We start from the raw sequence: 72,089 nt of genomic DNA on the forward strand, positions 1-72,089 counted from the left end.
ATCTGTCACCACGAGGATTCCTCCTAAACAGCAACCTTATTGTAAAAATAAGTCCATGACTCCAAAGAAAGTGCAAAGCTGGACGAAGGGATGTGACTGTGAAAATATTGAAGTCATTCATAGGAATAGCTTTTGCCAGAAATTTAGAAAGATTTGAACAATGATTTCATGAATGGTTCTGACAGATGACTCAGGCGGAGAACATCAGTGCTGCAAACAGGATTTCCTAAGTATCATTGTACTGTATAATTGCCTCAGATTTTCTTATTGGGAGTTTGTGGTTTAAATCTGAGAGCAAAACCTGAAATTCGTTCCATATTTTTTTTTCTTGCCATTGAATATTCCGTGGTTCTGAAAGTGTGGATTCATTTTCTATCCCACTCACATGAAATCTGCCGCCGATCACAATCACTGTGGGACAGTGAATTTTAAAGTTTAACGTCCTCCACACTGACACTGTATATTTTTTCAAATTATTGTTAAAGCCAGCATGGCAGCATACTGTTTGTGAGAGGATTTGGTTCATCTTCACACTTTTTCCAAAAATGGCCTCTTTAGAGAGGATTCTTGCTTGGCAGAGATGGCAGTGCTGCCTGCCCTCATTTCTGGCGGGCGTCCTTTTTGTATCATGAGGTGACTTGAGAACACGTTAAGTAGAGACATAACTATGATCCGCCAACTGTTAGGATCTTGTTTTTCTGTCTCAAATGCTCAGTCTTCTTCCTCTGTGGGTCTGGCCTCGTCTGTCTTATTTATGCTGTCAACAGGACAGCCTGGTACACTGCAGTGTGCACTGTTTTGTAGGACTCCACAGAATATAAAAATGAAGCTCAGGAGACATTAAGTCATGCCACATATGGAACAGCATAAACGCACAGCGCGTGTTTAATGAGGTCACGCTGCCATTATTCCACTCTCAGAAACGAGCCACCTTCTCCCTAAGAAAATAATCTCAATAGACTTGTCTTCATTTCCTTCACTTTCTTTTGTGCTGAATGTAAATCTGTTTGGTTTCTATCAAAGATATACAAAAGAAATGGGATGAGAAAGTGGTCATGTGTGTGTCCGTGTGTGCGGTAACGTGCCTGCAAATGTGCTTGTGAGAGAAACGGGAATAGTGAGGAAAGAAAAGGGAGGGAGAGTGAGAGAGGGAGCAAGAGGAGGAGCATGAGGGAGGGAGAACTGATAGCTAGTCACGACAAAATGAGGCATGACTCACGTCGAGATGTGACGTAGATAGATGGGTCAGGTGCAGAACCCTTGTCATATAACTGCAGACCCCGGGGCTGCAGGGAGAGAATGCACAACATTATCTGAACAATAAAAAGAGGCAAGAGTCCTAAATCGATAGCCACAGTAACTCTCAGTGTTATGGCATTTTTACGGAGCGTTTCACTGGGTGTTTGATGAAGCGTTAGCTCCCCTGAGAAAAATTCATTTAATGCCTCTTAAAATATTCATTAATTTATGCAGGAGAAGCTGTTTAGAGGACTGTGACTTTTAATTGCATTTCAAAAATTATGGTTTATACACAAAAATGACATAATAGGTTTAAATGTTTTCTCAAGAGCTGGTTGCATCTGGAGCATATGACAAACTATGTGGACATGTCTCACAAAGCCATTTAGTTCAAATTGTGGAGTATCAAATCTTAAAGCTGATTTTATCAATATTTGACGTAAGCAATTGGCCAAGACACGACTTGTGTTGTAAAGAATTTCCATTTTTAGTGACAGAGAATCACTCTGCTATTTTCCCAGCTCTATGGAACCTTTTAGCATCTTTGAATTCATTATTTTGGCTTCATGGCTCATAGCTTTACTGTTTTAGTTAATTCTTATTGCTTTCATCAACCTTATTTCCAACAGCTGTAGCAGTAGCTTGATTTCTCCGAAAGTGCTTTGATAAAGCCACTATATGCTGCATACACACTATTAGCACCAGATGGCATACACACAGTGTAATTTTAGCAATGTGTCCACAGATTTATTGTTTTACTCTATAAAAAGCTAATCCTAGTCCCTGAAATATTTTTTATAACCTTTATAATACCATTATTCTATAAACCATGGAGTCTCAGCTGCACTATGTTACATTATTACTATAACTTCCAGTCCATTTGCTTTTTAATTCATGCTTCAGATCAACAGGGATTAAACAGGAAACGTGTAAAAGGCAAAGGAAGTGAAAATGAACAGAAGAAATGAGATTTCGAACACAGCTGACTCATGCACTGGCGTCAGTGTAAGAGATCATAGGCTAAGAACTAAGCAGCTTATAACTCTGTGTTCCTCAGAGGAGCAATAATTGCTGTGTTTAAATTCTTAGCAGGACCCTCTCCAATGGATCAACACTGATGAATCAGTCTTTAAACCGACACTCATACAGCCATATTTACACTTTTGTTTCGATGCCACCTTTACATTTACAGACATGTGAATGTAAAGAGACCAAGTGGGTAATTTCTTGACTAGGCATTAATGCTCAGGGTCCTCGGTTGTTAGCACTTTACAGTTCTTGTTGATATGTTAAAGGTGATAAATGACAGATCTGGAAACATGCTGCTGAACTTGTGTGTTACACTTGATGAAAATATAACCGGTTTGTGGAAAATGCATCACCTTTCCTAGTGTTTTTAGAGCAACAAAAGAACTTCATTTGATTCATCTATTGATGCACAGGAAATAAAAAGTCGTCTACCCTCAGAAGGAAGGATGTAAAATAAAATTAAAACATTATAGATAATAAATAAATAATAAAGAGGCCTTTTGTCAATTTAATTTGGTGAAGCTGTCAAACCAAATTTTATAATAGCTCCACTGATTTATTTACTGTTTGTGCAACAGATATGAATTATCCCTGGTCCATGTCTGTGTTAGCATGTGTGTGGTGATGGGCAGCCATTATAGTCATTATAATAAAATCAAAGAAAAGATAAAAGGTCCCATTGCCCACATTGAATAACAATTGGGGGTAAAAGCCTGAGAGCAACATTATCAGAGCTGACAAAATCCAATCACAGGGCCAATTAACATGAGCTACCTATTTTATAGATCATAACCTCTGTGTGGAGATATCAAAAAAAGACAAAACAGATTAGTTGCATTACAAATGTAACACAACTGCTCTTTTTAAAATTGAATTAGTTCTCTGTTCTGGTTTTGAACAGATCAAATTAATTTATTAATGATAGTCAATTGTTTTGATGGAGTCTCAGAAATGTCTTCTTGCATCTCATAAGGGAAGTGACTGTGTATCTCTTTGTGTATGTAGTAAGTCAATTACTGGAAAGCTTATTTTCAAGGGAGTAGTTCACAACAATAATAATAATAAAAAAAAAAAAAAACATAAAACAAATGAAGGCCTTGATATCACCCTAAGCAAAAAAACAGTTAGTAGTCATCCTCTTAGCGCAGTGCAAAGACTGGAAATGAATGAAACTGCCTCTGCACAAAAAGAAAACAATCCATCTACTGGCACCTCTGAAATTCACTGAGCAGTCTTTTAACTTGTGTTTTTAATTAACTGTTTAATGTATAATTTGCTGATTAACGTGTTAATGAATTAGCCATCTTGAGGTACATATTGTTCAGATCTTACCCAAATGCAACACACAACTCAGCAACTGGCTCTCAGCCTTTTTGATCAATCAATTGTTTCTACCTAGAGTATTGGTTGTTCTTGGAGGTCATTAGAAGGTCAGTAGAGAGGAGGAGGAGAGGTTAGGTACTCATACTGCAATAGCAAGTGTGACAAAAAATGTAATGCTATGTATTTTTTAATCAAGCAGTACATAGATTTTGGTCTTTCAAATGAAGGTTTACTGTAGGTTTTACTCTTTTTTGGGGGTCTTTGGGGGCTTTTTTTTCTCTGCTGCTATTTCCTTCCATTCTGGACAGAGGAAAGCAGATTTGTGTTAATCTTCTCTTTTGTTTGAATGCGCTGCTCCGTCTGAATTTAAAAATAAAATATGTTGTCTGGCAGAAGTTAACATTGTGTTAACCATTAAAGAAGGATATATTAACCAAAATGTAAATATGAGGGCAGATTTTCTTTTTGCATCTCAAACTGGAATTGCACACAGCTTGAAATGTCATGGTGGGCTGTGGAAATGAAAGGAGAGGAAGAGAATAATCAGCAGCTGCCAGCTGGCTAACTTTAGGGCACACTGCTGTAGTCACGCTTCCACGATCAGCCACATTATGGTCTTACTGGTGAAAAAGGTTTGATTATAGGCCGAGGCACACTACAATCACTATCACTTTAGGTTCAGTCCTGCTCTTCTGTCAGCATTGGTATTTAAGATTACTGTGCACTCTGAAGCTATAGCTTCATATAGCAGGCCCTTCGAAAAAAATCAATAATAAATCAATCCAAATCTTGCAGGAATAGAAAGTGGAGAAGGTGCAGAAAAATTAGACTGAAAATTAGAAAAAAAGAGGCAATTCAGTGATTCCGTGTTAGACCCTGTAATTATCTCCTTCATTGTAATTTCCAGTTGCCATAGGGACAGAGAAAATATAATCAATTAAACCACACAGGTTGGTTTGCTGCAGACCAAAGTGTTATTGTAATTGTATTAATTTTTATAACATAAAACAACTATTAGTGTATTTGCACTGGATTTTTCTCATATTGCACTAAAAACACAGTTTTAGCTTGTCCTCAAAGTATGAGAAGCAGAGAGACTAATTAGAGTGACAGATAATAATCAGTTAATGGAAACACATTAATTAACCTCTAAATCCTTATTAGAACTACAAGCCTTCAATATGTGATGGAGCCTTGTCCACGGGGGTGAAGTACATGCAGGGAACATGATGTACTGAGGAGAAATTAACATCTAAATCAGTGGAGTGCTCCTCTCTCTGCTTTGTGTCTTCATCTGCATGGTTGTGTGACACATTGTGTCTGCAGGCAGAGCTGGAGGACTGAATAGACCACAGTCACATTGTTGAGGACACTGGATGTACACAGTGGAAACTTGCCATCAGCATTTTGAAAGCCTCCCACATACATGCAGATGTGCACACACACAGAAACACAAACCCACTTAGGCGTGCACACACACACACATTTCCAGATGCATGCATCAATGTAATGCTTCCTCCTGCGTCTGCTGGACCAGCGACTGTAGAAGCCACTGATGACTCACTACCAGATAAGTGATCAGCCAGCCTGAGTCACCTGAAGGTTTTGAGCTCCATTTATCACAGTAATTGCAGTAAAAGGTGGAGGCAGCAGACCGGACCCACCTGTCTTTTTGTTTGCCTTTCACTGGGTAAATAAAGTCTGTTGGCTTTGCTCTATAATGCAGACATCATGTCTGTTTGTCTACACTGAAAAAGCAAGAATTAAACATCCACCAATGCAAAGTCTTTCCATTCATACAGATCATCATAATGATGATATTATGATTAATGCCAACAACTGATAAGTGTACAAGTAAATTCCAATAGCAATTTAATGACATGTCTAACAAATGGCCCCAGATTTCCTGCCACATTTGAAGACGCATTAGTAATGGGATGAAGCCTGAAATGGAAAGTGCTTGACAAAAGCCAGACCATTTAAAAGCAGGAGGAAAAGAAACATCAGGCTATCACAAAGAGAAAAGCACCCCCCCCCCCGGTCTACAAAGTGATTACCAAAAAAAAAAAAAGGGGGAGTCTCAAGGGGAGGCTGAGTGTTTGCACATCTCAGCTGTCGCCGGAGAATGTGGCTCTGAACTAACCTGATAACAGCATGTTTTCAACTTAGCACATAGTCTGTACATATTCCACCCACACACAAACATGCATCATTTTCCATCGGGCAACTCTTATTTTGGCGCCTCTCGCCTGTGTCTTCTGTTCATTTTCAGCATTCTCCTCCCACCTGTCTGTTTTACTATCATTATATAGTCCACGTCTGAGGCATTCGGGATTTGCCCGAATAACGTGTACACAGACCAACAACGCTGGGGCATATGCTGCTTCAAGTCAGCCCTGATTGTCAAATGAGGGCTTCAATATATTCTGCTGTTTGATTCTGCGACTGACTGAAAAACACAATCATTGGGTTTGATTAATCACATTCAGTATATTTGCAGTCACGATACCTCTGATTTTTCTGAACATATGTGCCAGACAGAGTAGGACTATTTATCGGTATAAAACCGAAATATAACACTGAATCTGTGTGAAGTGAACTGTTTCTTTTGGATGCATAAACATGAAAATGTCCCTCAAGATGAGGCAGCAAAGAAGCATTTTTCACATCCTCTCTTAATCCCCCTGCCGTTACACACCTCTGTCTGCTCGACTAGATAATTTTCTACATTTTAAAACTGCCTGCACCACTATTCCTTTTAATCCCCCTCTCTCTCTCTCTCTCCCTCTCTCTGCACCGTGACATGGTGCCTCCATTTTGCTCTGAAAAGCTGACACAGTTCATTCCTCTCCATCATAACCGCATTGACATCCTGCTGGAACACAGATCTTCAGCCTATCAGGTGGATTACTGTCTTTCTGGCTTGACATGGTCAGGAGTGGAGTGACGCACATATTGTGTTGCCAAATTGGGCTGTCGTCTTCTCATAAACACACACACACACACACACACACACACACACAGAGCAGAGCAGTGGCAAAGTGGATTCAAGGACCTACAATTGGAAATAAGTGCAAAACCTGTATGCAGAAGTGGATGATAAATCATGTAACAAAGGATTTTACTCATCAACAGGAGAAAATAGTGCACTTGTTTTCCAGTTTGGTTTTGGGCCAGCACACATTGAAAATATACTGTGGGACAAACACACACACACACAAATATATATACATATAGTGAAGATTTGTTAGGAGGGGGTGGGGTATATGTGCTGTGTGACACTCATTAAAGCTAGGATTTATGCAAATAAGTCAGCATTATGAAATATGTCTATAGCGTCACAGCTGCAACATCTGGTAACTACAGACTATCCACATGATCGCTATGTCCTTCTGCTGTTTCACAGCCTCATCTCGTGACTCTGACATTTTCTACATGACGAAAAAATTACCCCACCATTTCTGAAACTCATGTCAGTCCTGGAAAATTCTGTGTTTTGTGCTTCATTGCCCTTCGTAGAATAGCATGCTATACTGTGTGCATGTTTATCATGTTGACTAAGGAAGCCCAAAGCTAGGCATGCATTGCTCTGTCGGGCCATAGTTAACTGGTAAATGAGGTTAACTCTGTGAGACAGCTCCCGGTTGGGTCAAAACCAAGCCTGGGAAGTGGTGGGGATGTCACAACAAATGTGTCACAGACACAGAAAAACTGCAGGGAATGTGGTTAGCTGTATTTCTGCAACTGCTCATATCCACAGAAAGAGCCTGTGCTGATCTGTCCCTCTGTCTCTTCTGCTGCACCTCACCAGAACCCCCCCCCAAAAAGATCTATTCGCTTTTTCATATCAAATCATAACATATCGTATGTAAAAGTGCTTTAAAGGTTAAAGTTAATTCCTGGTAATATTAAAGAGAAGAACCCAACAGTTCTCACAAAGAGTTCCGGTTTGTACCTGACGACTGCAGGGAAGAAAAACGTCTTTAAGAGCAAGAAGCCTCGAACAGAACTAAATTCAAAAATCTAATTCATTCTCTTATATTAGAAAACAAATACCACATGGAGAGGAAGATATTGGAAGATTTTTTAAGCTTTTTAAGATTTTTTTTTTTTTAAGGTCCAATTTCGGGAAACTTGCACATCTTGGGTGTACGAAAGGGAAGTAATCTTTATCAGGTCAAAAGCGCAACAGTAGCAGATGGGCGCAGTCATGACCTCAGCAGGGTCATCTTGATGGAGGAACAATGTGTGCTGTTCAGTGTGATCAGCCCTGCTGCCCAGCTGAATAGCAATTAGTGTTGGAAATAAAGGAGGGCACCCATATTTAACCTCCTTATCGGCTGCTGCATCCTGTTTGATTCATCGACTGCTCTGTTGTCACAAGGAATCCAACAAAAACTACTTTTTATTTTATTTTATTTTTATCTCAGATTATAAAGTGTTGGGACTAATTTCGACATTTCTGATAGGAGTTCTGGCCACATTGTCAACATACGTTGGAAAATCATAACATAGACTAGTAATTCCTCCTCTTTCCAAACTTGCAACTACTTGATGGATTGCAGTTAAAGGGAGGATGAAGCCTAGTGACTCTGGTGATCTCCTGACCATCAGTGAGCCTGATAGTTCTTCTTGCACACTTTACCACAATCAAAAAGAAGGAAGGAGTCACAGTGCCACGCAAACTCTTCAGGAAGGAGTCATGGTTGATGGTTGGCCACTTTAATTATTTTGCCACTTTTGACCACAGTTTATTTCCCTTTTCATGCTACTAGTAAACGGTGGTTTCCTTTAATCACAGGGATATTCCCCTAACAATGTAGTCATGACTTTAACCAGACTTCAACCATCGAGTCATCCAATTCATATAAATTATTTTTGCAGAGGATTTTGTAAGACAATGCCCAACACTTTGTCATTTCATCGAGGCATTAGGACCGTTTTTCTATCTACCCACCAAGAGGGGTTTTCTAACTTGGTTGGCTCTCTGAATGGTACAGGAAATGCACTGTATAGGCTGCTACTGGTAGATACTGCAGGAGATCAACTTTCAGGAGTGACTGTCCTCTTATATAAACCACGGAAGAATATGCATGTTGGTGGTCTTACAAAGATGGGAACTAACAGAGTATTTTCAGCCTGTGGTGCACACACTGTGAAGAACACTGCATGATGCGTCGATGCAGCTCTTCCAAATTTAGGCCAACTGGTGGCAAGATATCTGTGACTAGGGTTGGAAGGTGGCAAGAACCGAAAATAGAACGATAGGAGTGTTGGGGATTTGCGCCGACATATATGAACAGAAAAAGGGCTTGTTTGCAAAACTCTTTTGTGCAATAAGCACAAAATGCAATGCTATATATAATATTTTCTTGTTTGATCATCCGCACGTAGCTACTTGTTTTCTAGTCAATAAAAAATAATATTCAGTTTTATGTGCAGATGTGTAGACCACTGTGGTTGAAGCTCACATTTAACTGCTCTCCTCAGGAACCATGTTTTTATGCTTTTTTTCATCCATTATCCGTCAGGCCACCAACCACACCCGTCCAAACCCTCTGATTCTCTGCAGTTATTCTATTTCACAATTAGTCATACTGCAACGACAGGCTGAGGCAACGGGCACCATGCTAGTTCCTGTGAGCCGAGTCTCTCAGGGCTTGAGATAAAGCTAAGCTGACAAGTGGATTCAGCTGTGTCACAGTGTCCTTTGAAACATTGAAATAGGAGAAAAAGAAGGCAGGACATGTTCCTCCAGAGGTGGCTCCCCTTACACCTCACCCTTTGGCTCCTCCTCATGCACAGCTGCTGGCTTACGCCTCAGGCTGCGTCCTCAAATCATACTACCTTTATGTCTTAAACCTTACAAGGAGGCAGCAAAACAACACACTCACCCTGAGGTCATCACTAGATACACCATATGTCCAACGCTATAAAGTAGGAGTAGATTGTACAATCATTACATATTATTTTTTTTATTAAATCTGCACTAATAAACTCCAGGGTGGAGGCAGATCCAAAGCTCTGCCTCCAAACACAAGCACACAACGAAACAGTCAAACATGCAAGTGTACAAGATCAAAGCTTTCTTAAGAACACCACTCACTCTCTGGTGGATACAGACAAATCCATCTCCCTCTTGCGTTTCTTCCCCCACACAGTCTTTTCTTTCCCTCAGTGCCCATCCCCCCACCCCCCTTCAACTGAAGAGTGCCATGTTTAATAATTGAAGCATTTCCCCCTCTGCTACTGTAGCACTCATGTCTTTTTTGTTTGTTTTTTTGTATTTTTTGCATCTCACGAATATTTGGTTAATCTGATGTAGAGTTGTGTGCGAGAGATTAAAAATATATTGCGCACAGTCTTTGTTTGGTAAATGGTTGATTTAGCATACAGCCTATTTATAAAAAAAATCAGCTTGTCAGATGTTGGATCAAAAAAACAACAGCAAACACAAATATACTTAGAGCTTTTTTTATTTATTTATTTAATCTTTGGCAGATCTGGGTTTGATTCTGAAGGGGACTTTTCCAGTCATGTGGGTTGGCCACTAAAGCTATTTATGATATATATGGCACTCTCTGAACCAATGGTTCTTTTCCAGATAATAAACATGTAGCACGGAATTATATAAATGACACAAATTAGGAACAGGTTGCCAAGTTTCCTCTAATGAGGCAATCTGCATACCTAATTACACAGAAGGGTGCATAAAGGAGATGAGAATTCTGCATAGGAATTGAGTATGTCTTCACTAATTACTGAAATTATGATTCAAGAGACTTAATCTGATGCAATTCTTGAAGCTGCAGTGGCAGCAAAAAAACATTTCCTTTTATAATGAAGTGTTTGCTGACACCTGCTGTCTCAGACCACAAATAACTAGTACTGACATCAACAGGAAAAAGTGATTACCTGCAACACAGAGGTAATGTTTTTCTGTTTGACTGGAACTCATTGGAAGGATTGTGTGTTTGCCAGGGAGGAAAAGTCTGGTGATTATTTGTTGACATGTTTTGCTTCACAACTGCTTTAAGCTGTGTGTCAGTATATATTCAATACAGAGGATTGTGACACTGCATTACTTTTCTGCAGACCTTATCAAAAAAGACAGGTAAACTGTTGCAGGTTTGTCTTGAACATCTTTTTTTATATATATATATAAATATTTGATTGTTTACATCCATCCATAAAAAAATCCTAAACATAATATAATTCAAATTTATAGAAAGAGAGGAAGAAGTAAGTAAGAGAAGCTGCATCACATGTGACTCACTCATTTACACCAAAGAAAAATCAAACCTACACTTAAAAAGTTTGACAGCTAAAATGAGACGTAAGGCAAAAGGGCTTAAAATGGTTAAAGCCTGAGAATTAAAAAATATATTTTTTATGTGTAAAATAAATGCTAAATTTATACCTGGAAAAAAATGAAAATCACTTGATGGATGTGTGTAAACTCCAGAAAAATGTGTCTGTTATTTGTTTTATACTATTTTGCAAGTAGTAACAGTATGAGCAAGAAAAACAAAACAACAACAAACAAACAAAGAAAAGAAGAGAGAGAATATTATTCTCCTTTGGTTTTTCAGTGCAAACTATGATTATTTTTCACAGCAACTCAGGTGTTAATCTGTCTGAAGTTGAAAGATACAGTGTACTGAAATGATAGAATACATTCATATAGTTATAATTATCAGCCCAGCTTTGATTTCTACATATCATCCCTCTTAAATGTGCAATTCAGCATGCAGTAGTGGCACTTTTATATAAATAAAAGTCTTTTAAATTAAAAATAGCTCCAGCTAAGCAACTTACAAACACATGGGAGAGCTTTTCTGTTTCATGGTGTGCTCTCAATTTTTTTTTGTAACCCATCTAAAGAGTTTAACATGTTGCTGATTCTCTGGTACAGCAGTCATCTTAACTGTCTGTTGCAGGAGGCTCAGAGATTTCCTCCTTCATAATATCGGCTGAGATAGAGGGCTCAGAAGTATTACCTTGTATCTCTGGGTTATTTGTGTCACACATGTTTTCTGCAGTGGCTTCAAGGTCAATAGGGTCATCTAGAGTCTCTCTGCCTGGAGGGGTTGAAGTGATCAGGTCAACAGCACACTCCAACTCAGTTTTCAACAGGTCTAATACGTCTTCCTTTTCTGGAGATGAAGGTCTCTGTGAAACAGAGGAACTATCTGTAAAATGAAGAAGGGAAAAAAGGCTTTAATTAAAATATAATAAGGAAAAATCTTCACGAGAATACAAAATAATAACCATCCAATCAAAATTATGTTGAGGTAATAGCAATGGTTAGAGGCTGCTTTGTAATGAAACTGATTTATTTTTTTGGTACATCACATTAGGTTGTGTAATAATTCTCTGCTGTTACTACTTTAGCTGTTGTAAACATCTGATAAAAGACATTGTTTTCTTCCTTTTCATCCTGAAGCAATGGAAACAAATGCACCAACTAAAATATTAAATTAACACAGAGATGTGAGACGTGCAAGCAAAAGTGGATTTCAACTCTAATGCATTTTATGTAATGTAAAGGTACTTACCCAAGCTACATTGATCACCAGAGTCATCTCCATAATTAGCAATCATGGGCATGGACATCTGGCCCATGTCGTTGCCGGAGCCCAAATCTGATGAGTCTGGAGTATTTCCTTCAGGTTTATGTTGAGATATGCTGGACATATCTGTGATTTGCATAAAACAAATGTTCATTATTTTGTGTTAAAACAACTATACCAGACACTCAAAACCATTTCATGGTTCTTAAAAATTAGAACTGCTTACCTAAGTATACAGCTGGCTGTGTTGGTGAGGTAATGAGCAGGTCCTGAACAGCAGCTTGGACTTGACTAAAGTCTGTTTCACTGACACTAGAAGGGCTACATTCAGCCACGCTAAGAACCTGAGGAAAGAGAGTGTTGCGTTTCAGACCAGATTCAACAAAAAACCAAGAACATTCCATGAAAGAACAAAAACAGATCCCCTGTACCTCCGTAAGGTCACCTGCAACCACCTCTTCACTACTGCCAGCAACTGTGGACTGCAGAACACTTTTATTCTCATTGTTAGGCTGAGCCTGACGAGTTGGGATCCTGTGCAAATAGCCATAGCCAATACCACAGCCTAAACTAAAGTGAAACACAAAGGCAAAGGTGATGCTCCAAGAAATGGCAATATGTTTCTATTGTGTGCTTTAATTTGAAGACAAAATAAATGCCTACCACCCCTCTCCTCCCCATGCTCCATTGGGAGTAACCACTACCTCTCTGCATTGATCAGACTGTGTGTTGTACACTAGCAGCTTCAAATGTTTCCCTTCATTGGCTTCAATCAGTGAAAAGAAATCTTCTGACTGCAGGTATTAGGGAAAAAAGTAATAATTTATTGTACACTTTGTTCAATACACCTGTCTTTAAATTTCCATTTATGACAAATGAGAGAAAAAAAGCTAAACCAAGGAAGCTCACATCTTGCAACACCTGGTCAGCTCCCACAATAAAGTCATCATGTGCAATAAGGCCTGCCAATGCTGCAGGAGAATTAGCCTCTATGTCCTGAAAAGGGAAAGAAAGTTGTGAAGAATTTTTTATTCAAAATATAGACTATATTACTAATAATTGGTTTTGAAATCCACAATTCCTTTTTCTTGCATTTTCTTCTAAATTAGAATAAAAGCACTAAGAAAATGGCCTGACTATTGGCTCACTGTGAATGGTAACTATTTTACATTAAGGCCAGCGAGAGAATACAAGACGCAGCTAAATTCAAGACAGATAGAGTTTGCTTACCAAAACGTGCCACACGTTCTCATTGGCTCCTTCAAAGCTGCAGAAGCGGACACTGGCACCAAGAAGACCCTGACCACCCCACATGTTACTGGGTGTCACCTCCAGTTCCCTCACCCGCTGAGTTTTAGAGTTGTACACTTCAAGTTTGACTGCTTTTTCTACATTGGCTTTCAGGAGATCTTTCAGCAAGTCATTCTCTTTATTCTGGCAAGACAGAACATTTTTTGTACAACCAATTTGTGATAGTACAGAGATTAGGAACCATATCTCAGGTAAAAGAAAATGAAATGCTATTATGGCAGCAGACCACATGGCCATGTTTTCTCCTGATGCCATAACACAGGTGTGATGTTTGAGTTTTATTGCAAGGGGGGAAAAACTGGCATTCCTGGTGGACTTGCAGTGAAACGCATTCAAAATCATATTAATGCAAAGAAAAAAAAAAATCCCCATTATCGACAAGTTTCTTCTACCTTCAGCTCTACTGAGTTAAAGGTAAGAGTTCCACAGTCTTCTCCAGTGATAGCATTTAGTTAATACATAGCTATGTAAATGGTCCATTAATGCCTGTTCAAACTTCCTCAGTTACAAATGTTTAATATTATGTTGTAATAGTGTTATTTTTTAATCATCCAACAGCATGCAAACATCATTGAACACCACCTAGTATTTATCATTTGTTACTCTTTTGGCATTTGGTCAGGTGATCTATGACCACAGTGTCAACTTCAGCATCAGAGGTGTGAACTCACCAGCCTGGTGTTTCCTATAGAGAGGATGAAGTCAAAGAAGGGCTCCAGACCGGCTCTGAAGGCAGGCGAGTCCTCTTGGACCTGAAACATTTGCGCATTGTTTTCATTTCACACCTTTAACAGAGTCGCCCCCTTGTGTCATGCGTGGTCACACAGCTCGTATTCATTGTGTATTCAATGGACTGATAAGTGGATATTAGCAGCACCATGACTTCCAGCCGTGAGTCGGTAGCAGACTCGGGTGTGTGCTTAGTGCCACCTCATCATGGGCGGTCTCCATTAAAGCTGACCGCGGTCCTACGAGTTTCTACAGTCAGTAACAAAACACCTCATGTGTCTAAAAAGGGAAGCATGCAGCATTATTTATCGGCGACTGGCGTTGTCCTTTTAATTTAACCCACGGCTCAAAAAGTGACCGGAACGATGCTGTGTGTTCACCTTGCGCCGCGCCACAACTCACCCCGTGGACGTGATATCCGCTGTTGGTTCCGCCGTCCGACAGAAACGAGCTCTGCGTCAGCCCCATTTTATTTTTACTCTCTAAATTTCACCAGCTTCGTGAGAGCAGCGCCGACTGAAAGTCACTGAGGTAGAGAAATGTTGAGAGGCATTACTGAGAGCTACACGCCGACTCCTGCTAGCGAGCTAGCTCCAACAGCTGAGACCGGCTGACAGCGGCGAGGGACGGCCAGGCCAAGCTGATAAATAGAGATGGCAGAAAAATCGATGTGAGGCTGCGCTAGATCTCCGAGAGGCGATCACGGTCACCTAGGTTCTATTAGTTGTCCTGCCTCAAGGCGGTTGCCCAGCAACGAACAACGCCGGTGTAAATACGGAGACGTGATGTCATTCATGAAAAATCAACGTGATGTGAACTTACTTAACCCTTATTTGTGATAAAAGAACAACACACCACCTCCTGTTGTGAAATATAAACATCTGAATTATTTATGTTCATTTCAGATATGTACGAATTGGTTTGCCTTAGATTTTATCTCCCATCAAGGGAGCGTATGTGAATATATCTTATATATGGATGTAAATAATACATTGATTCTTACTACACCTTGATAGATAACTAAAAACGTTCTACATTCTTTTTTCCATTATTCCTTCTGATTTGATTTTAGAAACCGCTTCTTGCAGATATTTCTACATACAATTAGATATGGATATTATTATTTATCCTTGTGCTACATAATCACACATCTTTATCTATAATGAATAATGATATTTCTTTGTTCACAAATAGAGCAGAATAAAGTCAAAAACTGGCATCAGGCTGTGGAACATTTTCCCCGGTTCTTTGGCCATTAAATAAATTGAGACTGTTATCTGAAGGTAACATTGCAGCCTTGCTTTCTACAGATGGCTGAGCTGACTTTGCATTCACATGGATGCACCTGCACATTTCTCACCATGATAAGACATATGAACTCTTGTTTTTAAATATAATTCCCACTAAAATAATAATAATTAAAAAAACAAACAAACATAATATATTGATATCAAGCTATATGGCTTTTGAGAGATAAATAGTTGCTACCTAGCTGAGAAAAACATCTCAGATCGTTCCAATTTGTTTAGTATGTTTTGTTTGTTTTATGACATGACATAAGGTGCATTTGAGCCAGAAGAATCCGCATCGATTGCTGATATTGGCTGGAAACTTAATGGTTACTTAATATTTGCTGAGGTCCTTCCGGCCTCAAAATGATATAAATACTTAGGAGCAGGCTGCATGTAGTCTGAACTGTTCCAAGATGATTTGGCTTGTGGCTTTTCTCTCCTGCATTGGTAAGTTTTAAACATATATGAAACTTTTTAAGGGCTTTTTAAGGGCTGTTGGTGATTAAAAATAACTCATAATAATGCAACCATTGTACTTTATGTTCATATGCCTGTGTATGCAAAAGGGCTGATTTGTGCTGAGGCACCCTTCAACCATAATGTTCACAATCAGAGGGTCATAGGAGGCTACGATGCTCCACCAAACAAGTGGAAATGGCAGGTAAAGCCTCCATGGGCTTTTCTTTTCTTTCCTTTTCTTTCTTCTCTTTTCAATGACTCTCAACAAATACTTAAAGAAACAAGTGCAGATTTCTTAAGCATGAACATAAATAAAATTTGCTTAATTTTCTTCATTTTCTCTTAGGTGTCTCTCCAATTGGACTCATACAATGACGGATCATACTACCACATCTGCGGAGGCTCTATTATTGATCCTTTTAATATCGTAACAGCAGCTCACTGCATCCTCAGGTAGGGCTTGTGAGCAGTCCTTTTCGGCATCATCACTTGTACATATGAAAAACATTTACAAAACTGCTCTTGATGTATTGTGAATAGGTTGTTGTATTTAATTGTGTGCTTTTGTTTCATATGTTGCTGTCAGCATGAATCCAAGTGAATATCGTGTTGTGGTGGGTGAGTATAACCTGTATGAGTATGACGGCAGCGAGCAGTTCAAACGTGTGGAGAAGATTATCGTCCATCCAGGGTGGACTGGAGATCTTGCCAACGGGTAAAAAACATTGATTGCATTTTCCCCAGGGAAAAGTATCAGCTCTGGGGACATTTGTCTGCAAATTCTTTTTTAACACTCTAATTTTCCAGTAAATGGGAACAGAACTAGTGTACCATTTCATCTCATCATTTTAAAAGTGCTTCTTTAGTCACAGGGCTACCACACATTGATTATAGAGAACAAGTTGCACACCAGCTTTTCTACATCTAGTACTTTGCTGTTCATGATACAATTGTATGTTTCATTAATTCTCTTAGGAATGACATTGCTATGATGAGACTGGCTGAGCCTGTGTATGACAATGGCTATGTGGCTATTGCTGAGCTTCCCTACCCTGACCAGATGCTGCCACATGATTTCACCTGTTACATCACCGGCTGGGGGCTTATTAATGGTGAGCACCCCCCCCCCCCCACACACACACTTAATAAGTAATAAAAAATTGACCATGTTCTCTCTTCACAGGTTTCGGCAGTGTCCCTGACATCTTACAGGAGGCTCCCATCAATGTGGTGGAGCACTCAGTCTGCTCCCAGCATAACTGGTGGGGCAGCATTGCTCTGAAAACCATGGTATGTGCTGGCGGGGATGGAGTCATTTCAGGCTGCCAGGTAATGCAGACAAACAAACAAACAAACAAACATATCATGCCATAAAATTTGTTTGATTTAAACCCAGCCTAGAAACTATGCATGACTACATATATCACATCCTCCTATGAAACTCCTCTAACCTCTGTGCGCTGAGTACTGTGTCAAAGCATTTTGTAAACTTTGTTTTTAAAGACGATACACAATAAATAAAGTAGTTCTCAGAGATTATCATTCTGGGAAAAAAAATTCACATGAACAAAGAAATCACCCTTGGTATGGAAAAGCTGCATAGTAGATGCTGTGTAAGAGATAATGCATACTCTTCAAACTCTCTTGTATCTCTTCTGATTTGCTACCTGTCTCAGGGCGACTCTGGGGGACCCCTGAACTGTTTCATTGATGGTGCCTGGAGAGTCCACGGTGTTGTCAGTTATGGTCCAGCTGGAATGTGCAACCAAGTGAATAAACCCACTGTCTTCACCAGGGTCTCCTCTTTCCTGGACTGGATCTATTCAGTAAGCCTCCTCCATAGTCTATGGTGTAATTCTGGATATTTCATCCTGTCTCACTTGCCTGACTCTTATTCCTTTTTATGCTTTCCTCAGGTTTCAAGGAGCAATTAGATAGCACAGCATTTTTCCCAAACAAGCCAAATGGAACGTGTGAAATAAAATTCATTTGCATCCAAATAATTTGTGTTCAATTGGGTGTGTGTTTGGTTGTAGTTCTTGATTTCGCCAAAGGATGGCGAAAAAGGATCATGTTTACACCCTGACGATCTGGCTTTCATGGATTCCTTGAAGCTCTTACACTTTCTCAGTCTCTTAGTCTCAAGCCTTTATTTCTAATTGGATGCATTCTCTATTGCACTTTGCGTACAGCAAATCTAGAAACAGGACCACAAATTGTAGGGTCAATGGGTGAATAACAGCAAAAGTAAAAAGGGTTACAATCCCAGTGTGACACTCTGCAAGCCCTTCAAGGTGCAACCCCAGATGATGGAAAATTCATAAGCATGTTGATTTAGTTCATTAGCTAAAAAGGCTGAGGTAAGTCTCTATTACATGTTTAAAGAAGGCAGCATAAAAAATTCTTCTTCTCAATTACTTCACTTTTCTGTGACAAGATTTGTGTGTTTTTTCTGTTTTTTCTTAAACGTGAGCCCCGACTAGTCCTCCTTGTGAAATCTCTGTCCATATGTTGGTGGCGGTATTCAGGAGGCTACAGCATGACATCACACCATGAAGTGGGTGTTTGCCTCTTAACCGTGGCGACCAGAAACCACAAATGAATTCCAGCGGTTTACACAAAAAACAGAAAAAGAATGGCATGCCGGTACATACAGTACACTGAGAAATGTGTAGGTGTAAAATATATTTTACCATTAGGAAGCTAGATGACAGAATGATATAGATAATATAATAAAGGGAAGGAACTCATGGGCACATTTGCTCATCCTCTGCCTTTCAATCTACTCTATGTAATACAGGATTAAATGTTTTTTGTGAAATAAACGCAGTGGTGGGATACCACTTTGGAGATTTAATGGTGCATAGTGGGACCCTTTAAAAAAATCAGTGGCTCCAGAGACCTAAAGAGGTCAGTTTATTCAATATTTCATGAAAAAAGGCAATATAGATTTGTGTGATAAAACCTTTTTCATCTCCCAATAATCATTTTATGACATCCAAGATTAATCTGGTAGTATGGAGCCATTAAGATAAACTTAAACTGTGCTAAGCAGATAAAATACGCTCAACCTTAATAAGGTTCCTATTAAGCAATCACTAATACCCTATACTAATGTCATATTTAACATCAAACTCGAGGTTTTGATCGAAAATAAATGTAGCCTTTAAAATTTAATTATCTTACTATAATGTATCAGTACTTTCATTGAAATGATCTGAATTCTTCTTCCAACTAATGCATATAACGATTCAATATTTGACAAAGTCAAGCATTTAGAAAATGTTTTTTTTTATTATTATTTGGAGGGACAGGCTGTCAAATGGCTTAGATGAAAGAAACTGTTTTTGAACAGCAGGTTAAAGTGTGAATATGTAAAAAATAAAGCAGCTTTGTTTGCTCTGCAGGACCATTCAAGCAGAAGTATGTACAACACAAAAGGCAAAAAGTAAGACACGTTCTTTGAAAATAAAATTAAAAAAGCTGTACTGTAATACATTACATTGATAAACACTCACTGTTGCCATTTCTTCATGAGAATTGATGTTTTATACAAGAGAAACAAGTTTGCTTGCAAAAACCAGTGCCCTCTTAATGGCATAAGAACATATATTGGATGGATTTCAAAGTAATCAAAAAGGCAAAAAGCGAATAATACATTTCCAATGTGCACTCTGCACTTTTCAAAGTATACAATTAATTAGAACAAGATTTTAACAAACAGGACCTGCATGCATAATTTCTAAAGGGTCCAGAAAGGCTGTTGAAACAGTTGTAGAAAGGGTGAGATATGTACATCAACTCTCTTCTGTCCCTCATCACAGATGACAGCACAATCACCTTTGAAAGGTCTTGTCCTGTAATTAATGAGGCAACTCTTCAATTTTCAGGGTTTTGTGTGTGTGATAAAAAATGTATAATATATGCAGTTTTTATCCACAAATCCCTATACATGTGTAATTTATAATATGTTGTAACCCAAGTCACAGACTTCCAAAAAATTCAGAGTACAATCAAATTGATCTTTTTCAATTTACTTAGTTTTAGTGGCATTTCGCTATGATATCTAACCATAAGACTGCCTATGAAAAATACTTCAGAATGCTAGAGAGCAATAACCTTCATAAGTATACATTTCTCTATAATTCATATATTACAAAGGTTGTCCCAGATTGAAAATTACTCATTTTGCTTTCTTAATAAAATATTCAATTTGTCAGTGATTAGAATTCTTTTGTCAACCTACATAAATTAGTTACAAAATATTAGTGTAATTTTCTATGGTTACATTATAGGCAGCAATACAATAGACCCATAATTTAGTTTCAGTGATTAGGGAGATTCCACAGTTTTCAGTCCCAAAGCTTAAATGGAAGCACTGTGCACACACCGTTGGTAGACATGGCTTCCCTGATAAGCAGGCACATCCAGTAAACTTCACAACAGCCCATTTTATTGCCAAAAAAGTCTTAAATTAATACACTACTGAAATAATGACATAATAACTTACTAAAAGAAATATTAAATGTATAAGAGAATAGATATTAAATACTTTCTGATGGACTTGTGGTCCCGATTCCCATAACAAATGACTGAAGGTGATATGGAAAAAAGGAAGGAAGATTGCACTTTCTGGTGAAAATATCAAACCACAGTGCTTCTTGAATGAAAGTATGCTTTATCTGAAATAAATAAAATTAAACCATAAAGGAAATAATTTAAAATAAAAGTAATAAAGGTAATACAGCTACAGATTTTAATGGTATGAGCCATTATTTCTAGATACCAAGCTCATAAATAAGAAACTCCATAATTTAGCGTTGAACTGTTGAATCGACCCCATACAACCAAAACAATGCCTATTCATACATAACTATTTTCACAGATAAAGTGCTTTTAGAGGAGCTTTTTGAGGGATTTTTTGTACCATTTAAGACCCTTGGGAGAGATCTTGAGGAGAAAGAGTCTACTAGAAGACACAGGGAGGACCCCACCTTCTCAAGTCATCTGGGTGTAAAGCCCAAAGGGAGGACATGAACAGGACTATGTTGTGATTTGACTTGGGTTTCATATGAAGGCCATCACAGCAATGGTCACCATACATTGCCTCCAAAAGCTAGAAAGCTAGAAAAAAATCCCTGAGGTGCACATTCAGCTGTGTTGAGATACCCAACCTGGCCCCGTTAATAGTTGATGTCCTGTTTAGCATATGGTTGGTGATCATGGTTTGGTTAAAAGAGCTTTCTTAGGAATTGAGAGCCATCATTGGTTTCTACGGGCCTGGTAAAAATTGATCTCTAGTCAGTATCTTTTTACTTTTAACACTAGCTGCCATCTCACACAGCATTAATCCCAAACTGCTTTGCTAACATTTTGAAGGCAAGTCTGGAATTTAAACATCTATTAGGCAAGAGGGAAATCACAGCTTCCTCTAAAATCTTGACATTGACATCTTATGTGCATGTTCAGTCCCATCGCGAACAGCTTTTTTCTTGCACTGTCCAAAGGTTTTCACGTTTCGTCAGACTTTCACAGACTCCATCACAGACAATTTCATGGCTTCCTCCAACAGCTGATTGTCTGTAAATGTGGTAGGGGGCTCTGGGATGGACTCTGAAAGGCCAATCAGCGACTCAAGCAGGCAGGTCCCCGGGTCGCTGGCCGCAGGGAAACTGGGATAACTAGGCAACTGAAACTGAAAAAAGTTGTCCATGTGTTCGTACTCCTTGAGGGAGTTGTAGAGCGAGCTGGACCCTAAGCAGGGGAACCCATCGAAGAACTCCAGGTCTGACTCAGAAGAGAGGCTTAGGTCCATGTTATAGCTTGCTGAACGATCAATAGTGGGGGAGGGAGTGTGGGGGACACTACTGCTGTGGAATAGGGCGTTTCCCTGGTTGGCGTTTTCGTCCAAGAGTTCTGAAATGGCTGTTGCTCGATTGTCGGTGTGATCATCTGCAGAGTCCAACAGTGCAGCGTCTATGTTGTCATTCTCGTCTGCAAAGTCCACCATGCTAAAGCTACTAAATGTCTCTGCAGACGGCTGCTGTGGCTCTTGCCGTTGATCTGGGCCGTAAGTGTTTTTACTGCTTTTGTCCCCGCCTGCCCTGGTCCTATCTGAGCAGTTCTCTGTGTCGCTGAAACTGAGGATTCGACTCAAGCCTTTCTCATCGACATCCAGTTGAGTTCCGTGGTCACACAGGTTCTCTCCTGCCTCCGAGTCCTCGCTGTGACCGGAAGAGTCTGATAGGTCCGTCATGTCGCTGCTACAACTATTCTCACCAGCTGTCGCCAGTTCTGAGCTGAAGGGGAAGGATGGCACTGCTGGTACAGAGGCGGCCGTGGTTGTGTTCTCCTCCTCTTCCTCTGTGCTCGACTGCTCCTCCAGCCTTTTCTCCAGTTCCAACTTCATGATAGTGTGGATGTAATGCGTCTGTACCCTGGTGGAGTTAAACTCAATGCGACCCTCAGTGTTTCCGCAGCCGTCCTTAGTGCAGCCACATGGGAAAGAGGAATGATCCATCTGTAAAAAGCAGCAGAAAGCAGTCAAATTAACTGCAGCATCCAAGAGACATAAATCCCCTCGGTTGCTGTAATGACTGAATCGATAAGTCAAAACAAGCATATAGTTTTATGGGAACTTCAGCTCTTACCTGACATTTAATGCCTGCAAGGCTGCAGCTACATGTCTCGGGCTCACAAAAGCCTTGGCAGTCGCAACCACAGTTCTCCCTGGAGATCCTCAGCTCATGCAGCTGCCTCTTCTCCTCCTTGTCAATCTTCTTCACACCAGCTGCTTTGAGCAGTGCGTAGCGGCGTTTTGACGGGTAGGGCTGGAGGAAAGAGCCTTCGTCTAAGTTGGCCCCGCTGATGTCAATATCCTGCTCAGGGATGTCGTCCACAGTCAGCCGCTCTGCCTCCTCGCTCTCCTGGGTTCCATTCTTGGTCAGCTAAAGAGGACAAAGTGATGGTGTTATATTGGATACCACAAAGATTTCAGTACTTCACAGTTGTCCGTGCAAGTTCACTCACCTTTAATTTGAGAGCTTCCAGCTTCTCCTCCCTGAGTCTGTTGAGGAATTTCTCCCGGCGTAGAAGCCGCTGCTCAACAGCAAACTCTGCGAGCGTGTATGTGCGGAGTGTGCTGTGGCGCTGCATCATGCCTAGAGTGCATCCTCCGCGACTGGGAACACTGGTGAAGCCTTGGCACCGAGGGAAGAAGAACACTGTCACCTGGTCAAAGGTCACATTGCCCCGCCGTGGTCTCTTGGCTTTCTTAAGGATGGATGTTGCTGTGGACGGAAGCACAGATTTAGAATATTTCTTTGAGGAGAATAGACTAGTATTTTGAGTTGTAACAACTGCTGTTAGGTGCCACTAGATGGCATGATGCCCCATCAATGGATTTCTTCTCATGTGTGAACAGACTGTAAAAGGACACCCTTCTGATTCATTGCCCTAGTCCTCAACCAAGCCTTATCATGTAGCCAATTAAACAACACTGCTTACAGGGGTCCAGCACACTTACATCCTGTAAAGTGAAACATAAACTCCCAAAAATCCTTCCAGCTTTGTTTCTTGTACTCCTGCGTGACAAAAAAACCACCCAGCCCAGGAATTTCCCTTTGGTGGCCAGCACAGTGGAGGAAGTAGAGCTGCCAGGATCACAAACCGAGGGGAGTAAAGGCTTGAGGCTTCCGGATGGGGTGGAGGGTGGAAGCATAACTCTCAGGACAGCAATAAAAACAGCCCACCCTGGTCTCCCTGACCAGCTGACAGTCCCCACAAAAGTCCCAGTAACTGACAGGAGTCAAAAGGTTATTTTTCTGTTAAAACATTCAGCACCAACAACAACCAGCCATTTTTCTATACCCAGACAAATACATTTGAACCATATGGGAATCAGAGTGGAACCATATGTGGGAACAAGCCCAACAATTATTTAAGCTTTATTATAAATTCCACTTCCTCAGCCCAGGAATATTCACGACTTTTGAACTTCACTTACAGACAAGCAACTTTTTCCTTGGCTCAAGCTGCCAGAGCCATTTTTTTTTCCTCTTTTAGTGTGTGTGGAGAGAAAAGGATGATAATACTCAACATGTGTTGAGCATTACCTTTATTATGTGGTGGGAAACTGCTTGTAGATTTCTATTTTCTCAGCCATGGAGCTTTCTTCTGGTGCACCCAGAGCAACTGCCCCTCCAAAGTCACAGGAGTCAAATGGGTAAATCTGTGTCCTTGTTGTGATAATATAACCTCTGAGAAGAAAAACCCAAAATAAAACATGCAGCCTCACTATGCTGTCTACCTCGCTGCTGGTACGGGTGACGCAGATGAAATAAACTGCCAGATTCAGACTTGCATCCATCAAATCCAGCCAGGCTTATGACACCTGCAGAAGACAAATGATACCTTCTCCACTGCCTCTAAATGGGATGGCTTTGCTGGACTTTTTTGCCCATTCAGTTTAAAACAGCAAACAACTTTCTGTTCAAGACAAACATTGGATTATAATAGTCCACCCAATCTGCTTTTATAGACGTGTTTGCATGCCTTCTTTTCTTGATTGTCCTCAGTCCTTTTTTTTAATCCCTTCACTCAGCCTTTTTCAGCACCTGTGCTGGGTGCATGCCCGGGCTTCAAACAAGGCTCTGTGTGTTCCCAGCCTTGGCAACCTGCCACGCTTCTCTTCCTGGCGCCCTGCCCCTCCATCCTGGAAACCTCACAACTGTTTGCCCTTCTCCCCTAAACTACAATCCCTCTCCAGCCATGATCTGTTCCCTACAGGCCAGCAGACGCACCAGGGTCCAGACAGAAACACCCTGAAGCCGCTCGACCTCGTCTTCTCTCAAAGAAAGGTGAGGCTCTGTCTGTCTGCAAGGCTCTGGGAAGAAGGTGAAGATGGAGCCAAGGTGAGCAGCCACTGCATAATGCGATTAGTCATTTTGCAGCTTTAGGGCATGAAATCAAAAGGGGTATTCATTGCAGAAGTCTGAAATCATTTCTGTAAAGTGTTTCATGGGCTGCCAGCTGTCTAAATTCCTTAATCCACTGCCCATCCCCCCAAAATTTTATGGGTTTGTTGTCAGAGCCACCACGGAGCAGTAAAGACAAGGCAAGAGAAGACATTAAGCATGTACCATCAGCTCTTACTATGATTTATTGTTGTTGGAAGAGGAACCTTACTGTTGAAATTTGTTGCTGGGGAGCTGGGGTTGCTGGGAGTGGAATCCAGGGTGTCAGAATAGCAGCTCTCCCCCTCCGAGTCCCAGCCTGAGCAGGCAGAGGAGAGGGAAGAGGGTGAGGGCGAGGAGTAGCATGGGTCCTCATCCACCTCCTCAAACTTCCTCTTGAGAAGCCCACTCATGGCGTTACTGCAAACAATCTGCAGGAGGGAGCAGAGAGAGGGGTTATTAGCAAATTACTCATACTTAATTTAACAGCTTTGATCACTGAGGAGTCCGATTTTATCTTCTAGACAAAAGAAATTAACCGCATCTGTAAGCTGCAAGCTATTGTGCACACACAGGCCTTTTGCAGCGTTATTGATACAAGCCAGTCCTCTGCTCAGTCATGTGAGGCTGCATGCATCCCAACCTCTTGCTGCACTCAGCTGAGAGTGGGAGTTCGCCATTGCACAGGAAGCAATCAATCAGGCCTATTCACATAAGTCAACAATTACTGGACCCTACACCCTCTTCCAAATCCCTTCAGCTCAGCAAATGCATTGATTAGATAAAGCAAAGGTGACCCAATCATTTAACGATGGACATTTTATTTCAATCTCTCCATTTAGGTTGACTTCGGCAGGCCAAAGCCAGTGCAATTAGCCACTTGTCCATTTAATGTGCTCACATAGTAAATATGTACAGCTATGCATAGCCGAGATGTTTTGTAACGCAATCCCTGAATGCATTCTTTCAGAGCACCCGTGAGAGGGGCTGCTGGTTCAGCAGTAAAAACAATCAATCCTCAGAGAGAAAAAGACAGGAAGACCAAGAGAGACTAAAAAGATGGTACCCAGTTAAAGCTCTGAAGGCCAGCGAATGCCAGTTACTCTCTAACATAATGTTAAAAACAAGGCCAAATTTCTTTGAAACCTCCTTCTTCGATGAGGTTTGCTGATGTTTTTAAATTTTATTTTTGATGAGGACTAATACCCTCGAAGCTCAACTGAATCAGCCTCCCAACTCTTCTATTTGTTCCAGGAACACGACAGAAACAGAGACAGAACAGAAACCACTGACATGAAAAATTTACATATTGGATGGGAAGGATGGTTTACTAGTGGAGTGTTTTATGGTTGTGGGACATAAATGCATCACGTAGCTCAGACAAATTACAGACAATGTGCTTTACAACTTCTGAGTAGCACGAGGGGATGGCGACTGCAAGACAAGACAGGTCACCATCACAGTCTATTGGCGTAGCTCCTGATAACTTAAACAAGGAGGGACGGAGGGGTGGAGGGAGGAAGGAAGTCAGGGGAGAAGGAAGACATGACTGGGCTCTGCTCCAGCATAGACACTCCCTACAATAATGTGGAATGGGAAAGGAGGGTTTTACTTCACCCGTAAAGAGATCATTTCACCATCACTGTTTACTGTCAGAATCACAGCCAAATCACATGCAGCTGCTGCAACTTGAGCGGGTTATGCATGCACTTCAATTTCTGGTTATTTTTAGCTGTGTTTATGCAAATATTTGCGTGGTAATACCTATAATTTTGTTAAAGTGTTCACTGTCTTTTTTGGGCAGTGTAAGGATCTTTAAATTTACATGGCAACTTAAATTGCCAATTATTACATTGAACAGGCAAAGCTAAAACTGCCTTCACTCCATAGCAGGCAGCTAAAAAACACCAAAGAACCGATGATTTTAAAGGAACTTTAATTTATTGTGCGTCCTGCATGCCTTGTTTGCCTTAGCAGTATGTTATGCAAGAGTCAGCACCCATAGGAGAGGGAGAGGGGGAGAGAGAGAGAGGGAGAGTATGAAAAGCAAGTATGCAAGGAAGAGGTCATTTTCTACACGCAACAGGGAGCAATTATGCAAAACCAATCCTCCTTCTGACAAGGATAAAGGAGAAGTCAGAATCAAGGGCAAGAGGCTGGCACCTTTGTACAGGCAGTGGGGGCATCTTTGCAGCCACAATGGTAGTCATTGCTATTGCTCCAGTCAGATATTGTTGTCCCCAGTGCACATATGATGAATGAATCACCTTGCAATAGGTCAAACTGCCTCATACTGTCCCTGCAACAAACAAAAAGGCCTCCACTGCAGTGCTTCCAACGTGTTTTAAATTACCCAACCGATGAGAAAAGCAGTTGCTTAATTCCCATCCATCAGTTTACTCGAGCAGGAAATAATCTCAAACTGCATTTTACGGCTACTAATATTATCATATCATGGGATTTACCCTGAAACAGTTTAGAAACACCTGGGTGCAGCATCTGTTGCATTTGTATTCATTTATCAGACAACATGTGTGCTCTAAACGCCACAGGACACCACATATCTGTGCATGAGGAGAGGAGCACATGGGTTCACCTTACATTTTCGCCATAACTCCCCCACCCAATTCCTTTACAAAAAAAAAAAAAAAGGGAAAGGAAAAGGAAAAAAAAGAAAACAAATCTGTGAGGCATCCTCAAGGGAGTGCATAGCGCCAGCTAAGCAAAGTCTTTTTAATTAAAAGCTGCAGTGAGGCAGAAGGGGGAGGAGAGGGAGAGAGGTGGGGGCAGTGGTGTCAGAACTGGGTCATTGTCTCTTGACTGCAGTCTACCTGACACATTGATTTGTTAATCCTGTTCAACGGGCAGAAACAATGGTGAGAGGTTAATCCTGGCAAGGGGACGGCTCGTAGTCAATCTGGAGCTTCTCAGGCTGCTCAGCCGCTTCACCCATAGAACAAGGCCAAGAGAGCAGGAAGAACGGACGGGACGAGGGACTGAGGGTAAAAAGACAACAATCGTGCAATGACTCATTTGCGAAAGGTTGGAGGGAAGGGGGGGGGAGAGAACAAGCATAAAAGAAGAATTCAGAGCTGGCTCCTCAAGAAAGCGCTGCCTGTGAATGTCTGCTTTAAATGGAGAATGGATGTGATCGGACAGCCGAGCCAGAGCACAGCATGTTTTCAGCGCGCTCTAAATTATGCATCGCTGTCATTCCATCAACCACACACAGGCGGCAGATAAGGAACGCATCCACTGAGATGCTCCCCAGCCAGTTGTCACAGAGTTGGGAAGATAAATCTGGAGTGAGGAGATTTCTCACTAGAAGCACTACACAGCTCAAGTCAGATGCACAACTATGTCAGTCGAATAACATTATCTTGATACATGCAGCTACCGGCTGTTAATGTGACTTTAGAATCCCAATTGATTTCTATTATACCTGCAGACAGCTCCTCGAGCCCTTATTAAGGAATCTTGAATTATTTGAATAGGATGTGAAAAAAGGGCAAGTTTGAACACCTGCTCACTAAGAAGATTTTAATAAACAAGATGCAATTAAAAAAAACCAAAAAAACGATATTAATCCCTAACTTTGTGTCTATTTTAATTAAGAGAATTTTATTTGGCAAGTGCAGAAAAAGACAGAAATGTTCATAAATCTATGAAAAACATAAAGAATCTAAAAAATAAATAATATAAGGATCACACAGAGAGAGATCCAGTAGTGGCCTGTTTGAACTGCCCCTGTCTGCCCCCTTGGCTCAACAGGCCATGTCACAGTTGACTTTGCCCCTTGTTCTGCTTGTCCTGCCCCTTTGCAGCTGATAACGGTGAGGGTGGGAACGACAAGTTGTAGTAATCTCAGCCAGCCGAGAGCATTTACATGGCACACTGACAACCCTGTGCAGTGTCTGAATGACTGACTGAGTTCAGTGCTCATAAAATGTGATAATGATGAGCCTTGGAGTCTGTTTGCGTGTGTGGCAGCATGTCTGGGCAAGCTACCCCCCTTTCCCTCCCTCCCTCCCTCCCTCCCTCCCTTTCTCTGCTCTCTACAGGCTTCAAGGTATTGCACCTCTCACTTCCAGCTCTGTCACCGAGAAGACGGAGGTAATTGATTGGAGTCATCAAGGTGACAGTGAGCTGGAATCCAGCTCCTCCACAGTTGGGAGAACACTGGTTCATTTCTTAGACTCAGCTGTTAGTCAGAAGCGCCCCACCTGCTGGAACAAAGCAGGGAGAGCTCCTGTTTTCCCCTCTATGAGCCTGTTGTTCTTGCCGAAGCTCAAAGCCGGCTGAGACTTTGCCACAGAAACATTCTGTTCCCCTGCTTCGACCCGTGCATTCACTGATTCCAAAAAGGAGAGGTAGTGGGAAGACGGAGGGAGAATTGTACAAAACAAATAAATAATGTCATGTCTCCAAGCCACAGGAATTCCATTCTGGCAGCACCACTCCTGCTGTAATAGCGGGAGAAGAACACAAGCTCTATCTAACCCAGATGTGTTTTCGACTGCTAACCACTGGAAAGTCCTGCTCCCATAGAGCAGCAGAATAAACTACCTTTACCTGCCCCACCTGACGAGGTATTAGCTTGCACATGGACATCACGTGCTCTCAGCTGTCAATCTGCTATGCAGGCCAAACTTGAATGGCCAGGTAAAGACTGCACAAGTCCGGCTGCACTCTTTCAGATTTAGGTTACTTTACTTCTGCTGCAAAGCAGACAGGCAGTTTGAAGCTAACTAAACTCCAAGAAAACTTGTTTCATTATACATAAACATTTGCATGAGTAAACTGTGAACAGTCTGAACAGTTGAAAAAAATGTAGAGGAAAAAAAAAAATTTCCTTTACATTTCAGTGTGCTAGCAGCAAACATGCAGCTTCGGGTGTCTGTGTGTGGGTGAGAGAAAGAGGAAGGGAGGGGGTGGTTTTGGGTTCAGGGGTCATGCTCCAGTCTGGGACACTTGCAGTATGGAATGCTGGGAGAGGACAAAGCAGATGGGAGCCCTCCACCGCAGCGAGTCGGCTAAAATCCCTGAAACACTGCCCTCCCCTGTCTCTGGGCACAGAAGTGTGGGGGCCCATCCTGCATGACCAAAATGAGGGAGGCACAGACAACCTTGTCTGAACTCAGCAGCACGAGGCTACTGCCGCTGCCTTGCCAGGCTGGGGGAGCGACAGAGAGAGTGAGATACGAAAAGTGTGTGTGCGAGCTTCCTGAGGTTGTGAAATATACACTGCAGTGCACAGGAAGTGGCCATCCAGATTATCTATGCTGTGTGTGACAGCTGCAGGCACCAGGGCTGAGCTGAGTGTAGGATCATATGATGGAGTGAAGGCAGTCAGGGGGTATGGGTGCTGTTTGTCATGGTTGAATTTATTCCAAGTATTGCACAAGGCTTTTGGTGTAATTTAAGTTAAGTTCTTCGTGCAAGGGACAACCAACTGGTTAATTGTTATTTTTCAGTGGAAACGGGGGTGTGAAATGTAAAATTGGGTTACACAAGGCGAGATGAGTTATTTAACACCACTCCATGTTCACTGGAAATGCACGACACATACAACACACAGCATCAAGTGCTAACTTTTTTTTTTTTTTTTTTTTTTTTTTTTTTGGAGGGGGGGTGGGGGGTAAACAAAGGATCATTCGTCTCTGTAGCCTAATTCCACAAAACATGATTCCAGAAATGATCCGGGTGAGGTCGCGCTAGAGACGATTAAATTGGTTGAGTCGCTTTATCAAAAGCAGATACGGTCTGGCTCCATGAAATAACACAACAATGTCATACCTCAAAACCGCATTCACGACAGCTTCAACTATCCGTCCCGTTTATACAAACTTCGCTTGTCTGCGGGTCTCGATGGCCGATCATAAGAAATAAACACCATCTGAATGAGCTGTGACGGAAAATTGTTCAAACAATGAAGGAGCTCACCTGGCTCACAGCCGAAAGTGTGAACGGTGCAAAATTTAAATATTAATAATAAAAAAAAAAAGCATGAATCAATCAAAATCCAATGGTTAGATCTATCCGGAGGTGCAGGTCCTGGTCCCGGTCCGGTGCAGCCCCCCCCTCCCCCCGGTTGGCCCGATCACTCCCGGTGATTAATGCTAATTGTAATGACAGCAGCCCCGTCAGCTGTGCGCTCAGATGTAGTGCCTTCAGGAGTCGCTCTAGTTACAAGAGGCGCACCAGCACCGCCGAGGAGAACAAGAGCAACTCCACACGGGCTGAATACACAAAGCCGACCCCATCAACAGTTCACACAAATTCATCCACAGCCCCCCGAAAAAATGTGCGGCACACCGCTGCCGACGACAAGCCGCGAAGTTACTACCAGATACAGAAATCAATAAGTGAATGGAGCGGATTGTTGGATTGTCGCCCTAATCGACAAATGATCTTAATATCAGACTGATCAGCGGCGTTTGAACTGCCAGTGAAGTCTAAAGTCACAGTGGAAGGAGCAGCCAACCGGGCCAATATTTATTCAATGAGGCGCCAAGTTGAAAAGGACCACGACTCAGTGTAAAGTCTGTAAAAAAATTATTAAAATAAATTAAAAAAAAAAAAAAAGAAGAGAGAAATCCGGATACAAAAACCACAAGAATTCACCTCTATCGTTTTTTTTTTTTTTCTTTCTCAGGCAGACACACAAACAGTGCATTTAAATGTCCCCGACACTGAGCAAAGAGCATTCAAACTCTTCGGTTTCGCTCCTCCGCTGAGGTTAAACGCATAAATTACGCTGCTCAATAAGCCGATGTGTGTTTTGTACTCACCACCAATTCAAGTCTCCGATCACCATCAGGAACAAAATAGCGTCGGATGAACAGAACAGCCGATGGAGAGAGACAGAGAGAGAGAGAGAGAGAGAGAGATGGGGACGGAGGAGGGGTGACGGTGGATGTAATCCAAATGATAAAAAATAAATAAATACAGCGCTTTATCCCCGCATACACACGGCTCTCGGTGCTATTGTCTGCGTCTGGCCGCCGCACGGGGCTCCGTACCGGCTGAAGCGCTTCCCTTGTCTGGAGCAGACTGCCGAGAAGCGCAGCCTTTTTCGTCAGTGGAAAACTCCCTCCCGGCGTCTGGTCTGACGCAGGCGGTGACACAGGGAGGCTGCCCACGCCGCTTCCTGCCCGTCCTCCAGTCTTACTGTACCCGTACTACCTGCATCAGATCACAGGCCCGCACTGGATCACCTATTGTAGTAAAAGCCCCCAAAGAATTAAATGGTATAGGCTGTTAAAACCAAATAGTCACTGCTGACCTACAGAGGGTGTGCCTCTGGTGGTGAGTGTGTGAAAATATGATAAATATATAGATAGGTAGATAGATAGATAGGTAGGTAGGTGGGTGGGTAGATAGCACAACAATTCTGCATAGCTGGAAATAATACAAGCATATAGATAAGCCTAATATTAATTTCATTTTTTTTTTTTTGTTTCAGAAAGTGTTCCTTATTTTTGCAGGTAAATAAACTACTAAAAACAATCACTAGCCATTTAGAAGAAGTGATGTTGACATCCTGGAAAAACAAGAGTCCAAATGTTATCTTGTAGCTTCAGTTGAACTGAAAATAGGAGCGAGCAGTGAAGTTTCAGATCGCCATCATCCTCTGAAACATCCCAGTTCTTTACAGAAAATCTTCAAGTCAACTTTTTCCTCCTGAGCTTAAGACACCTTTGGGGACCACCAAGTTCTTCTCGATATGGACTAGCTGAGCTGTGAGTAGCTGTATCACCACTGAATGATCAACATCATCTCTAGCAGTGATGTAGGAGGTGCTGTAATGCTGCATGGTGTGGCTTATTTCCAGTTAAAGGAAAACAGTGACGAAGCTCTAATAATGACTCACTTTCTTTTTCATGGAACACAAAAGTGTGGCTTCGGAGGAAACAACAGTTTGCACAATAATAAAATTATAAATACATTCTTAAAAAAACAAACACAAACAACTCCATTAACTGGAGCTGTTTTTTATTGAATTTTCTGAACTTTGAACAGTTTGAAAGACCATGAAATATGGCTTATGGTCTGCAAATGGTAACTGAGTAATTTTTCTTTCTTCTTTTTTTAGACCGAGTAACCTTAAATGAACAGTTAAAAATTTTGGGAAATTAGCTAATGTCTTCTGTTGTGAGATTGAGAGGCAGATTGATGTGTGAAATATGAGGAAATAATGCCAAAGGTCTCTATTTCATAATTAGCCACACACAATCTCGCTAACAACTCAAATATGAGGAGGCCATGGGTTTCAGTGCTGTTGAAAATAAAGATGATGCCATCTGTGTGAAATTAGTAGAAAGTATAAAGTATAGCAGGGCAGTTAAACTGAGCCTTTAATTTAGTGTCAGGGTTTGAGGCAGACTTCAAGGTTTGACCTTAGCCTGTTAGTCTCAAAGTTCAGCAAGGATCTCACACATCACACATCATACATCAGCGATTTCCCATCAGTGTGCTAATGATGAAATTCCACAGGGTTGTAATCACTGACGGGATCATTCTTCAACACCTCTTATTCAAAAGTAGCTCCTCACACACGAGCATACACACCCTTCCCTCCTCTGCTGAATTCCTCTCAGGTATTTAGAGTAGCTACTCACGGCATGCGCTCTGAGATGCTTTGCTTTCACTCTCAGCTGGACCTGAACACTCAGGCAAAGTGTCGTGCCAAAGTCAATACAGGTGCTCGACTGGCATATTTGGGAAGAGGTCTCTTGAATCAGTGTACATAGAGCTATGCTAATTGTCTCCGTCTAATAGAGGCCAGCCTTTTCTCACTGGCCTGTTGAGCCCGAGGGCCCCATTTAGGGCGTCAGCCACGGAGGCAAAACAAGACCATCAACCTCCATGACAGCAGAAAGAGACTCATTATTACTCACACTGTGCCCAAAGTATTTCTGTTTTCAAATTAAGTTGTGTTTTTCAAAACTGATACGTCATGACAATAAGACAACACCTGTACGCCTGTGCGTGGATTTGGAGTTGGAGGTGGAGGTGGTAGTTTCACTAGAGCCCTAAATTAGCATTTAAACAATACTGGATGGCTCTGCAATAATGACGATGTCAGATGACAGAGATTATGACCTTAGCATTTCTGTTAGCGCAACTAGTAGAAAATAGATACGTTTTAATTAGTGAATCCCAATTTGGGTCTGGTTTTATCTAATTTCAGTGCACACTGAAATAAATTGACACCTTCATTACTTTATGTATCAAAATAAAACATCCTGACAAGAGAAATACACTCTGGTCAAATTGATTACAAATAATCAATTAGTTTAAAACCGAGGCAAGGCAGTAAATAAATAACTAGGGAAGTAAATAAACACTTAGTGGTGTTGTCTTCAGGAGGAATCTTATCTCTGATCAGACAACACGCATTGTGGTAATGATACTGTCTAAGGTTTTGCTTTTGTTTTCTTGTATCCTAGGTGTTTAACACCGTAGGTGAGGGTGTGTGTGTGTGTGTGTGTGTATGTGTGATGCGGTAATACTGCAGTGTGAGCCCAGGAGTCTGTCTGTCCAGACAGACTCCACCCAATTAGCCTCCCTGTCGCCCTGGAACTCTTCAAGACAGAACAATGAACCATCCACTGCCCCGAGGAAGAAACCAGCAGTCACATGAGCAGGAGCAGCAGTCACAGCCATTACTGAAGAATTCTGCTCTCTTCACAACAACAACAAAAAAGGAAGAAAAAAGAAACTAAAAATCACTGCCATTAACAATTAGCCCTCTGTTTGACACATCCCAGAGAGCCTGGAGACATTCTTGCTCTGCCACTTCTGTGATACGGTTCAGAGTAAAGCCTAATTATAGCAGTAGTGTTGGCAAATATAGGACCACTGACACATGTTAGACAATGTCGTATTGACTGACACACATTATGTCACACTGAAATCTGGGTAACTTAAAAACTTTTCATGAGTCCTTGTATTGGGTTGGGTTTTTTGTGTGTGTGTGTGTGTGTGTGTGTGTGTGTGGGGGGGGGGGGGGGGGGGGGGGGGGCATCTTTGATGAAGTGTCCTTCATGAAGTTCTCTAGAGATAAACAGGAAATGTCTTTGCGGTTGAACTCGTACTTCTTATGTTGCCCTTTGAAGTCCCATGTCAGACTCATCAGTTCCCATTTTGATAAACAGGGAAAAGTTCCAGAGAACAGTGCGACTCACACATGTTAACCTCTCTTCTAAGAAAAAGAGCTGTGTGTGTATGTGTGTGTGTGTGTGTGTGTGTGTCTACTATGGGGGGATGGTAGCTTTAGTGCCAAAGCCACTGTGAATCAGGCCTGAATACATTAAGGCCACTCTCTTTAAAAGTGTGCCAAAGAGTTCATGGTGGAAGACGCCCCTCCAAGAGCACAATAATGGGCTTCAATGCTTTCCATCTGCAGAGGGAAAAAGGCCTGTGACTGCACGTGCTGCGTGGGGTGGGATCAACAATGTATCAATTTATGACTAAACTACTCCTGAGGCAAAAACTGGAGCTGTGGTGTAAAATGCCAAAGTCATCAAAACATATATGATTCAAAAAAGCAATTTGGTGAATGAAAACCTCCACTGAGATTTCAGCTCAGCAGAGGAAATAAGCAAAGAATAACTTGACAACAGCATTTGTGTTAGCAGAAGCTGAGAAGTGTCCCCCCGAGGAGCGACAGACCAGATGAGGCAGTCTGATGTTGTGGTGCTGGTCAGAGTGGAGCAGACGGACACAACAGGGCTCGGGGGGAGCTGATTGATGGCTCCAGCTGTCCCAGAGGAGAGGAACACAGGCAGACAGCTGGTCACCTGTAGCCCCAGACATGACTGTGATAGAGGCGCATGGCATTGTGTTTCACTGCTGAGGGCAGCCGGTGCAAAGCAGAGTTCAGGCCCCTGTTCATCACGACTGAGAAAACAAGTGACAGAGCTACAGGGGGATGAGACTTGAGGAATAAAAGAACACTTCAGGAACTAGAATTAGCCACGAAGAGCATGCATAAGGCAAATTTATTGGATTTAGAGCAATTCAACAACAAGTGCTTTGTTAGTAAGTTTACGAAAACACCTCAGTAATATTTCACACCTCATCACCCTCGATTGACAATTCAGTCCACTAAATCATCTTATTTGCCAGCGTTTGAGATTACTCGGACACAACTACGTTGAAAATAATTGTTGTTTTGATAGAAGTTACATATGAGAGAGAGAGACAGAAAAAGGAGAGATGAGCTCACTCAGGCGCAGGGATTAATCCAGAAACAAGAGAGAAAGAGGAAAAAAAAAAACACCCTCCCCCTCTCGCAGCTGGTCAGCCAATCAGCACGCAGAGGAGCTGGTTTACTTGGAGACCAAAGAATCTGTGTGTAGTGATATGACATCATCAGCTGTCCATTAAAGGAGAGGTCACCTTTTTTTTTTTGTCTTCGTTTCTTTGCCTCCACCTTTGAGGACAAGTGATGCAATGCATCTCCCAGGAGAAGAGGCCGTTTCATGTGCCTACCTTTCCTGTTTGTCCATGTTTAGATTATTTGGATAAACTGCTGTAATAGTTGTTCCCATCTCACCACCCTCTGATCTGGATGCTTACGTGATATTCAGATGGGTTCCAGTTGTTCAGCTCTGAGACAGGCACAATTCATAAATTCAGCAACTTGCCTCTGCTGTTTTCCTTTGTCGCCACAACACTGAGACAAGAAATGTTCAGTTTTCAATGCTTCCATTCATTCACTGACAAACAAGCACTCTGTTTGGGTTGCCCTTACTGCATACAGTATGCGTGTTTGCTCTTACTGGTTCTCTGTACGATGTGTCTTTAGCTTTAGGGGACGAAAAGCTGCCAGTTTCTGTTTTATTTACTTGGCAACGTCACAGGGCTGTCTGACTAATGCATTCGGGATTGTCTCTCCCAGAACGTTTGTTCTATGTTTTATTCATTGGTGTGATGTGCTATAGACTCCCCCTGACATAATACTATTGATTGCCTAATAGACCATCAAAAGAATGGCCTCACTTAAGGCATCAAGAGGTTAGAGCACATTTATTTTTTGTAAGATAGTCAGATTGGGAAAGTTAGGCTACAAGTAACAATTTCAGCAATCAATTAATTTCCCCATCAATTTAGCGCTCTTAATTAACTGACAAATATTTTGGTTTGTGAAATGTGAAAAAGGTCTGAGGAACTCTCAGCATCAAAAGAGTCTGAATTTAACATCACACATAATAAAACAAGAAGTAGTGCTATTCTATTAATCAATCAACAGAAATTAATCTTCAGTTATTTTGATAATTAATTGATTTTATAATTCACGAAGCACAAACACCAAATGTGAGTACTTGCCTGTTCGATATTAAATTTCATATATTTGGGTTTTGTTCTGTTTGTTGAGAAAACAAGGCATCTGGCTCAACTGATTGACTGGCTAATCAGCAAAAAAAAATATTGTAAAATGGAGCCATAGAGAAGGAAGCAATGAATCCTAATAAGTGAGAATCAGCGAAAAGGTAGGTTCTATTGACAATTAAACATAAACATTAACATTAACACTGACCTTGTTTGGATTATTTTATTAGATAATCTTTCTTTTTTATTACTTATTTTTGGACCACACGAGGCATGTTTGATGAATCCACGTAATCTTCCACTTTCCAAACCCTGACAGGAGACAGATGGTGCTGGCACCTCAGAATATTAATAGGCAGAGTCTGTTATTGCAGTGTTTTGCTCTGTGAGGCAAATGGGTAAGATATCACACATAACAACATCTCTCACTTCATACAGATCAAGTACACAGGAAGCCATTTTACAAAACATAAAGTGGAAAAAGAGGTGTGTAAATCTGGAGCTGAGGGGGTTAATTTTGAGTGACATGGGTATTAGTGAGGGGTGTCCCCTGCTGGGAGCATATTGGCCATCCAATCACATCACTCACCAATACTCAGGCCCATTTTTCACATGACTGAGCTAAACCTTACTTCCATGCCGGACCCCACAATTGGCCTGCAGCTCAGCCACTTCATCACAAAGACGTTGTGATCATTGTAGCTGAGCTGCCATCACACTCTCCTCAATTGCTGTGAAACCACTGTCAATGCTCATGCAGCAGTGTTGTGGGACACATGCCTGGCAGAATTTACAGCTCTTGATGGCTCCCTGCATTGCCCTGAAATCAATACGTCGCAACTTGTGCTTTATGGCTACATAACGGGTCGAGAAAAAAAAAAAAAAAGATGTAGTGTGGGAGTGCACACACACGACAAAAGCAAAACCCGTCGTCAGCTTATTTTCGTTTGAGTGTAGTACTTCCTCAACGAAATGTTTACATGCAGCACATGTGCTTTCAAAGAAAGGCAGAGACTTCTGAAGCAGAGGAAATGCTGTGCTGCAAGTGAAACTGATTATTCATAATTAAATCATGCATGTTATCATTTCACATCTACACATAGAGAATTTTAATATCATATGACTGTTGTACTTCACATTTGGTAAGTTTTATCTCACTGGTATTCCCATTTACCTCTGCAGTGTTAGAGTGTTATTTATCAGTGTCATGCTTCACAGAAACAGACTGGCTTCAACAACAAATTTGCTTTCGACAGTTTCTCTATAACAGAAGGTGAGAATTCAGCTGTAATGGAAGTCCCTCACCACGTCACATTCTTACTGACACAAGGAGAAGGAAACCACACACTGCCATGTTTCCCGTCACAAACCGAACACTTCCTCTTTTTTTTTGTTCTCATTGTCCATTCGACAATTTCAAAGCGCACAGTTTATCACAACATCAGAACAGGCGCTGCTGGGAAAAAAGCAGGACGGCCCGCTGTAATTTCTGATCATACTGTTTTGAGGAATGAACAGATCACACATTTGCTCATTGAAACAGAAACTTGAGAGATTAACAACACAGTAACTGGAATTGAACTGACAGAGCTGAGCGACTCAAAACTTATTGTAGGCTATTTTGATGTCGCTGAGGTGCTGCTATGAGAGCAAATCCCTTCTCACATTAGTCAAATGTGTAGATGAGCTTGTTTTATTTTGATATTTGAGAAAATACAAATTTTCGCTTTATTGCCACATACTAGATGAGAAGATGAATGCCACTGTCATGTGGGCACTTACTATAGAGCAACAGCTCGTAGCCTGCTTGACTTTGTTTACAAAGTGGAACAGCTAGGCAATCATTTACACTCAATACTCATCACGTCTCATTTTTATTTAATCCACACACAATCCAATTAGTTTTAGAGGGAGATTTTGTTCTGTGACCAGAGAGAGCCTGACAAGTTCTCTAATTTTCAGTCTTTATGGTAAACTACAGAAATTTCTGGAGTTTCCCGACTTTTCTATTGGCTTTAAAAATATTTTCATATCTTCATATGATCAACTACGCACTAATTTGACTTATTTGTTTAAATCATGGTTCCTCTCTGTCCATGAAAACTATTCTGTAGTATACTTCAATAAATTAAATCCCAACTTTCGTCCCTGCAGTAGTTTGTTGTTCACACATAATGTCTAATGAGTGGCATTTTTTAACGTGGGGGGGGGGACAATACGGCGCTGGTACTGAGGGAACAGCAGGGTAGGAGCAGGTGGGGGTGGCTGAGGGGAAATGCAGTCGCTGAGGCTCAGGGAATCAGCACCACAGCACGCTGCTGTTACCACGGCTACAGTGACATGCAGGCCAACTGCAGGTGCCAGGCCGACAACACTGAGACCCAATTAGAGACCCTGGGAGGGGGAAGATAATGAAATCCAGCCCCAGACTGACATGGGTTAACTAAATAAGTCCACCTTCGTTTAGTGTTAACCAAAAAGGCAACTGAGTGGATGTCAAGGCAAGAGAAGTGGTCGCAGACCCCCAGAGACAGTCGTTCAAATTTATTGACTGACAGGCTGAGAAGTCTATTGGCCTCTGTGCCGTGTTATATTACAACTCAAGATTTCATTGAAACAGCTTATTTTTTTTTTACTCCTCTATTAAACTGTATGACCACCCTGCTCTAATTCTATCAGTCCATTTCTTTTTTTCTGCCTCTGTATTTGGCACTGACGGACACACTTCCCCTATTTCACCCCCCCCCCCCCCCCCCCACACACACACACACAAGCACGTAAACTACAGCTTCAACCTCCGGGCCGGCCAGTGCAGCATGGCCTCAGAATGTGAGAAAGGGACAAGTAGCAGTGTTTACTGAGCACTACTGTCCACACATCCGCTCCCACAATGGCCCCATTGAGGGTGGGCCCAGGTTAAAGCCTATTTAAAAGGCTTGTTTAACACTGAGAAGAGGGGCCACATACCCGAACCGCAGGGAAGAGGAGGCTGGGGGGAGGGCTAGGGATTCACAGCAGGCTCCCGACCCTCCACCCCAGCTTTTTCTTCAAAGCTTTGCTGCTGTTGTGCCGACACTTCTTCTTTTTTTTTTAAGTGTATCTCACTTGTGTTTACCATTTTTCCGATGTGTTTTTCTTTCAGTGTTCTTGATACCACGTCTGTGTGCATGTGGACGTGCCACAGTTTGAGTTGAACAGAGGACAGAGGCCAAGGGAGAAAAGGGTGGGAGTAGTTGTAAAAGTAGATCGCTTTAGGAGGGAAAAGCAGGATGGATGGGCAGAGGGGAGGAAAGAGAGAGCTAAGGACAGGGAGGGAATACTTTCCCTTCTCTCCGTCCCGCCTTTCTCTTCTCCTCATGTGAAGGACAAGCCTGGCGGGACTGCAGTCTGGCTCAGTGATTGTGTACGGCGCCTTGCAGCGCCTCACACAGGAACCCCATTAATCACTGGAGCAGGTCTCTCACTCCTGGACACAAAGACCCCACACGCTGACTCCACTGCATACATTTGCACAAGCAAACACACAAAAACAATGAATACTTCCATATCTGCTTGTGCACATGAAAGAAAGAAGGAATGAGAGTGAAGATTCATCAGTGTTTTCACTGAACACAGTACAAGTACATGTAATTGTTTCGGTAAATATTTCGGTAGTGCTCAGCAGAGAGAACTCAGATAGGAATGCCAAATAGTTTGGCCTCATCCCAAGAGTGGAGTCTTGAATTGTTTTAGTATTTAGTCATGGAGTGAATGTGATACAACAACACAATGCAGAATGCTGATTTTGTATTGCCCCTTATGGTGCAAAAATATTAATCATAATGAAAGGAAAAGAAAACATCTCCATGAACAAATCTGTATCGTATCTAATTAAATTAGCAAGCAAATGGCCAAAGGTGACTGTTGGTGTCCTCAGAAATCAGATATCAGTGCGAAGATGTGAAGGAGATACACATATTATCCCACATGTCAAGCAAGCAATGTTTTCCAGGTCATTTGGTGGAGAAATCCCTGCAGCAATTCTATTTCCATCAGCTGCCTTGAGCATGAGTCCATGTGTGCACAGTCCGTCTACAGTAGGAGCTGAGGAAAGGACACTGCTGAGGTCATCTCCTATATTAAGACTACAGGCTCCTCTTACCCCCAACTTGCACTGCAAAAAATATAGCAACTTCACCCCTATGTGTGGCTTTAGAGAGAAAATCAAGCAAATTATGTGATTATACTACATTCAAAACTGTGCTTGTGAAAAAAGTTGAATTAATTTTTCTTTTACATGCACTTATTTCAGGAAAAAGGTTAAAGTTACTTTTATGTTGAAGGAAATTAAACTCTTTCAATGTTTTTGCTATGATATAAAAATATTAAAACTGCTACTTTATTACTATAACAATATCAACCACCCTTAGACAGATGCAAAAATGACTCTTTCAAGCATTAAGAAGTGTAGTAGGCTAGATGTGTTTTGAAACCTGTGCATCTGCAAGCATAAAAAAGTGAAAACAGGAAATTGGATTGATTGATAGTACAATCTACAGGCAGAGGAGGGAGAGGAGCAGTAAAATGTGGAGTTGTCTGGCATACGAAGAGACAATCAACTGTGACGGTATTTGCGTGTGTGTGTGCGCGCACGCACTTGCACGCGCACGTCCTCCTCCACTCTGCCTCTCAGACACCCCCCTCTCACACCTAATCCCAGCCTCGCCATTATAATTTACTACGCCATCGGTAACTAGCCATCGACAGGGACGAGATGAGGAAGAGAGACGGGACGGCAGCAGCCAGGGGCTGGCTGAGGGTCAATGGCTATATCGAGCACATAAACCCCCATGTAATGAGCAATATTTGTGTACCAGGAGGAAGGTTGTACGGGTGAAATGGAGAGGGAGTTGCACGTCACATGCAGACACAGGGCTCTATTAGTCAACAGCTACAGAGCTTCTGCAGAATGTGTTTTTATGAGTGCATGTGCAAGTAAATAAACTGAAAGCAGCGAGACGACAGCTGCATTTCCTTCTTTCTTTCTCATTTTCCTTTTTTGTGTAATGCCATTTAATGTCTTCTGACTTGTGCCAAATGTGCTGCTCCTCTGATGCTTGTAATAGAGATCTCTGATCTTATTAAACCTGATCTAGATAAGCAAAGATGGAAGAAGAAACAAAAGGCATTTGTTTTCTTTTGAATGCAGGCGTTAACTGTCATGAGTGGCAGAGTGAATCATTATCCTAATTATGTGTTATTGCATAACCAATGTGTTTATGTGATAAAGCAGATTAGTTTCTATCTAAAATCCTGCATGTGGTGAGGTAAAAAATGCAAATGAAGGCTGACACTTTAGAGCTAACTGCTCATCAATGTTGTAAATACGTCTGTCTGAGCTTGAATGTTACTAGATTAAAAACACACAACAAAGCGAATCCAATCAGTGTTTAGCAGCTGACCTCAGCCTGTGTAAACATATTTTATGTTTTTAGAAGTCTGAGTGCTTGCTTGTGGAAAAGCTGAGCCTTTGTGGAGAGATTAAGGCAGCAGATCCAATGATGGGTTTCAGATTTGATGTGTATTGTGGCTACTTTAATCATCTCAGTCCTAACATAACATCACATGGGACCAGTATACTGTATACAGATTTCACCCTACACATTATCCCTGCTGCTGAAAGCCCCCGCTGGGATTGGCCCAACGTCAACCCCTTTTTAACTGATGGGGGTCAGAGACATGAAGTGACAGCATGTGTCTGATGGTGATTAAATGCTGAGCGAGGAGCCCATCACACCTCTAGGTGCTGTTAATCATCTAAACAATACACCTCTCCATCTCACACGCAGTGGATCCATATGAATGGGCAATCAGCCACGAATCCATCAGCAGCGGTATCAGCAGTGCCCAGTCATTTAAAGTAACGGTTATGATACTATTGACGACGAGTATGTTTAGTGAGAAAAGTTGTAAAGGCAGATGAGGAGCTGTCTGATCTCTCTCAATGGGCTAATGGTTCTTTAATAGTCTAATTAACTAAATTAGTAAATAAAATAGCTGTTTCTACACAGTTATCGCTTCCTGAAGTTAATCCTGCTGTCGATCAAGTGTTATTAGAAAGCATCTGACACCTGAGCTCCGTCAAACTCTCTTGAGAAAATATGTAGCAATAGAACCCACATGTTGAAAATAATTAGGGGTGTGAAAGTGGTGGATTAAATAAAAGAGTACAACTGTGAACTATGTAGCCTATAAATCTTTTATGATGTAACTACCAGCAGTTTGGTAATACTTAACAATTCATTAATACGTGTATCCTTAATGTACACAAAGAACAGCAATGAGCAAAATACTTTCGACTTGTTCAATCTCCTAAAATCAGGCTAGAGGAGGTACATTCGTTTCAAAAGGAGCAAAATGCTTGGTTCTTCTAGACGAAGGAGACCTGGGACCCTCGTCCAATCTGAAAAATTCAACAACAAAGGCTTCAGATAAGAGGAGGTATTACAGAACAACATGTTTCCTTTCTGTCTGATTAATGCATCAGTGACAGATGCTGAGGGGATTAGGTTTGGATTAGTATCCTTTCCACCAACTCTGTTTTCCTGTTTGCCACATTGCCTTTCCAATGGTCCTTTTTAAGAAACAAGCAGGATCAGCTTTCCCTGCTATGGTTTTGCCATTTTTGTTTTTGTCAAGTGTGCCTTACGGACAGGTTTTTTTTTTTTTTTTCTCCATTTCAACAAATTGACCACTGGACCTCAGTTACATATTGAAATGTCAAAGTGCTCAGCCAGGTACTGTCAAACAAAAGACTTTCCTGCCTGGTGTGATTGTTTTCACTTCACTGCTCTGGCACTCTCTGTACACTTGTTTTCAAGCATGACCCATTATTTCACCTTTATTAACCTGACTCATCAGCCTTGCCGACCATATCAGAGCAGGATACAGGATGTAAATTTTTCTTTCTGCTGCAGTTGGCAAAGGGATGGACTGCTTCAGGTTGATTCTGGCGCCTGTTTAGCCACCAAGAGATAAAGCTATCAGCAGCGGAGTCTGTGCTTCATTGTTGAGAAGAACACCCAGATCCTAATGAAGTACATCTAAGCAGCATAAAGGGACCAGGGTGTGTCTCTTCCCCTTTAACCTAAGTAAGTCTTAGTTTTGCTTGAAACTGCATTCACAAGCAGATATCTGCTAGCAGGGCCTGCAAGATAATGACAAAGGATTAAATCTCCCAATTCCCACACCACCATGTTTGTCTACCCTCTTTAGGCACAATTTATGGGCTCTGCAAAGCAGAGATAGATTGACTACAGGAGTATAAGCCTCAGAGGAATAAAGAGGGCTGCTAATCGGCGAGGAATAATTCCAATTCAGGGCCGTGATTTGGGATTAATAAAAATGCAAATTTCCTGAGATGTGATGGAATGATTTTGTCAGGCAATGACGCAGATGATGATAATCAGATGACACATTCATCTGATTAATATCTTATCGCAGGATTAAATATTGGTTAAAAAAAAAACAGGAACAACATTTGACGTGGTTTGACAACTTGGGAAATATGGTTATTCCCTTTCTCCCAAATAAATAGATAAGAAGATACTCAATACTTTTATAGTAGATAAATATATAGTTATAGTCATGAGTCCGTATGCTTGGTTTAGCATAAAGACTGGAGGGAAATGGAAACAATTAATGTGGCTCCATCCAAAGAAAAACAGCCAATAAGCGCCTTTAAAATAGATATCAAGCACTGAATTGTGTCAGAAAGGGCTTGGCAATCAAACCTGAGATTCAGTTCATATTTCGAGAAAGGAAGGAGGCAAGGAAGTGAATGCGTTAATTTCTCAAATAACGTTTTTATGCTTTTGGAATGGGTTTCATATTTTCCAATTTCCCTCCTTATTTTCTAATAAGCAGACTTCTGACATGTTTTGTGCTGTCACCAGTTCAGAAACTGTAGCATACAAACCTGACATTTTGGCTGGGATCATTTGTCAGTCAAATGAGGGAAGAGTAAATAATCGATTTAACTTTTTGGAATCGCCCCTTCCATTAACCGACTGTCAAGTGTTGTTCTTTTTTAGTTCCTTTTCTGTGTGACACAAATGACTGGGGGTTTTCCTTTGCTCCATTGTGTGATATTAGTGAGCAACAATTCCTGCGAACCAAACCTAATTTACAAAACATTTGATTAATGATGAGCAGATTGATGATAATGACTAGTTGAGGATAAATGAACTCTCTTTTAAAAAGTAAACATAAAAAGTGACTGAAATAAACAGAACAGAACCAGTCACACATGATAACCTGCAATTCCAAATCAAAACATAAATTTTTCAGTTTCATTTGTAAAATATAGAGCCAATTTTGCCAGAACACAAGGGCACTTGGGATATACACTGCTTATTTCTAGTGGATGATTTGTGTACCAAACCTGGCAGACTATCATTTGTGTGTATTTCAATGCAGAGTCCTACTGACTCCTGCAGTTTTGTGGATCACCCAAAATAACACTTGTGTTTGTCATTTAGGGATAATGCAGTCTGCTAGCTGAGGAGAGCAGAGCAGCAAAGCAACAATTAGAGAACTGTTCTCTCCGGCTCGTGAGCAGGAGATGAGGGGAGGTCACTATTTTCATTTGGTCAGGTTTCCTTGGAAGCAGTATAATAATCTAGTGGCAAACTGTCTTGCTGTAAAAGCTCCATGCAAACAGCTGCAAAGCAGGGCACATATTCTTACCGCAAGTCAGCCTCTTTATTCAGTGATGGGAAATGTAGTGTGAAATGAGAGATTCTCATTTTCTCAGCTGTTTACAGCCTACACTTTGTTGATATACATTTCTATTCATAACTTTCCAGTTTATGAATTTTCCCTTGTGCTTACACACACACAAGGTAACACTTTTCACTACAGCGTACGTGATGAGGAAAGTATCCTGACAACCCCTTTCTTTGTTTGCTGTTAACTACGGCTCTCACCTGTGACCGCAGTCGCTTTGGCAGCTACCCAGAGGTGTGCGAGTGTGTCTGTGCATGTGCGACTTAGCATAAAAAAAAGACAGAGAGAGGGGCAGTCAGGCGCCTGTGCGTTGGTTTGCCTGTTTCCATACAGTCTGGGCCCCAGAGGAGGATTTGTAGGCCAGATAGGATTAGGCTCCCTCTCTTTACACAACAGCGATGGGGATAAGGAGTCCGCAGAGCTCAGGAGCACTCCAAAGCCCCATTAATACACAGCAGCAGAACACGGACAGATGAGTACCTAAAACAGCTGAGCCCACTCTGTCCATGTTTGGTTATCAATGCTCGCTGCTGTGCCACTGGTCAATTACACCCACAACCAGCAATGCCCAGTGGAAAATTCACTAAATGCAGCAATTATCAGGGCCATCATCTTGTTTCTGTGCTGCAGCCACCTTTACTTTTTTTTGGAAACAACGAATCCCTGTGGAATTCTGATTCTGATGATGGTGTCATAATAATAAAGCACTGAATAAAATTTGCAAGGACTTTTACTATTTGGTAAATCTGATTTATTTAATCATTGCATATAAGAAAACAACAACAGACACAAACGGCTGTTATTCTGTCTGGACAATTTCCATTCTAATACTTTATGAATACACAACCTCCTAGAAATGAATGAGCATTAATCATCTCATTACCACTGATTAACACAAACTAAGATGCACCAGCCCCAGCGTTTTGAATGCAATCAGTTTCAGTTCATTATTGCTACCTTGGAGGAGGTTATATACGTGAAGGGTCCTCCGTGCCCATCTAAGGTTCAAAGAGCCCTAATCACATTAAGACAGGCCACTTGTGGTTGAGTTCAGCCTCACTCCAAACTCTCCTCGTGCTCTGATCAGACCTCCTGAGATATTTTCACAAGACTGACAAACCATAAGTTGTCTGTCAACAAGGTCTGCTCTCAGATGAAATTTCCTCCCACTTCCTCCTTATCCCTGCTCTCAGACTTTCGACATCGTCTTTCCCATCTCATCCTTAAGTCTTTCCTGCTTATCTCATTCGTTTGCAACCTCCTGCAGTGTATTGATCCCACCACAATCTGCCAGTCCCTCAATCCCACTGAAGCTGCTGTGCTCACTGTATAACTGTGGATGTTAAAGAGGCAACTATTGTCCCCAACACTGGCCTATTTTTTTCCCACGTTTCTTCTTTAGTTTTAAAGTTTGAATACTTTGTTATCAGAGTTTGGTGTGAAGATCATCCCTCTCTCTGTTGAAGTATTTTCACTTACTCTACACGTCTTTTTCTCTATTTTATACTAAAAAGACACTTCAACTAATCAATGTCAAACATTAGCAATCAAATCTGTAGACAAACAACTTCAAAACGTTGTACCTGTTATAATAAATTGTTCCAAATCAACAACCACTCAAATGACTAAAGATATTGCAAGAGGAGTCAGTCATTGTGGCAAATTCAATAATCGCAAAGTTTGATATTAGAATATAATAGTATTTAGTAGCTGAAAGCCAAATATTGCCCTTGAGAGTTGGTGGTAACAAAACAACACTCATTGCCAGAATACTGCATGTGCATTTGCCATCTGCTCAGACAGCTGACTCCAAGTAAATGTTTCTCCAAAGTTGCCATGTCAGTGCTGTTCTTGTTTCTAACGTCCCACCAAAAAAAAAAAAAAAGATTAATGCATGTTTTAGCAAACAAAACTAAGACACGGTTAGGATCAGGTGGAAAAACACTTGGTTTGCTTGAAGAAACAGTTGTGGTGACAGTTGGTGGACGGGTAAACGGTAAAAGCAGGTGAGCAACAGGATGCCAACAACTACTCTACTGCATTAAATTGCTATATGCATTAAGGGAAACTCTTCCCTTCAGTGATACTGAATACTGATATTCAGATGTGAATGCCGGAGATTCATATGGGAATTCAAAGAGCTCCTGAGCTGGATTATAAATAATCATGTTCCAATATAGTTTCCATGTAAATGACTCAAATGTTAATGCTAACACTCCCTTTGACTGCCTGGAATCAGTCAAATGAGGTTCCATTTGTCCAGTGCTAAATCCAAAATTTCATGCCACCAAATTGCTGAGTGCTGATGCACAGTATTCCCACTGATTCAAAGGCGAGGAGATTGACATGCAGCCAGTTCGACAGCACTCAACTGAGATTACTGTTGCTTTCCCAGTCTGTTCTGGTTTTAAGATTAGAAAAATAACCGAGTGTGGAAAGTAAAACTACTTTATTAACCAAGGTGTTGGTACAGAGATGTGCTCAGGGCTTAATTTCACCATCCTTGTTCGCCTCGCTCAGGATCATGAAAAGGCTACGATGGCAACCCATGAAAGAGGAGAGAAGTCATAAAGAATCCTGTTTCCAACACCACAGACCGTGTCTCACTTTTTACAGGGCCTCTGCTACAGAGGGTCTGGAGCTTTTGAGGGAAGCTGTGTGGTTGTGTGATTACATAGAGGGGTCACATCACGGTCGTGGACATTTACAGATAGAAATACACGATCTGAAAATAAAGAGGTACAACGAAGCTGAAAACTGAGAGCTCATTAAAACTCGGAGCTATAGAGCGTTGGAGAAATAGGATGAAAATGAGGCAACTTTCACTGTCTGTTCTCTGTTGTATGCAGCAGACCTGTAGCTGGTGGTGGGGAGAGGGAAAGGGAGGGAGGGAGGACAGGGAGGGGGGGGTCAGCTGTATTTAGCAGGAGAAGCTTCCTGTGCGTGGGCCTCATGGCGCCGAGCGGGGTACGGGATCCACAATCCAACTTGCTGTCTCCACAAAACACACACACACCCTCTGGCACCAACTCTGCTCTCAATTTCCTGCCTGTAATTCTGGCTGCTGGTCAGAGAAACTGCGACTTCCCAACAGTGAAAGAGCCCAGACAATAATTTGCTGCTTAGATCACGTGTAAATAATCATGCTTTATGGTACAACAGAGACGTTATGTAAGGGCAAAGGAAAAGGGATGAGGAGGAAATCTGATTGAACCAATTAGTGACACTGAGTGATGGCAATAGGAAGTATCCAGGAACTAATTATTGTTCTCAAAAGTAAGACTAATAAAGTCATCAGGACTTACAACCGCAACCACTTCCTTCATCTTCCTTTTCAGAGTGTGACCCATAAATATCACAACATATAAAAACCTTTTTACTCTACATTGCTGTTTGCCTGTGTGGCCCTGGCCTTTGATTTTTACTGCATTATGTGATCAATATATAATCAAAAAAATTCCCCAAAGCAGCATAAAGCATTTGTCTACTCGATAGTGTCAGAGTCTGCAAGTTTTTTTTTTTTTTTCTTACTTATTTGTGATAGTTGGCACTTTTATGTCCAAATATACAACAACATATTCAAATGGCCTCACATTTGTGTTTCAATTGATCTTAAAATGAGAAGAAAGTTCACTTCCATATTCATTCATAACCAATAACTATACTATACTGTACAACTCCCTCTATAATTTACTAATTTAATTTATTCCCCGTTGATAACTAAATAATGATCATTATCATTTTCCATTTTCGCAAACAAGTTTTGAATCATGATGACAACTTTTGCAACAATAAAGTGTGTCAGATTGCATTGTGGGACAAAATTACACATAACCCATGGACAGGACATTTTTTCACCACTGCAAATATTTGATGGCATTCTTCAGTACAGTGCATGAAATTCAGTCTCTGAGTTCAAAATGTCCCTTGGCATTTTACTCAAGTGAAATGTCAAAGGGAAATGTAGTGTACTATATAGGAAACAGGAAGTGATTTCAGACACAGCTCTGCCAACAGTCTGTGAGGCTCTGAGCTCCAATAAATGCTAACCATTGTTGTGCAAATACGACCATGATGCTGCAAACACGATGATGTTCAGCCAGCGTAACATTAACCGCATTTGATTATGCTCTCAGTGTCATGTGTGAGAATCTTTGCTAAAACAGGGACACATTTTAATTCGGACCTACCAAGGAAGTCATTGGATCACCACTCTTATTGCAATTCATCCTGTAAGGAACACATGGAATCTCATTGTGTCCAATCACTTCACTCCAATCTATAAATGTGAACATCACTGAGGTGCAAAAGGGAAAGTCAGCAGGATTAATACGGAGTGTTAGACTGACGGACCTGTGTTACCATCTTAGAACAACACTCATCACAAAACACACACAAAAATTATTCAATGAACTATTTTGGTAGTTATTTTCCCATTAGTGTAGTGAGAGTGATATCATCGGCACAAACGGGTTAAATAACATCTTAATGCTCTTCAGCAGCAGCGCAACAGTGTGCTCCGAACTTTGCTTCCATCAGCAATGTATGGTCAAATATAATACCACACATAGGACCAACCATTGCTTATAGAAACCCAAAGGTGCCAGCCCTCTAATTACCCTGACCTTTAGTTCTGTCCCATGATAAACAGTCTTACGTGAAGTCAGCCTTGTAATTAAAAACCCGAGACACCCTGTGTCCACATGCTGTAAAACAAACATTCATTCCTATAGCGTCTCTGACTTTTGTGATGGTTCTGGCCATCTCCTCACAAAGCAATTCCTAATCCATGGACATTACAAGACCCAGAGGATGTTCCTAATTACAGGGCACGTGTAAACTAAACCAAGCCTAGCTACCCCTGCAGGGGTAAGAACACGGGAACATCAGGCTGGAGCCAGTTTTATTGTTGTTGCCAAGGCTGAGTAGAAGAGCGTGGAGGAAGTCCTAAATCAATCCCACTCACTGAGGGGTTCACAGCATGGAAGAGGCTGTCATCAACAGGAGGTGGATCTGTCACGATCAATTACAAAGCCACAGGGAATAGCCCTAATGAATTTTGAAACCAGCCTTTGTCTCTCTTTGTTTTAATTTTAGGCCTTTTCTATGCTGATAAAGTATTAACAATTAAATCCTGCATTTTAAACTGACATATATCCCATTTTGCTTTCCAAAATGAAGCATATTTAGGACATTTTGTGAAAGTGCTGTCAAAAGTTCTTGGCATGTCTGAATACAGAGCCATTTTTTGTCACTTCATTACCATGAAAATATGTTGATAAGATTTATTTTAATGATGTAATTCATTTCTTATTGTTCAGATAAATTAAGATAATTATAAACGTATTATGCAAAAGTTCTACAGCCATTTCTTTCCCGTTTTTAGGAACATTTTTCATTTTTGAGCATTGTAATTATCAAAAGCTAAGTACTAAAGATCACTAAAAATTGTTTTATAGATGCCGTCGCTCCATCTGTTGACATTTCTGTTGTCAGTCTTCAATACTGTCGACAAAACTAATGGCACCATCTATTTCTGATTCTGTGCGAGATGTCATCAGTGCAGTCGTCCTACTAAGCCCACTGCTCAGAAGAAGGGCAGGGAGACAAACAAAAATGGTGTTTAAAATACGAAGGTCTGGATCACACACAAACTGCACTCAATGCAACTGAAACAGTTACCAAGAAAAGCCTCAACATATCAAGAGTGAACTTGAGAGGTTTGTTGCAGTGAAACACAGTTTGCTCTTTGAATACTAACTGAGGCAATCATACAAAAAGGACAAAATCAAAGTTGTAAATAAATTTGAAACATCAACATTTTCAAATCCTAATAATCTGTCTATCTTTGCAGCTCACCAACAGGTTGATAGCATAATCCAAACACCGTGCTTATCACTCTGTGCTGTGACAATCTGAATCTAAACAATCACACCTAAACCCCACTCTGCTCAAAAGGACGACCAAGTGAAAGGACATTGTGATGTATTGATTCCTGCAAAGCTTTGCCAATGTTCTCCTCATATGTAGGTCAATGAGGCTGCAGACTCGCTCAAGTGCAGCTTCAGTCAGATATTTAGGTCACACCCCAATTACAGCGAGGCAGAGAGATGAGCTCTGCAGGGGAAATATCTTTATGGAATACAGCCATTTCTTTGAATATTTTTTTGTAGTTATTTTGAGGCTCAGCCCTGGCAGGGGCTCGATGCAACAAGCAGCAGTGGCAGAAGGAAGAAGGATGAAGGATGATTGGCTTTGCAAGCGGACCTGTCTAGCCTCTATGCTAATATTCTGGCTCGTCTATGATCTGGTGTTGTCGAACCCTTTTTCTTTTAGATGACATCACCGTTCGTACAGGCATGCTGACATCAGTAGGAGAGTATGTTTGGGAATCATATCAGCAACATTAAAGCAGAGCTGCCAATTTATGCTTCATGCTGGCTTGTGTGCACTTTTGTTCTCTTGAACTCGACCAGGTAATTCATCAAATCAGCAAATTGTCACCACTGCTAAAACCTGTTTCATGTCCCAAAACAAATCCATAAATCTCCAAGGAAAGCCCTGGGAGAAAAAGCACACTAAATGTAAAGTCAATACCATCATACACAAGCTCTGCATGTGGTCTGCATCAGATCAGCCCTGGGAGCGACTTTCAGTGAGCGGGCTTGATGGGAGACTTATTTGAAATCCTCCGAATACACAAAAGAATTGAAGAAGATATGCCGAGGTTTGTGCTGAAAATGATAAGACGCTACTGCAGGTGCTGGGAATAAAACGCATTTCAGATTTTTGTGAAAGGAAAGAGAACAAATGATAAAGACAGACAGCCGTCAAGGGGAAGGGGGCAGGAGAACAAGTGTTCCTAATTCACAAGAATGTGATTAGTGTGACAGATTTAGTGCATGGTGACAGGAGGGCCTTGCACTCTAATTGGGGGTTTTCGAATCTGTACGTTATTTTAAACTAGTTCATGATGATTATGGCAAAGTGACACTAACTCAACTCCCACATATGCTCCTGGCAAGATTTTGAAGGATGAAGAGATACTTAGAGTTAATGTTTAAAATAAACCCACACTTGCATCATGTGCTCTGAATAACAAAAAAGCTATTTATTCCAACCTTGTTTTTTAGTTTAAACTTAATCTACGAAATGGCCTCATCCAAAAAGACTTGATATAATAACAATCATAACATTAGTAATAGAGAACACCCAATAAGGACAAACTCTAGTAAAGACTTAATAAAAACGAATGTGGATATTTCACAACTATTCGCATAAAGAACCTCAAGCCTCAACTAGAAGCGAGCGTTTGTGGGTTAACTGTGGCTTTCCCAGTTGCTTCATTGCCACCTGGCAGTCGGCATCACATAAACTAGCCCAGCTGGGGGGTTGGGCCCTCCAGCAGAAATCCCCAGTGAGGCGTTGAATAAATACACAACTAAACAAAACAATAACAAGAAGGCCCAATAAAGTAATTTCTAAAAGGCAAGTTGAACTATCCAAATTCATTCAACAAACAGTCATGGAAGGTTACCTTTATTTGGCTCAAAAACATGTTTGAGGGAAGTCCCTGTTCATTTATAAACCCACAGAGGAGTTTTTCTCTGAACTTGTTGCTAAAACTTCATTTTTAAAACATGATACTGGAAAGTCTGATCAACACTAGCATGAATCTGCAGACAGCCGTATCGGTCTGATCTCCTCGGGTCTTTATCCCTATCCATGTTTAATGGTTAGCATGCTAACAGGCTAAACCAAGACAGTAGATATGGTGAGACCTCACAGAGCTACTGGCACGTGGACCGTTTGTGGTTTTTTTGTCTTGTGTTGTGTGGCTTCATTACATGTGTTCATTAAAGGTTAACTGCAGCTGTATTTGTCAGCTGTGTTTTCCAGTGTTCTGGTTTGTTTTTCTTGGGGTGGGGGTGCATTGATACTTATAATGGGTTAGATGGCTAGACAATGGATTGAAACCATTAATTAATGATGGGCGTGACCGGCACACCCACCTGGAATGCAGCCTTCATTAAGTTTGTAGTGCCAACTGTGCTGTTATGGCATTTTGAAACCATGCAATTTGTCAGTTCTGTTCTCCTGAAGAACAGAAAGTTTCCTTAGTTTTTTCCTCATCATCTTACAATCTGGAAAGGTTGTACAGTCACTCCATTTTCTTCCTTTGTAAATCTTTTACCTGTTACCCATCACCATCAACCACACTGAATATTTTGACTTCTTTCCCTCAGAAAAATTCTTGTGAGCTGCAACAGTGAGCGAAAGCACAAAATATTTCCTCCTTAATCTTAAGCCTGTTATTCCGACGCTCTTTCCCTCTGGCAGAAAAAGACACACTGGATGGCTTTCCCAATGTTAGCCCTTAAATCTTCTCCAAGTTATTGCTGGCATTAGTCTGGCTATTTCAGCTGTGACATCAAAGCAACACAGCGGACACATCAGAACACAATGTCCTCTGAAAAAGCATGAAGGAAAACCATAAACTCTGTAACTGATACATAATCAATTCCTTCAGAAGAGGGAGGCCCGAAAAAGGTCTTTAAAAAAATGAATTACATCATGGGGAGCAAACGAGTGATGAGTCTCTGGATTTCTTACAGCCAGACTTGTGTCTCATCTGCAGTGAAGTATGTGTCGATAGGAGATAATTACATGGTTTACATCACACACACACACACACACACACACCAGAGCAAGTATGTCTGCTTCAGGGGGTGATTTTCACAAATGGAATGTATGATGTCAGAGTGTAAAAACCATAGACTGGAAAATACGAGACCAAGCCCTTAAAATTAGCGAGAAGTCAACAACATGGCAAGGAGGAAGGTGGGGTTTCCTGATGAACACTCCCGTGTGTTTCTTTCTTCTTCTTTTTTTTTTTTTTTTCCAATTTTCCCCCAATCCTGCTGATGCCGTGGAAACTTCAAAGAAGTCAGAAAGCAAGGAGAGGGAAAAGGATCTGTTTTGTTTTCCCCCTGCCTGCTACTAGGTAACTTGGCAGACGGCCAGGGAAAGGAAACCAGAGGTCTACAGAGTGGGAGGCGGAACCACGTCGTCAACAACTGATGTCCTGATCTTATCTACTGACACCTGGTCAGTCAGCGGCAGCAGTGTGACTGCAGGCAGTCAACTTTTAAGATGAAATGTCTAACCAGTGTTGCCAGGCAGCCATACAAATAACATTAAACATGTGACTGTAATGGATGCTCAAAGAAATGAAAACAATATGTCCTTAATGTAAGCAAAGGACACCCCCCCCCCCCCTTTTCTGTCTCCCCAAATTCCCTTTCAAAAGATTAAATTCAAGTGAATGTTACAGTTCACTTTTGCCTCAGTAACTCTCCTCCCTGACAAAATGACTGCCACAAATCAAATATTCACAATATTTTTTTTTACTTGTTGCACAAGTTAACATTCATATAACTCTTTGTCCCTTCCAGAAAGAGATGCACAAATATGCACAGTACAAAGATTAAAGTTAAAGGAAAAACCATAATTAATGATTGTAAAAACCTGGCTTTGAGCCATACAACCGACTTATGCAGCTGTTCATATTGACTCAGGATGCCGCCGACGATGCTTTACAGTGTTCCTATTTCACTTCCCTGCAAATAGCTCCTCTAAATACCAAGGTCATTTTGACATAAACATAAAGACATTCTCATTGTTAGCAAAACCACCAAATATCAGTAAAAAAAGTCACAGTCAGTTAGCTAGATTTGTTTGAATCAAACATCTCAGATACACTGATGTCCCTCCTCTGCTGCTACATGGCCAAGAAGACCACTTTTGACCTTTTTGAGTGCACCATCTTCAATTTATCTTGCTGTTCTTGTCAATGTGAAATCACCTATGCATGCACTCAAAATAGCAAATGTGAGTATGGAAAAAAAGAAATTGAGACACAGCATCATTCCCCTGAGGGCATGTGCAGCATTCCCTCCATGTCTCCTTGTGCTTTCCCCTTGTTGCTCCTTGTGTTTCAATGTTCCTGACTTTTGGCCTTACTTTCTGCACTTTGGATTCTGTGCCATGCAAGGTTTAGTTTCTTTATCTTAGACTTCTCAGACTTTTCTCTGATCACGATCGACTGATTTTGTTGTCTGTATTTGGGTTCGCCATCCTGTTTCCCTGCAACCCTACCGACAATAAAGCAGACACTGAAATGCGAGGCTAAGACGGAGGTATCATTACTGGAGAAAGAATCTGTGCCTTTGCTATGGCGGATTCCAGCTGTGCCTCAATGTTCCCCCTGTGTGCTCACCGAGTTGACATTTGCCAACTTAATGTATTAACATTTTCAAGAAACTCTTCGCTGTAATTACCAGGTTGAGATTTTCTGCAGGTCTATGAAGTACCTTACGAGACACATATACCTATCAATTTACCTATGATTAAAAAGGGAAATATGACATGAGTGGTACTTTCTATTACAACAGAGGAAATGGGACTGTCTTGGCTTCAACATCTAAATTGTGCAGAGAAAACACAGACAGTGAAAGCACAGGCAGCCTTGCTCAATCTCCTATTTCAGCACACTGCTGATGCAGAACTGAAATAGCGTGACATTGGAGGTAAGACGTAATGACTACCTTAACAAAAGTAACTGGTGATTATTAAAATGTTAGAGTGGCAATTCATGCAGAGGGTGGCACATCCATCAGGCTGCAGTGCAACTGTATGTTAAACAATTTCCTTACAATGAGATTACTCCCCATTCATTACACACACACACACACACAAACACACACGCACACACAGAGTCAGAGAGCACCCTCTGCTTCCTTTGATTCCGGTCTATTCACACTGAAAGGAGAAGACTCCTGAACATTCATACATTAGGGGAAAATAAACTCCTTCACAGTCTGTGTCCAGATATACCATTACTGGTTTTAATGAGCCCTTTCACCTGATTTCAAAACGCCACTCAGTCAAACGTGGTTATAATCTACTGAGCTTGTATCAACTGCGTTTTAGCAAGTTATGATCCTGTTAGCTCTCAACACTTAAGCTGGAAAACTGGACACAAAAATAATCTGAGCTCAATAACTTCTTCTTTCAGTCTCTCTGCACTATCTGTATCAGTCGTCTTATCTACCCGTGATGACGGCTGAGTTTTCCTGCAGAGGAACAGCAGTCTGTACCAGACCACAGGGAAGGCATGCCTTAAATGGTGAGTTGGCAGCTTGCAGCCAGGTGGTCTGGGCGTCCAAAGGACGCAGCCGGCCAAAGGTCACAGAAGTGCAGAGATTAAGTTACATAATCAAAGTTTGCCTTTGGGCCTTTAATACATTTTCAAAGTGACTCCAGAAAGTGATGGTTTAAAATCACCATGTGAAAATTAGAGCATTTTTCAAATGATTCAGAGGACACAAGTTCAAGTTTGTAGAAAAATGAGACAATCCTAGAGATAACTGGTGCATTTGTGTTGTTTTCAGCTCATTCATCTCTCTGTCCCTACATTTTTCTATCTATTCTTAGGACCTTATTCCTACATGCTTCAGGCAGAAACTCAAGGACAAACCACAGACAGGTGGCACCTCCGTTGCATGAAAAAGATAATTTTCAGACACACAAACAGACCGTGTGCTTGAATTTAGGGCCCTTCATTCATGCAACTGTGCATGCCAATACAGGCGGCTCTGACAGAAAAATATAAATGTAGGGCAACACCATCCTGTAAGGTTCTGCATATACCTCCTTATCGTATACCTGGTGTCAGGAATGACAATCTATTAGCGTCAAACTGATATAATATTTGCATTGCAGAATAGGAACGCTCCCGGCACAGTTACAGAGACTGCTGTGTTTAAATAGACCCAACCGTAGTTATTCCCCTCCCCACAGCTACAGGACTGAGATTTTAGTTGGGATGGCAGAGGAATGGCCAGCATCTTTGCTCCTGTCCCGTTCCATCTCTTCACATGGCGTCTGACACTGGTGTGACATTCCTCAGCAAGGTTACCTCAGGGTCTGTGCTTTCTCATTGATGTTCGGGAATTTTTTTCGAATTTTTATTGTGCTTTGTTGGTTCTCCTGCTGTTTGGACAATGGGTAGACATGGGCAGGAATGCCTGGATCATTAAAGGGTCACTTCACGCAAATTTAAAGAAAACATATTTTCTCACTTAGCCCCTACAATAGCTGGATAAGTCCAGGCATGGAGATTTTCAGAGAGGAAGTTTATTTGCTTTTGTTTTTGGGGAAAGCGACGTCGACAGAGACTACTGACTGGTAACTCCTTGGAATCCAGAAAACAAAATTACATTCATTTCTATTGAATTAGTGTGCCCACAGAGATCTCAAGGTCAACAGCATGATATATTGAGGTTAGTGTGGTCACATTTTATTGTGTACGTGACACACAATTAATAGTCCAGATTTTTAAATATATCCTCCAAATGCTCTGCAAATTACAGACACAAAATGATTTCCAAACAAGAAATCTCCTCCACAGGAAAAGTTAAGAAGCCCTCTGAAACAGGAACTTCTGCACACAATAAATGTCAATTGAGGTTTATGTAGAACTTCTGGACTTTTTTTTTATGTTTTATAGCTTTCTCATTCCTACCAGAGCAGATGTAGGTGTTTGTCTGTGTGTACTCAGCTTCTCATTGGAAGAGGCCAAAAAGCATTTTTCCCAGAAATAATATAGTTAGTCTGCAAAAAAAAAAAAAAAACAAAACCCAAAAAACAAAAAAAGATTTAACTCTTCTAATAACAAATGGGTTCAATTTTTATTTTTCGTAAAAGACAGACGCTCACTTTTGCTCCCAACCGCCCTCCCTTTGTCTTTGTGCCTCTGCAGGCTTTTGGCGCTCACTACGAGGCGCGAGGGCAGGAGGAGTCCCACTTGGCACAAGGGAGGGATGATTCCCAAGCAGCCTGTCGACTTCACTCCCTAATGCTCTTTCGCCTGCCCCACTGACTGAATTTTTAATAAATGATGAGATGTGGTATAAATAAACCACAAGCAGTGCAACTGCCAAAAGGCAGAGAGAGATAGCAAGGTAACACGGAAGAGGTGATAAATAAGTCAACAAAGACTCGTTTGCACTACTTGGTTTCTATCACTCTCATTATGCCAGCAAGATAGATTGGATTGAGAAGCAGCAAATGCGTGTCACTGCACGTGTAAGGCCAAGTTCACTATAGTTGACTATAGGATTTCTACAATGACTAAAAGGGGAAGGGCTGAGGTTTTTGTTCCTTGTCTTCAGACTTATTTATATCTGCTTATTTAAAACATTACTGTATGTGACGCGGGATAAAATTAGACTAGCTGTTACATATCAACCATACAGGAACACAACTTTAAAAATTAAGAACTCTGCCAAAAGGACATTTTAAAAAATATCCTGCAAATTTCACTAAAGAGGTACTCAACTTAAATCAGGGCCACCTCAGACGGATATATAACTAATAATCACAATATATTTCTATTATCTTTTATTTAAACTTTTCTTATGCATCTTACACAAAAGAAGCCATCTTCACCTCTATTCACTGCCTTAAATTCAAAAATAGAAGTTCAAACTAAGAGGTCAAAAATCTAGTCTGAATAACAACACTTTAGCTGATATAGGAGAATCTGGGGAAATAAAATAACAGCACTGGCTTCTTTATCTTCCACCAACCACCGGGAAAATGACGGTATTTTGCAAGAGAACGTGAGCCCACTTCAACTCAGTCACTGCCACTTTTGCTCCAGTTCTGGTCTGCAGATAAAGACAAACCTTGTCCTAGATTCTACAAGCGCTCAAGCCGGTACAGAGTGAACTCTAAAAGAAAGTGAATTGAGACTTTGGCGACTGCTCCTACTTCATGGGATAGTTTGCTGGACAGCAGCTATTGCTAATATCAAGTATGAAGTGACGCACAGCTTTTGAAATCAATGAATAAACTTAAACCAGCATCATGTAATTTCTGAACAACACAGGCGAGAAATATAAACAACTCAATCAACTGCTGGCAAAACAATTTTCTCCTACAAATACAGCGCACACGGAGCAACATCCAGGTGAACCGCACAAATGCAAATCCAAAACTCAGTTTTTCTCTTTGTTTATTTCTATTGAATTACCATTAACTCTCTCTAAGCGTTGCATGACAAATTTCCATGGGGTGAAAAAAAAAACAACAACATTTAACTAAAATTTACATGATTGGTCACTGAAAGGTAGACAAAGCAAAAGCAAGAGATGGATGGTTATGGAGTTAGGAATGGCTGAAAGGTTTTAAATTCCATGACATATCAGGATCCAGCGTTAGTCACCGGAGCTGGAGTGATGAAAAGACTAATGAAATGCAAGGATGACGAGCTGAACTACAGCGGGGAGGTGGCGTTTAAAATCTCCTCCATTTCATCAAAGTCATTATTGGGGGTACTTAGCAGCTTTCATATTAAAATGATTAAGGTCTCTGAAATACTAAGAGCCGGTGTGGCTGGAGTCAGTGGGAGGTCTGGAATAAAAGGGTCCTGTAGCAAGAGAAGAGTGAGGCTTAAATACTTTCCAGAGGAGAGACGATGTGGCAGGTTTTAGGTGCTCCTTCTGCTCATTTGCAGGTACAATCTGTTGCCATGTTGTGACCTTGAAGAGATTAAAATGTTATGAAATAGACAAACTAATAGAAATGCAAGCCTGTTAGCAAAGTTTAATCATTTTTTTATGTGTTTCTCCAAGCAAACATGAGTCCAGACTATTCACTTTATGGCTGCAAGCGACTGATTCATAACACTAATCCTGCTCATCATAAGTATTTTAAAGCTTGTCCTTCTAACAGATGGCCAACGCAAAGCAAACAGGTGAGCACTGTCTGTTCTGGCCTGCTCTCTTGACATCCTCAAGGGCACCAATAGTTCACCTAATCTGTGCTAGGTACATAACGCATTCTGCATCGCACAGAGCTGCAGCCTGAAACGCCCGTCAAATATCAGAAATCAGTCATGTTCGGGTCACCTCTGGACCTTTGGGGACAAACTGCATATCAGCAAACATTACACTGAGCTACATCATAAATTATTAGACTAATTTTGCAGTAAATACAACAGGGGAGCAAATATTGATCAATTGATTAGCGTCTGGATGTGACTTTGCTCAGTTGAATGTTAATGGCAGTGAACAGATGCCAGCAGAGGCAGTGGTTACCAAAAAAAAAAAAAAAAAAAAACTCTGCATTTTGTCTGGATCTAAGGCCTCTGTCACAAAATCAGTCTTAGATGAACAGGAGAGGTTGTGACCTGTGAAGGGGCCTGTCCATTTTGGACATGAGGTAAGAACTGGGCAAGAGTCTTGTGAAAAGGTCAGGCTGTTCCCAGAAATATTAAAAGATCACACTGACTTAAAGTGCAAATGTTCAATTCAAACGGAGAGCTCGCTCCACCAAACATGACAGAATGTTCTTTTCTCACTGTGGAGGGATTATAGAGACGACTGAAGAGAAGAACAAAGTTAATATTAAGATATGGCATGGTGGGAAATACAAGGATTGTGGTTGGGGTGTGAGGTGGGGATATGCAAATTTGACTTCAATTCAATTACCCGAAGCAAGCTGACAAGTGATGCTGAGGGATGGGTAAAAGGCTTTTCTGTCTTCCGTTCACTGTAATTTACTTTTTCCTCTGACTAACCTGTTGGATTCAATTTAAGGTGAGCTGTGTTCCTATTTCTTTACTTTTAAAGTTTAAACGTCACCTATCGTATATACCAATAAAGCTGTCTTCATGTAAATGTGGATGTACAGTTTAGATAAAGTTTTTAAAGGACCCCTCCCCATCTTGACCAAAGATAATTCATGTTTGCAATAAATTGTTTAGAGCCTGTTATCTGCACTTCAGAGTTTGTGTGCAGAGGGCTGTGGAGAAGGTCATTGGCAGCACTTCATTATATTTTAATGGAAACCCGTGACCTCTGGTTACTGCTGGCCAAAGTTCAGGCAGGGAGAGTCCTCTCACAGCTCTCCTTACTAGCTCACTTTGTTATTTATCTTAGACAACAGACCTTTCAACAATGTTTGTATGTAACAACTTACTAAAAACAAAAAAACAAAACAAAACAATGTCTGGATACTGTCTCAAACATTCCCATGATCCCGTCATGCTCAGCAGCCACCCACATACACATAACTGGGAGATATGATGCTGCTAACAGGGAGGCTACACATTCGCCACCCAGTTGCCAGATCACAGGAAGCCGAACTGTTGCTGCTGCAGCTCCAGGGACAGTACGCTGTGTGTCACAAAGCAAGCACGCGCACACACACAATCTGCCAGGGGAGACAGGGACAGTCAATCACTCCTAGCAACTAGGGCATCTTATCCTCGGCTCACCCTCTCTGGTTGGACGTTGGCTCATCTGACTTCATCACAGGAGTGGAAACATGGGGAGGGGTCCTGTCCTCATATCACTCTGACTGAAGGTAACGCTGGAACAGAGAGAGAAAATATTATTCTTACTTTTGAACCAACTTTTCACCCTCTCCCAAATTTCTAAAATCTTGATTCAATTGGTAGGACTGATTAATTCATTACTTCCCTCATTTCCTTCTGTATTTAAAAAAATTGTGGGAGAAGTTGTCAGTCGTGTTACTGGTGTTTGCCAGGTCAATATTGTTATCTTATGCTGATGGCAATAGAGCTTAAACTTTAATTTAACTCTATAACCCCCTTTCATCATAATGTGACCCAGGCTACGCTGCTCCACTGGCTCATCAATAAATCAGGCGCTCGCTTCAGAATTTCAAGTCAGGTCTGAAACTGAAATTAATTTTCCTGCTAAAATGGAACCATTTGTGTCTCCACCAGAAATCAATTCATTTTCAGCTTTCAGTGGAAGAGCAGAAAAAGAAATGAGAAAAAAAAAAAGAGTCTCTTAACATCTCATCTCTACTGCTTTTCCGCAGAGAGTCCTGGCATTGTCTAGAGACGGTGCAGAGATCTTCTACTAAGGCTTATTAATTCACTACTCTCATCTCCCCGAGCTGGCTATCATTACAGCCCTATATATAGAGACGCGCAGGGAATAGTGAGGGATGCACACACACATTAACATTAATGACTTCAGGCTCTGCTCAAGAGCCGTGTGTGCTCACAGACACACTCTCGCATGCAACTGTGAAAAAAAATGAACCGACTGTGCTCGCACCCCATGAAATATAAATTCCTTTGTTTACAAACAAAAGAAAGGCTGGTTCCCATTGCACCGCCTTCTCTCAGCATCAAGTTGATCTTGCATCTGTAGTTTGTAGTATCTCAGGGTTTGGCCGCAGGAAAGTGCAGAATCTAATCCGGGATGTTTGGTAGGTTTGGTAGAGTGCAAGCACCTACTGAGTTTGCTAATGAACAATCATCAGTCCCTCCCCTGGTGACTGTTGTAAGGGACCAGTGCACGCCAGCATTGCAAAAGCAGGATTACATTGTGTTGCCCCTTCCTTGGTAATTCTATCCCGATCACAGCAGGAGTCTACACAGCCCATTACATTTTCCACATTGTGTTAATCAGGCTCTAAAGTCCAATATTGCAACTGCACGCTGTGGGTTTTGTGCACAGGTCTGAGCACATCTTGTTGAACACACTCCTGCAGGATACATTTGAAGGAGACAATCAGCACTGAGGCTACTCTAAGTCCTTCCTCCCCTACAGCACCCCCAGCTGCCCCCTCCTCAGGTCCCATCCTGGGTGGCTCAGTAGTGGGGTAGCAGATGGTGCTAGAGGGGGCAGGGTGTGTGTTAGGGGGATGAAGGGGGGGTCATGAACACATACTCCTGTCCCGCTGCCTGAGCCTTGGGGGTGTTTGCAGCACGGCAGGGGCAATCCAGTGGGCTTCCACCCAGCAGCAGCAGAATGTGACCCCACTCTCTCTCTCTTGAACAGGCCTTAGGCTTAAACACAGTCAGCCACGCAGAAACCAAAGACATGGCCAATGCCATTCTCCTCCATAAACACATGCACGCACGCACTCACTCACACACACACACACACACACACACACACACACACACACACACACACACACACACACACACACAGGGGCTGCAAAGATGGGTCGATTCTCAGCTATTTCCCTCCATCGAGGATCCATTAAGTGTCTTGTGTATGTGTGTTGTTCGCACATTACATTAACTGACAGCATGATGAATGATTTATTTGGGAGGCTTTTCAATTGTCAGAGATGGATGGCATCAATAGGGGTTTTGTCCTTGCTGATGAATCAGGCGATTTGCCACTTAAAACGAATCTATTCTGGGGTTAGAGTTAGGGGGTGTTGTACAAGCACATCTTCAGAAATTACTCCGGGGACTCGTCTGTTTAGAAATCGGACTAAAAGAACCAAAAAGGAAAAAGAAACAGGTGACAGGAGGGAAACTGTTCAGCTGGCAGAGGCAAGAAGCATATTGCAGTGAATGTACCCTAAGCCCCGCGCTGCTCCCCTTCAGTCTCTTTGATATCTTTATGCAAATATGAGCTGGCTGATTTGGGAGTACGGAAAGGATTAATAGCTTTCTCTGTGGACTCAGTGTAACACAGTAGCAGAAGATTGTGGGTCAGAGCACTGAGACCCCCGGGCACAGTGGGCATCAGCTGCCAGTGTCCAGGTATGAGGGCACAGGGAAGGCTTAGAGTAGTGCAACACCTGGATACAAAGCATTCTGTGTCTGAACATGTATGTGCACTCACGTTCATGAGAAAAATATGTTTACCAAATCCAAAATTCATATATCCATGAATAATGCATTTACTCTTATCCTGTGGTCTCACAGATACCAGTTCGGCATATATGTCCCCCTCTGGAATTAGCTGATAAATGAGCCTGAAAGCATTACACGCATTTGAATAAGCACCCATTTAGATTATTTAGCCATGGGAATACCAAAATAATACACAATGGTATACAATTAATGAGGAGATAAAGCACCGATTAATCAAATTTAATCAAAGAGGATAAAATGGCATATCACTTGAGGAGTAAAATGATTTAAGCATGCAGGTTTTGATTTAATCAGAATTATTCTACAGTGAGTCTGCTGCATATTAGGCAGTGGGATATTGTGGTGGGGAATGAGTGCTGTGAAGTAGGCACAATAGGCTGAGCTTGTGTTTTCCTGCAGGCATACTGCATGCTCTCGTGTCAGTCTTGCTCACTGCTGGCAATGACCAAATCCATCATGACATGTGGACAACAAAGAGCTACAAGAATGCCGGCCTTAGTGTGCACACACGCAGCACACAGCGTCTTAGAGGGCTACGCGCAGTGCACTATCTCCCCAGAACACAAGCCTTTCCCCATGCACAGGGAGCATTACATGTCACAGAACACAGTGAAATCTTTAAGCACCGTATCCAAATGAAAAAGCCCTGTCAAATAGCTCTACTCGACATGAAATACAGTACAGGCGCGTTGATGATGGAACTAGTCAGCACAGGGAATTTTCCAGATAAAGCTTTCTGGTCGAAAATTGGGAGAGTCCAGTCATCAGTATGTTCCAGGCAATTCTTTAAATTAGCACGAGATTAGGGAGTGCATGGTGATTAAGCTCATTTGAAGTATTGAGGATCCGTCTGGGCATTGGCAAGAGCCACACGTTAATTAATCTGGTAATGGATGAGAAAAATAAGCACTCTTACGCACATATCAGCATTTTGCTGAACAGGAGGAAGTATTGGAGATGGAGAAAGGGGGGTATGTGTAGGGTGGGGAGCGGGCTTGGGGCGGTGGGGGGGCTTTTTAAAGGCAGACACAGAAAGTGAAATGGAGCATGTTGCCTACAGGGAAATTAGCAGTGTTGTCTGATGAGCGCACCATTGTATCTATGTTATAATGGAAAAATGGACAAATATGAAGGTTTTTTTGTTTGTATTTGGGGTTCTTGTTTTTTTTGCACTAGCACGAGATATCTCCCTGGAAACAAGGATTTCAGATCATGCGAGGAGGGCCGCAGTGTCACATTAACAGTGAGAACTGTGCAACGCATGAGACAGCAATGCGGGTACAACGCTTTCCTCACTTTCCTCCTTGTCCTGTTCAGCGTCCTTGTAGTCACAGAGATGCTGTGACTGAGCCACACATGACTGACAGGGGCTCATATGCTCATTTAAATCTGTCGCACCAGTGTGAAGCAGTGACTCTTCTGTGACAAATATCTGTACTCAGTAGGTGACTTGTGTATATTATAGGGTTTGGCAAAAAAGTTCAATGCAGCAGGCAATTATTTAACAACTTGCTGCTTGTTAAATAATTGAACCCTGGGAAAAAAAAAAAAGGCTGGAAGAAGTTAAATGAGGCTGGGTTATACAGGAGCTGCTGCGTTCCTCCACGGTGGTCAGAAATCTGCAGGAAGGCCTCTCACACAGGACTGTCCCAGGAGTGGACTTCTTCGCCTAATTAGGCTTACGCCCCTTTAACATTTAATAACGGCCAGCTGGATATTAAGTTGAATATTTAATGCAAGTTGATACTTAGGGATTTCACAAAGATTATCAGGCTTAACGGACAAAAGACTGTCCCTTCCTGTTTGAAATTCCCCTCCTTAGTACTTTACAAATATTAGAATGACTAATAATTTCACATGTCCCACTGCATGGTCAGTGGATGCGTGACAATCACAGATTACAGACATGATTTTCCATCTTGTCCTTTGCTATGCTATATCTGCTCATGCTTCCCAGACATCAGCTGTAGAACGCAAATCTGTGCCAGAGCCAATCTTTCTAATACACTGAGCCATGGATAGTATAATAGGTGGTAAATGAAAGATCTCCTGAAAGCCTGATCACATATGGGCAGGTCAGTGGGCCATCTGCTGACTGATAGTTATCTTGGACAGCTCTCACCATACCTGAACATCAGCATATTGAAGACAATACCTGACTGCAGTAATTGAAAAATTACAACCCCCCCCTCCAAAAAAAAAAAAAAAAAAAAAAAACCCACATAAATATAAAGTTCATGAGGGAAGAAAGGCCTGTCAGAATAAAAAAAATAATTAAAACTAAAATATGAAACCTCATAGGACCATATACAAATAACTTATGCATTTGTAAGTAAATATGGAATATCTCAACAAATCTGTTCCTTGCAACATTCATACGTATACATGGCAGGAGTTTTAATAAAAAGTGTCATCCCCCTGCTCGCTATACATTAAGACATGTCACTGTCTATTTACCACCTCTGACATCCCCCGTTGGACATGAAGCCCTTGTTGGCATTGCGCCGAGCAACTTCACGGCATGAAAAACAGATAATGCTAGCTTGGCCTACTTATTTTTCCCTGCCTATCCCCGTGTGTGTAATGAGTACTGATGGCATGTCCTCTTAAGGGAATGTAACTCTGAGTGTACGCAGCATTTTGTAGAGGAAGGGTCACTTTCAGGGTTAGGGAAGGACTTTAAATTAATCAGAGAAGTTAAGACTCTTGCTTTTAAAACTGATGGTAAATTGGACTGGGAAATCAGACCGTACAATAACAGACTGACTGAAGGCAATGCCCACTATCAACAGGACTGTTTCATCAGGGTGATGTGGTGTTAAATACCTCATCACATAAGCAGACATTCCCACCCGGTATTTATTCTAAAAATTTCAAATATACAACTAATTGTTTATCATTTTTATCAACTATAAATACCCCCACTTTATCCTCAGCTCATCAGTTAAACGTGACCTGTTCTAGTGTTTAGGTTTTTTAGGGCAGGATACAGAAAGCATTAAAGTGTCACTAGAAAATGTTTGGAGGTAGAAATATAACACCCTTCCTGTTGAACAAGCAATAAAATGCACCTTTCTTTTGTTCAGCACATGCAAAGGTTTTGCTGCAACAGGCTTATATTAGATAACGTTGACAAAGTTTACATAGATAGTTGTGTAACTGATAACATTTAGCCAGTTTGGTGAGTGTAAGTCAGAGCAACACACTGTAATGTTTCTACAACAGTAAACACAATGACCACCATGTTACAAGTGACGACAATGAAGTAGAAACAATATTAAACTGAACACTTGTTGCCAACCTTTGAGTGTACTAATCTAAGCAGTGGTGCAGTTTATAGTGTTTATTTGTCAGAGAAGAATGTGTAACTTTGTCATTCTTTAAAGGCCATTTAGTTTTCAAGTTGCCGTGAAAAGCAAGTCGTTATTAATTCCATCTGCAAGCTTATACAATAGAAAGTAACATCTGAGCTACTTTATGGGTCACCTCAGTAAATGACCTGTGGTAAGTCAATCAAATGGCTCTGGATAAAACGGCCACTTTCAACAAACACAGGATTAGGTCTAATGACCCAGACCGCCTGGGCCACTTACTGAAACACACCGTAAAAGGTCTGTTGTCCACATCACATACATAACCTAGATGCTGTGAATTATTTGTGTTTCATTATACATCTGAGCAGCCTTTGTTGTACCGTATGACCCGACATTTTTAAGGTGGATTGCTGAGGAGATCAGTTGAATTTAACACCTCCGGACACCATCCGTCTCCTGCTGGGACCAAGGCATCTCAATTCAGGATGTATCTCTCAGTCAGCAGGTGAACGCTGGTCTAATTAGCCAGCAATATGTCCTTCTATCCCCTGGCTGTTTCCTCTCTCCCCTGCACGGATTGCTGTATGGTTTGATAAATCTTCCCCTCTGAAAAAAGAAAAAAAATGCTAATGGTATGGTAATACAGGTTTCAAACTGCTGTCCACCCAGATAAGGCTTCCAGCTCGTTTGACCCTCTTACAGAATACCTGACTATGGTGGAGAAAAGGAAACAGAAGTCGCTGTCAATTCTGAGCAAAGCCAATCTCATTTTCTCTTTTTATTTTTCAGAAATCTGTTGACCTTGTCCTCCCACGTAGCCCATCTGTGTCGCTGGGTTAGTCACAGGAACACCATGCGACTCCTCAATTCCCTTCAATCTCTTTGTGGGTCACATATGCACTTTTATTCCACCAGTCAAGTGCACTTACCAGATCTCGGTCAGATCACACATACATTAAAAACCGTAGTCTACCACTAATACTTCTGATGTAAGGACATCCTATTTTAGAATTTGTGTCATATTTTATAAACCTTTCTCCACTGCTGTGACACCGAGCATTGAATTTAGGTCGCAATCATTTACCTTGTTACCATGTGATTTTATACCGCAGCAAGCAAATAAACTGTGGTGACGCCTTAATGCAGCTAAAGCCCCAATGAAGCCAGCCACCGTGCGGCACGAGTTCATCCCATTTCAGCAGCTGATGAACATCTGTTCAGCATTAGTGGTTACTGCTTTGTGGTCCACAGTCCTGTGGGTGCACAGCAGGGCTCAGCTGATAATGTTGAATTCTCAGGTACAGTCAGCTTCTGCGTGGATAAAAAAGCACAGCAAAAAATGTATATGCGCTTGAACAAATTCCCTGTTTGACTTGGATGTAATCCAAAGACAATAAATGAAAGCCAGTAACTGGGTTTAAACGTAAACACAGATCTTAAATATTTGCATCGCTAAGATTACATCAACATCAGGTAAACAAAGGAAAGACTACAGACATGATCCATTAGCGTATTTAACTGATGCTTCCCCACCTCAAATACAACATTGATTTAATACACCATTTATTTAGCCGTATATTTTAGTGTAATTCAGATTTCTATAAAGATCTGAATGAAAACAGGTGAATTGATATGCTATGAAGACAAAAAAATGCATGATATTCACAATGATATATGAACATTTAAACAAATGCATGTAATGAATTCATTCTTTGCTGGTGACGGTCTGAAATAACCTTCAATGAATATGAAGGTATCATGGACAAAAAAACTGGGCGCCTACTGAGTAGATTTTGTGTTTAAATTCCTATTAATTTTGTTGTTGTTGTCCCTCTTCCTTGTGCGTAGGTGTGTGTCCATGAGTGTAGGTGTACATTCTTGTGCGTGTTTTGCATGATTCACACATTCCACGGGCTTAAGGAGAGGTCATGATGAACATATTTCTCCAGTCTTGTGGCACCTCGTTGTTTACATACCAGACATGCTCCAGGGAGACAGAGGGACTGACACAATAAGCCTGCCTGGGCTGTCTGTACATCACAGCAGGCCTCCAGCACATCTTGATTTATCAACTCATTCCCAAATAAACAGAGGTTGCTCTGAATGTGGAAGTGGTTGTTCGTCCAAAGACATCACTGTAAATGTTGTGAGTTCTGGCCAACACCAGCTGTTTGAAGACCACAGTTTATCCTCGGCTTAATTGCACATGGTATTTTTCACCTTTTTATGTCACAGGTTATGGTTGAATAGCTCGATCAAAAGATCAATTGATAATATTTTACATGTTGTGGATGTTTTCCTTCTCATTCAGCATCCTTATTGCCTGTCTCATCAAATATTCATCTTATTTAAAAAAAAAAAAAAAAAATGCAATAGACCACAGTGGAGACAGAGGCCCTTTCCCCTGGAGCCTGACCCCTGACCTGCGTCTCTGTGATCAGCTAATTGTGAAAGAGTGAGTTAGAGTAGCCTAAAAGCTCTCTGCGAGGAGACTGGAGAGGGAGCAGGGGGAGTAGGACAACCCCACAGGGGAAAGAGCTGGTCTACTTGAGGAGAAGGGATTAAATAATACCTTTGTGTGGAGGCCAGTCTGTCTGTCTCTGTGTGGGGCAATTGTAAGCTATAAGGACATGCAAACACATAAACTGAAAGAATACTGTTGAGGATACCCCAGACAGGTGTGTCGCCACAGACCGTACAGGATGAGCCAATAAAACATCCACCTGATAGAGTTTTAACCAGGACAGTCATCAGCATTCATACAGTCTACGTAGATTTATTAACCACAAGATTGCAGTAGTCTACCTTTCATCTGTCATTATTTTATGAATAATGCAGATACTTATATTTGATGAGCTCATCCACATGTGTCCATAAACTCGGTTTATTTGTGATGCCAGGATTGGTTTGTAGTGCCTGCTCTTCATAAAAATTGTATTTACTCAGGGTATAACAGCACCATTTGGGTAATGGCCCACTAATATTTTACATCAGCTCTGGGAGAGCTGATTTACTGCCTTGATGCTAAAAGAATCTCGTGCAATCAGAGGGCATTTCACCTCCCACGGTGTTAGTTCAAAGATTATAATGAAATTAGAAAGCATTCCTGATATGAAGACAAGCTCTAAGTATAATATTACAGGGAATCACACAGATATCCATAAATCCTTAATGCCTTTATTTTACTTTATTACAGGACACTACGACAAAACTAAACCTTGATCCTAAGGTGATTTTTATAAACCTTTATAAGTAGAAAGAAATATGTTTACATTACCGTGTGTGGGATCTAAGTGCTATATTTTAAACTCAAAACAAGCTTGTTGATAAATTTCCACCTTTTGACATATTTAAAATAACTGCCACAGACAATTTTTTTTCTCAACCCACTTTCAGTTTTTCAGTTTGCGACAGTGGCTTGTTTTCGGTTCTGACATATATATTTGATGTGAGAAAGTGCGAAAGTCAGTTTTCAGTGGAAAAACAATATTTCTTCTCCTCAGTTGTGTCATATTCAGCAACATGCAAATATGCCAGATCTGTCCTTTTTGCTTTCATCAGCAAACACAGCAATCTGAGTAATGGGGCCTTGACAACATGTAAAACACATACACACATGCATGCATGCACACACACTAAGACAAACAGACACACACTGCAATGCTGCTGATCATTGACTGTGTGTGTATTTAAGATAAACTGGCCAAAAAGGCTCTGCATCACTTGTAAGTAAAACAGTGCACAGGCTGTTATAGGTCTGGTTTTGACATTCATTAACTAGACAACCCTGATCTCAGTGTGCGTAGCGTAGCGCAGCGCAGTGTACAAGTGTGCAGATGCAGGGATGTGTGTGTCACACCCAGCTGTAGCCCGATAACACCAGCCGACCAAACTCTGACCTCTGAGCTCCAGCCACGTAACAATCTGCCAGACCTGCCACCTGCACGAAGCACCAGCCAGGTTCAGGGTCATTCATACACACACACACACACACACACACACAGCATATCTGTGCCAAGGTCTGCTAAACTGTTGTA

General features: G+C 41.4%; 3 protein-coding genes across 4 annotated transcripts; 1 reads left to right on the forward strand and 2 right to left on the reverse strand.

Annotated features, from left to right (window-relative positions):
- Nucleotides 1-10,830: 10,830 nt before the first annotated feature.
- LOC115061172 (Golgi reassembly-stacking protein 1-like) lies at nucleotides 10,831-14,800 on the reverse strand. The gene is made up of 9 exons (XM_029529440.1): nucleotides 14,607-14,800; nucleotides 14,147-14,227; nucleotides 13,395-13,598; nucleotides 13,074-13,160; nucleotides 12,828-12,958; nucleotides 12,596-12,734; nucleotides 12,391-12,508; nucleotides 12,150-12,290; nucleotides 10,831-11,783 (listed from the first exon to the last, which is right to left on the reverse strand). Exons 1-9 carry the CDS (start codon nucleotides 14,670-14,672, stop codon nucleotides 11,515-11,517), a joined length of 1,236 nt encoding a protein of 411 aa, XP_029385300.1. The 5' UTR covers nucleotides 14,673-14,800; the 3' UTR covers nucleotides 10,831-11,514.
- Nucleotides 14,801-15,909: 1,109 nt separating this feature from the next.
- LOC115061345 (elastase-1-like) lies at nucleotides 15,910-18,041 on the forward strand. The gene is made up of 8 exons (XM_029529655.1): nucleotides 15,910-15,943; nucleotides 16,063-16,157; nucleotides 16,302-16,408; nucleotides 16,542-16,670; nucleotides 16,931-17,067; nucleotides 17,139-17,284; nucleotides 17,632-17,797; nucleotides 17,992-18,041. The coding sequence occupies exons 1-8, from the start codon at nucleotides 15,910-15,912 to the stop codon at nucleotides 18,039-18,041; spliced, it is 864 nt and encodes a 287-aa protein (XP_029385515.1).
- Nucleotides 18,042-19,213: 1,172 nt separating this feature from the next.
- csrnp1b (cysteine-serine-rich nuclear protein 1b) lies at nucleotides 19,214-32,261 on the reverse strand. 2 transcript variants are annotated; one of them, XM_029529496.1, is made up of 5 exons: nucleotides 31,701-32,261; nucleotides 25,142-25,340; nucleotides 22,985-23,244; nucleotides 22,606-22,902; nucleotides 21,477-22,475 (listed from the first exon to the last, which is right to left on the reverse strand). In XM_029529496.1, the coding sequence occupies exons 2-5, from the start codon at nucleotides 25,320-25,322 to the stop codon at nucleotides 21,477-21,479; spliced, it is 1,737 nt and encodes a 578-aa protein (XP_029385356.1). In that variant the 5' UTR covers nucleotides 25,323-25,340; nucleotides 31,701-32,261. The 2 variants fall into 2 exon arrangements, with proteins under 2 accessions (XP_029385357.1, XP_029385356.1); XM_029529497.1 differs by lacking the exon at nucleotides 31,701-32,261 and having other exon boundaries at nucleotides 19,214-22,475; nucleotides 25,142-25,322.
- Nucleotides 32,262-72,089: the final 39,828 nt, after the last annotated feature.

This window comes from Echeneis naucrates, chromosome 20 (assembly GCF_900963305.1).
Source record: "Echeneis naucrates chromosome 20, fEcheNa1.1, whole genome shotgun sequence".
Taxonomy (NCBI): Eukaryota; Metazoa; Chordata; class Actinopteri; order Carangiformes; family Echeneidae; genus Echeneis; species Echeneis naucrates.

Excerpts from the sequence above, each read along its gene's own strand:
- LOC115061172 (XM_029529440.1), bottom strand. The coding sequence starts at position 14,672 with ATGGGGCTGACGCAGAGCTCGTTTCTGTCGGACGGCGGAACCAACAGC. Across the intron at positions 12,291-12,390 it reads ACAGCCAGCTGTATACTTAG|ATATGTCCAGCATATCTCAA; the intron begins GTAAGCAGTTCT and ends TGCAAATCACAG. Across the intron at positions 11,784-12,149 it reads TGGTGATCAATGTAGCTTGG|ATAGTTCCTCTGTTTCACAG; the intron begins GTAAGTACCTTT and ends TTCATTTTACAG.
- csrnp1b (XM_029529497.1), bottom strand. The coding sequence starts at position 25,322 with ATGAGTGGGCTTCTCAAGAGGAAGTTTGAGGAGGTGGATGAGGACCCA. Across the intron at positions 23,245-25,141 it reads CCCAGCAACAAATTTCAACA|CAACATCCATCCTTAAGAAA; the intron begins GTAAGGTTCCTC and ends TTCCGTCCACAG. Across the intron at positions 22,903-22,984 it reads TGGAAGCTCTCAAATTAAAG|CTGACCAAGAATGGAACCCA; the intron begins GTGAGTGAACTT and ends TGTCCTCTTTAG.
- LOC115061345 (XM_029529655.1), top strand. The coding sequence starts at position 15,910 with ATGATTTGGCTTGTGGCTTTTCTCTCCTGCATTG. Across the intron at positions 17,285-17,631 it reads GAGTCATTTCAGGCTGCCAG|GGCGACTCTGGGGGACCCCT; the intron begins GTAATGCAGACA and ends TACCTGTCTCAG. Across the intron at positions 17,798-17,991 it reads TTCAGTAAGCCTCCTCCATA|TTCTTGATTTCGCCAAAGGA; the intron begins GTCTATGGTGTA and ends GTTTGGTTGTAG.